Source organism: Dendrobates tinctorius, unplaced genomic scaffold, assembly GCF_039654945.1.
Source record: "Dendrobates tinctorius isolate UK_male_01 unplaced genomic scaffold, ASM3965494v1 ptg000139l, whole genome shotgun sequence".
Classification (NCBI taxonomy): domain Eukaryota; kingdom Metazoa; phylum Chordata; class Amphibia; order Anura; family Dendrobatidae; genus Dendrobates; species Dendrobates tinctorius.
Window position 1 is genome coordinate 8268190 of NW_027361807.1, and position 72089 is coordinate 8340278.

The following is a 72089-nucleotide window of genomic DNA, read 5'->3' on the forward strand; positions in this document are numbered from 1 at the left end:
TCTATTAGTATACCCAAGTCTTTTTCACATGTGCTGTTGCTTAGTCCTATTCCTCCCATTGAGTATATGTTTTTTTTCATTTTTATTGCCCAGAAGTAGTACTTTGCATTATTCCTTGTTAAAAACCATTCTGTTAGCTGCTGCCCACTGCTCCAGTTTATTTATATCTTTTTGAATCCTCTCTTCTCTAGTATTAGCTATCCCTCCTAGCTTTGTGTCATCAGCAAATGTAATCAGTTTACCCTCAATTCCTTCATCTAAATCATTGATAAAGATGTTGAACAATACAGGGCCCAGGACAGAGCCCTGTGGTACCCCACTTGAGACATTCTTCCAACTGGATGTGCAGCCATTTACGACCACTCTTTGGGTCCTATCACTAAGCCAGTTATGAATCCACCTAACAGTTGCCTTGTCCATTCCATACTTAGTCATTTTTTCAATAAGGATTGTGTGAGATACTTTGTCAAATGCTTTGCTGAAGTCAAGATATACTATATCTACAGCATTTCCCTGATCCACCCAATCAGTGATTCTGTCATAGAAGGAAATTAAGTTAGTCTGACATGACTTATTAGTTAAAAACCCATGTTAACTCTGTTTAATCACTTCATTCTTATCCAGTTACTGACATATATGTTGTTTAATAATTTGTTTAAAGATCTTTCCTGGTATAGAAGTCAGACTCACCGGCCTATAGTTGCCTGGGTCCACCTTCTTTCCCTTTTTGAAGATAGAAACAACATTTACTGAATTTGATGATTTAGTGAATCCTGCTTTGAGCAGGGGGTTGGACCAGATGGCCCAGGAGGTCCCTTCCAACTCTACGATTCTATGATTCTTTTTCTCCTTTGTTCATGTAAGTCACTTCTGGCATTGTCTATTGGTTATAAGTGGCTTGACACAAGGAATGCGTCACTTGTAGCATGTGTACTAGATATGTCTGTGTGTGGTAGCTCTTGAAGCAATGACTCCAGCAGTAGTCCACTGCTTGTGAATCTCTCCCAAATTTGTGAATGTCCCTTTCTTAACAGTCCTTCAAAGGCTGCGGTTATCCCGGTTTGCTTGTGCACCTTTTTCCACCACACTTTTTCCTTCCACTCAGCTTTCCATTAATATGCTTGAATACAGCACTATGTGAACAGCCAGCTTCTTTAGCAATGACTTTTGTGGTTTACCCTTCTTGTGAAGTGTGCCAATGACTGCCTTCTGGGCATCTGTTAAGTCAACAGTCTTCCCCTTGAATGTAGAGCCTACTGAAACAGACTAAGGCTAGTTTCACACTAGCATTTTTTAGCGCTGCGCTTCGTGTGCAATGGAATTGCTTTTTTTAGGCGCATGCGTTTTAACCAGTTTCTAGCCATGTTAACTCTTAAAACGCATGTGATTTTAAACGCAGGCGTGCGCATATCCATGCGCACACCTGCGTTCCCATAGACTGTAATGTGATTTATTTGCGCATTCCATGCGCAAGCATGCGCATGCGTTTCTTTTTAGACAGGTTGGACCAAAAATGCAACAGGTTGCGTCCGGAGCACCTAGGCACACACTACAAAAAAACGCATGCACACGAAAATGCATAAGAACGCGTGCATACGCTAGACCATGCGCTCCCATGTTAAAGATAGGGGCGCAGGACGCATGCGCATGGATGCTCACGAAGCGCAGCGCTAAAAAACGCTGGTGTGAAACCAGCCTAAGGGGCCTTTTTAAAAGCTTAGCAAGCATTTGCAGGTGTTTTTTGTTCATTATTCTAATTTACTGAGATAATGACTTTTTGGGTTTTTATTGGCTGTAAGCCATAATCACCAACATTAACAGAAATAAACACTTGGAATAGATCACTCTGTTTGTAATGACTCTATATAATATGAGTTTCACTTTTTGTATTGAAGAACTGAAATAAATTAACTTTTTGATGATATTCTAATTTTCTGTTACTCATCACTATATATAAAGACTTCCATACACATTTACATTGGCTGATACCACCGATTCTAGTAGGAATGTATACCTGTCTAATTTTTATGGAGGCCTCCTGGCTCTGTATGATATAATGGATTTAAGGTGACATTCTTTTGTCCTTGTGAGATATAACTGTCACCAAAGGAGTTTAGCAGTGGCATACTTCACTATCCCCATTAAGAACACGTACATGTTAGTCCAAATTAAGACAGGTGCTTGTTTCAGTCTTGGCATTTGCAACTATCAGATATTCTGTGAATTTGACACCACTGCAATTTTGTCAGATAATACTCAGTTTCTTCCTGAAAATGATTGCAAACACAAATTCTTTGGTATTATTATCTTCATTTAATTTGTCTTAAATTAAAAAACACAAAACAGAATGAAGCAAAAAGCAAAACATTGATCATTTCACACAAAACTCCAAAAATGGGCCAGACAAAAGTATTGGCACCTCAGCATAATACTTGGTTGCACAACCTTTAGCCAAAATAACTGCGACCAACCGCTTCCGGTAACCATCAATGAGTTTCTTACAATGCTCTGCTGGAATTTTAGACTATTCTTCTTTGGAAAACTGCTCCAGGTCCCTGATATTTGAAGGGTGCCTTCTCCAAACTGCCGTTTTTAGATCTCTCCACAGGTGTTCTATGGGATTCAGGTCTGGACTCATTGCTGGCCACCTTAGAAGTCTCCAGTGCTTTCTCTCAAACCATTTTCTAGTGATTTTGAAGTGTGTTTTGGGTCATTGTCCTGCTGGAAGACCCATGACCTCTGAGGGAGACCCAGCTTTCTCACACTGGGCCCTACATTATGCTGCAAAATTTGTTGGTAGTCTTCAGACTTCATAATGCCATGCACACGGTCAAGCAGTCCAGTGCCAGAGGCAGCAAAGCAACCCCAAAACATCAGGGAACCTCCGCCATGTTTGACTGTAGGGACCGTGTTCTTTTCTTTGAATGCCTCTTTTTTTCTCCTGTATACTCTATGTTGATGCCTTTGCCCAAAAATCTCTACTTTTGTCTCATCTGACCAGAGAACATTCTTCCAAAACGTTTTAGGCTTTTTCAGGTAAGTTTTGGCAAACTCCAGCCTGGCTTTTTTATGTCTCGGGGTAAGAAGTGGGGTCTTCTACCATACAGTCCCTTTTCATTCAGACGCTGATGGATAGTACGGGTTGACACTGTTGTACCCTCAGACTGCAGGGCAGCTTGAACTTGTTTGGATGTTAGTCGAGGTTCTTTATCCAACAGCCGCACAATCTTGCGTTGAAATCTCTTGTCAATTTTTCTTTTCCGTCCACATCTAGGGAGGTTAGCCACAGTGCCATGGGCTTTAAACTTGTTGATGACACTGCGCACAGTAGACACAGGAACATTCAGGTCTTTGGAGATGGACTTGTAACCTTGAGATTGCTCATGCTTCCTCACAATTTGGTTTCTCAAGTCCTCAGACAGTTCTTTGGTCTTCTTTCTTTTCTCCATGCTCAATGTGGTACACACAAGGACACAGGACAGAGGTTGAGTCAACTTTAATCCATGTCAACTGGCTGCATGTGTGATTTCGTTATTGCCAACACCTGTTAGGTGCCACAGGTAAGTTACAGGTACTGTTAATTACACAAATTAGAGAAGCATCACATGATTTTTCGAACAGTGACAATACTTTTGTCCACCCTCTTTTTTATGTTTGGTGTGGAATTATATCCAATTTGACTTTAGGACAATTCTTTTTGTGTTTTTTCATTTAAGACAAATTAAATGAAGATAATAATACCAAAGAATTTGTGTTTGCAATAATTTTCAGGAAGAAACCGAGTATTATCTGACAAAATTGCAGGGGTGTCAATACTTTTGGGCACAACTGTATGTCTGGAGCAGGAAGCATGATGCATACAGTATGTTTGGAAAATCATGCCTACAGTGAAACATAGTGGTTTCTCAGAGTGATGGTCTCTTTGCTTCTTTGCTTCCTCGGGCACTTGCAATATGTAGAGAGCAATATGGACTCAAACATGCACTAGGAAATTGTAGGAAAAAACATCATGCCATCTAGGAAGATGAAGCTTGGGCATCATTGAACCTGCTAACAGGACAATGATCCCATGCATGCCACCAGACCATCGAGGCTTGGTTTCAGTAGAAGTGTTGGTAGATTCTGGAATGGAAGTCTGACTTGAACCCCACAGAGAAACTTTCGCTGTATTTGCAGAAAGCCGATAAAGCATAAAAATCCAAGAATATTAATGAACTGGAGGCCATTGCCCATGAGGAATGGCTACGATTCCTCAGAAACACTGACTGAAGCTAGTGTTTTGCTATGTATCGCATTTACAGCAGGTCACAACAGCCAAAGGTGCGCTACTATGTACTAAAGAAAACCTCTTGCTATATTAGTTGTACTGAGCTATTTAGATTGTACTAGTCTGGTTTATTGCAAAAAAATACAAAATTGTAAATGCAGCCAATAAATCTAATATGCATTGGACATTGAATAATTTTGATTGCAACTGTATTTAGTGCATATGAAATTGTTTTATATTTAATCATCTGTTATCTCTAGAAGAGAATGAGACATGATAAAGTTTACACTGAAAAAAATTAATAGAAAAATCAAGTATAAAGATTGATTTTGCTGACACCTTGCTCAATAGGAAGATCCAGCAATAGTGGGTTTGGCTGAATAACTAAACTGTAGAGACTGGGCTGAGAGAGACATTTGATTTAATTTTGTCTTTCTGTTAGTAATAAATAGGGTTCATGTGTTCTGGCAGGTTATAGTTTTTTTGTGTTCCAGGTGTTCGTTTTCTACCTCGTACACAAAGGCTTCATTTTAAGCAGTTATGGGCTGTATTCTGGTGGTGCCTACAGAAACAAGTCTTGTTCTTGATGCAATTACAACACTGATAATGATTTATATTTTGAGGACACTAAAATGTGAAGTAATTTATGTGAAACTGAATGCTTCTGCTAGTAGACTGAAGAAAATAGTAAAAAAAAAATCAATAGATTCCAGATTTGTAGGAGTCACAGATAAGAGTTGAATGCACAAGAGAAAAGGATTCATGTTTTGCTTATTTAATTCCTGTGTGCAGAAATGTACTTGAGAAAATATTACTGCATTTTATATTTATGGATTCCAAACTACTTCTGATTAATTTCTAACCTTTTTGGTGGAATAATAGTATGCTCCAATAATCTATGTTTATTCTACTTGATCTCAGTGAGCATATATGACAACTCTATTAAAGGGAACCTGCCACCCCATTTTTCTCCTATCAGGTGCCGCCACCGCCATCAGGGGCTTATCTACAGAATTCTGTAATGCTGTAGATAAGCCCCCGATTAAACCTGAAGGATAAGAAAAACACGTTAGATTATACTCACCGTGGGAGGAGGCTGGTGCGGTGGGTGTCGCGGTCCAGTCTGGCGCCTCCCATCTTCATACAATGATGTCCTCTTCTTTGCTTCTCCCTCAGCTCCTGTGCAGGCGTACTTTCTCTGCCTTGTTGAGGGCAGAGTAAAGTACTGCAGTGCGCAGGCAGCGGGAAAGGTCAGAGAGGTCCGGCGCCTGCGCGCTGCAGTACTCTGCTCTGCCCTCAACAGGGCAGAGAAAGTACGCCTGCGCAGGAGATGAGGGAGAAGCAAGGAGGAGGACATCATCGTATGAAGATAGGAGGTGCCGGACGGGACGGAGACACCCATCGGACCGGACCGAACGCCGTGGTGACTATAATCTAACTCTTTTTTCTTATCTTTCAGGTTACATCGGGGGCTCATCTTCAGCATTACAGAATGCTGTAGATAAGCCCTGATGTCAGTGGCGGCAGCTGATAGGTGAAAAAAGGGGTGACAGATTCCCTTTAAATGGACGGTCCGAAACTAATACTGATTCTCATCCTAAATGTCTCTCTGTTTAATTTAATAATATAATATTTTTTTTTATTTTTTCCAATGTGGTTTAATTAAAAAGTCCCAACCCTTCCCTCTCTAATCTGTTTTTTTTTTTACCTATTTTTAATTTGATGACACTTTGAGATTCCCCTGTGCATGATAGAATACCCGAACGGGACGTCATAGGAGGAAGAGACTTCGGTCAGTGCCACAGCCCCTGTCCCCACTCTGAAACAAAGTGATGTCCATTTTAGGTTATGGGATAGCCTCTGCTGTACTGATCATGAGTTCGGTGCAATGTTCTCTTATTATAGCCTTATTTCCATGATGACACCATTTTGGTGAAGCATGTTGAGGAGGCTAGTAGCTGACTAAATTTTATCTGGAATATGCAATGATAGGAAAATATAGTAATCATAAGAGGGTAGGGTCCTTGCAATGTAGTTGTGGCTGTCTGTGACTGTAGAGAATTTAATTAGCAGTTAAAAGCAATTTTGTACTATACCTGTCTATAACATCAGGATAAACCTGGTCTACTCAGTTTTTTCCTCTCTATGGCACTATGCCTTTTTAATAATGCAGGGTTATAATTCCGTTATTAACAATAGTAATTAGAATTAATATTTTATTTTAGGGTATTTAGTTAAGGGGCCTCTATTCGCCTATGGAAATATGTAAATATATGCTTTTTAGTGCACAGTGACAGTGCACTCCCTCACCGACTGTAATTAGAAGTGACGAGTAGCAACAGATTGCACTGTCAGTGCTAATTGTAAAAAGAGAACGATCGAGCAGAGACCAGCCACACTCCCGAAACAGATGTCACTTTATGAAGGGATGTGTCTTTTTCTAGTTCTCTCTTTTTTTTTTTTCTCTAAATAAGTCAGGTCAATGAATGGCATAAAAACAAAACACAAAAAACAATAGTAGAATTGAGTTTTTTGACCATTTAACCACATTTATTTCCCTTTTTCTAGTACATAGTATGGTAAAGTGAATGGTGTGATGCTTTATAAATGAGCCCCTCAGTGCAAGACTATAGTGGTAATTTTCTGGACTATAATGAGGTTCTAGATCAGGTGACATCAGCAAGTAGCCTTCAAAAGGAGGGCACCATCCATGGTCACATTTTCACTTAGGATTGTAGGGTCACTTTAAATTGCTCATAATTCAAGAATGGGGAATTTCATTAAATAATCGCAAACCCCAACTATACTTCAACTTCCAATATAAAGTCATTTTAAGTGTAATCCAAACCGATCATTGTTTTCAGCAGCACATTGTACCATGTTAGCAGTACCTGTGCTGCTGAGAAAAGTTACAGCCCTAAGCACACAGGTAAAATAACAAAGGAGTGGCTTCAAAACACCTCTGTGACCATTCTTGACTGGCCCTGACCTAAACCCAATTGAGCATCTCTGCAGAGACCTGAAAAAAGGCTGTCCACCAAAGTTCACCATCCAACCTGACGGGACTGGAGAGGATCTGCAAGGAAGAATGGCAGAAGATCACCAAATCCAGGTGTGAAAAACTGGGTGCATCATTCAAAAAAAAGACTGTACTAGCTCAAACGGGTGCTTCTACCCAATACTGAGCAAAGTTATGACCATGTGATATTTCATTTTTTCTTTTTTAATAAATTAGTAAACATTTCTACATGTCTGTTTTTTTCAGTGAAGATGGGGTGCAGGGTGTACATTAATGAGAAAAAAAATGAACTTTTTTGAATTTACCAATTGGCTGCAATGAAACAATGAAAAATGTAAAGGGGTCTCAATACTTTCTGGACCCACTGGGCTACTGGTTTAAACGTTACGTTGCCAATTGCCCTGTCCGGGTCTACTGACTAAAAGGGAGGAAACACACTGACTTACCCACAGTTGGCCCCTCCTTTGTTAACTATTCCCTACCCTAATCTATGTGTGCTTATGTGTCCCCATCTAGTGAGCTAACTTGAGTACTGCACTTTCCCTACAACATACAGCTGTGGCCAAAAGTATTGACACCCCTGCAATTCTGTCAGATAATACTCAGTTTCTACCTGAAAATGATTGCAAACACAAATTCTTTGGTATTATTATCTTCATTTAAATTCATTTAAATTGTCTTAAATTAAAAAACACAAAAGAGAATGAAGCAATAAGCAAAACATTGATCATTTCACACAAAACTTCAAAAATGGGCCAGACAAAAGTATTGGCACCCTCAGCCCAATACTTGGTTGCACAACCCTTAGCCAAAATAACTGCGACCAATCGCTTCCGGTAACCATCAATGAGTTTCTTACAATGCTCTGCTGGAATTTTAGACCATTCTTCTTTGGCAAACTGCTCCAGGTCCCTGATATTTGAAGGGTGCCTTCTCCAAACTGCCATTTTTAGATCTCTCCACAGGTGTTCTATGGGATTCAGGTCTGGACTCATTGCTGGCCACCTTAGAAGTCTCCAGTGCTTTCTCTCAAACCATTTTCTAGTGCTTTTTGAAGTGTGTTTTGGGTCATTGTCCTGCTGGAAGACCCATGACCTCTGAGGGAGACCCAGCTTTCTCACACTGGGCCCTACATTATGCTGCAAAATTTGTTGGTAGTCTTCAGACTTCATAATGTCATGCACACGGTCAAGCAGTCCAGTGCCAGAGGCAGCAAAGCAACCCCAAAACATCAGGGAACCTCCGCCATGTTTGACTGTAGGGACCGTGTTTTTTTCTTTGAATGCCTCTTTTTTTCTCCTGTAAACTCTATGTTGATGCCTTTGCCCAAAAAGCTCTACTTTTGTCTCATCTGACCAGAGAACATTCTTACAAAACGTTTTAGGCTTTTTCAGGTAAGTTTTGGCAAACTCCAGCCTGGCTTTTTTATGTCTCGGGGTAAGAAGTGGGGTCTTCCTGGGTCTCCTACCATACAGTCCCTTTTCATTCAGACTCCGACGGATAGTATGGGTTGACACTGTTGTACCCTCAGACTGCAGGGCAGCTTGAACTTGTTTGGATGTTAGTCGAGGTTCTTTATCCAACAGCCGCACAATCTTGCGTTGAAATCTCTTGTCAATTTTTCTTTTCCGTCCACATCTAGGGAGGTTAGCCACAGTGCCATGGGCTTTAAACTTCTTGATGACACTGCGCACGGTAGACACAGGAACATTCAGGTCTTTGGAGATGAACTTGTAGCATTGAGATTGCTCATGCTTCCTCACAATTTGGTTTCTCAAGTCCTCAGACAGTTCTTTGGTCTTCTTTCTTTTCTCCATGCTCAATGAGGTACACACAAGGACACAGGACAGAGGTTGAGTCAACTTTAATCCATGTCAACTGGCTGCATGTGTGATTTAGTTATTGCCAACACCTGTTAGGTGCCACAGGTAAGTTACAGGTGCTGTTAATTACACAAATTAGAGAAGCATCACATGATTTTTCAAACAGTGCCAATACTTTTGTCCACCCTCTTTTTTATGTTTGGTGTGGAATTATATCCAATTTGGCTTTAGGACAATTCTTTTTGTGTTTTTCATTTAAGACAAATTAAATGAAGATAATAATACCAAAGAATTTGTGTTTGCAATCATTTTCAGGAAGAAACTGAGTATTATTTGACAGAATTGCAGGGGTGTCAATACTTTTGGCCACAACTGTACATTGGGTGGTGGGGCACCACTTGGCCTTGGCAGACCCCTTACACTCATCCCTCCCTTAAGAATGGTCATCCCCGACCATATAGTGCTTAAGCATTTTTTTTCCTAAAAGTAAAGTTCAAGTTACATATAATAAAACATAGTCCTCTTTAGCAACTGCACCCAGTCTGTTTCCAGTCCACGGGCACATTCCCAGCAGGGTCAAAGTCCTGCCAACACAGCAAGAGAGGCGCAACAGACGCAACAAAACCGGGATGGGGGAAAGAAAAACATCGTTCAGCTACGACCTGTACCGGCCTCACTACACCCAACTTTGTGGGTGCTCCAGGGCTCCTTTGCCCAGAGGGACATGGAACAGACCCATTTATTATAATTTTTTTTTATTGTGCAGCTAGCACTATTCCTTCTTTAAAGTTCAGACATCTCCTCAGCAGCACACGTCCCCTGCCACTTTACTCTCCATTGGGCTCCATATCCATTTTCTGGCCGCTGCCAAATCTTCAGCCGCAGAAGTCGTGGGTTCCTGCTGCAGTGACAGGAGAGGGGTATGCTTTGGCCGTTCAGTGGCCAGGGAACAGGGGACCGACGTTGACTGTCCCGGGCCCGCATGAAGATGGAGACCCAATCTCCTTCCTTCAGGGGCCTTCAGGGGCCTTCAGGGGCCTTCCATACTTTATGGAGCTGGCGCTCACGTACACCACTGCGTTAGTGTCCACCTCTCGAATGAAGCCATAGCCTGGTCCACGTGTGCCTTCACCAGCTGCCCACTGGTGCAACGTCCGGCCATTACGCCCCCTCCAGGTCAGAGCAGCTCTGCCCATACCTCTTTCTCCTGCTGCTTTTTATGCTGGATTACCCCCTCAATCTAGGCGACCTGCCCAGGGGAAGGGGCCCTCTGTCATCAGATGGCATCGCAACAGGCAGAGGGACAGGGTGTTACTGAGCGTGGGCCTGCTCACCGGGGTTTGGGGCCGAGGTACAGCACAGCCATCTGGGGTCAGGGGCCAAGGACCACTCACTGCCATATGCTCCAGCATCCTGGCCATTCCCGTCCCGTGACCGTCGGATCCTTCCGCCCCAGCGGCTGTGCTCTCCGGCTCAGACTCCTCCATTTCTGGCACAAGCTCCTCCGGGGCAGTCTTTGCTTCTGGTTCACCTGCCTTAAGTTCCCGACGATGATGTTCCGGCTACGGCGGCCACCGGCACCGCTCCTCCACAGGTATGGGAAATCGTATGGTCCAGAATTCATCTTCGAACCCCCTCAGCCTTCCAGGTCGGGCCTTTCTTCCTTCTGCCGCCATCTCCATTCAATGCAGCCTATGCCGCCACAGTGACGTGTGCACGAATGGTCCATCGCTGCCGCTCCCGTATCTTGCAATGGCGTCGAGCAGCTGCTCATGGGATTTTCTTCTGGACCCCACCCATTCCAGGGTGGGGTCGCCTCTGACTGCTCCACCCATTTCTCTAAGGTCTGTTGCAAGTGGCGAGGCCTCCTCTTCCTCCATTGTGCCCACCATGGGCATGCACCACCCATCAGGGCCTGCATCTCCAGCTTAGGCCACCAACTCTGCCATATTCTTGCATCATTTTAGGGTCAGGATGCCCACAATGGGTGGAATTAAAGTTGTCATCCTCCATCTTCGCACCATCTTCAGAGTTGCCATTTTTGTCACAATCAGGGTATTCGTCACATCCAGGGTATCAGTCTCATCCAGGGTATCAATCACATTAACAGCATTCCCACATTGCAAGGTTACTGGATCCTGCCGACTATGCCAAGTGAAGGGGGAGCCAGGGCCATAGTCATGGCTGACAATGGTTGCTCAATCACTCCCTTGTCTCCCGCCACATGCACACAGTGTCCCCTTTGTAGCATACCTTTCTTTCCGCTTTAGGATCCATCAGGGCCCTCTCTGATCTGCTGAGGATTTCCTCCTGACGGTTTCATGCAAAGAGAGACAGAGTCCAGTTAAAACTTAAAATAAACGATTTTACTTGGTTCCATTCTCAGTACGTCCAGTTCAGTCACAGAGGCAACAAAGGTTTCATCACAGAATACATCCTTTTCTCTCCCTGTGCTTTCCCTCACTTCTTCCGGAACGTCGCAGGGTCATACCGACTCGTCCAGTACCGCAGCGTTCCTTTTGGTCAGCCTCACTAACTTCAGGAGTTCCCTTGTTCGTTTCGCCCCAGACATAAGGGCATCCACCCACATAGTAGGCTGACACATATTGGATCTGGCCTGCATTCCTTTGCTGCTGTGACCTTCAGCCCGCAAGCCCTAGACGACTGGCTTAAACGTTACATTGCCAACTGCCCTGTCCGGGCTTTCAGGCCCTACTGACTAAAATGGCAGAAACTCACTGCCTTACCCACAATTGGCCCCTCCTATGTTAACTATTCCCTACCTTAATCTATGTGTGCTTATGTGTTCCCATCTAGTGAGCTAACTTGAGTGCTGCAAAATCCCTATAACATACATATTTACACATTGCACAGTAGCAGCATTACAAAACATACATGACATAACACGGGCAAGGGGAGTGGGGCACCACTTAAGGCCCCGTCACACTAAGCGATCTCGCTAGCGAGATCGCTGATTTTGTGACACATCAGCGATCTCGCCAGCAAGATCGCTGTTGTGACGGGGATCAGCGACCTCCCCCCCTTGCCGGTTATCGCTGATCTTGCTCGAGCGGCCTGGGCCGTTTTTCGATCGCTGGTCTCCCGCGGCCCAGCGCGCATCGCTGCGTGTGGCAGCGAGAGACCAGCGATCAGCGACGCTGGACGCTGGTTGCTAATGTAAACGTCGGGTATCCAGGAGCCGCGGCTCCTGGATACCCACTGTTTACCTTGGAAACCAGCGTACACGCTGTTTTCCAAGGTAAACGTCGGGTATCTAGGAGCCGCGCGACTCCTGGATACCCGACGTTTACATTAGAAACCAGCGTCCAGCGTCGCCGGTCCTGATTGCTGGGGCTGTCTAACGATGTCCCAACGATCCCATCATGTCGGATTGTTGGTGGGATCGCTGGGACATCGTTTAGTGTGACAGGGCCTTTAGCCTTGGCAGACCCCTTCTACACACACAAAACTTACCTCTCTGCACATTCCCGGCAGCATCTTCATTGCCGGCAGCTTTCTATCTGACAAAGACGCGCGCTGAATGCTGACGTCATCCAGCCACACAGCTGTGTTAGACAGGAAGAATGGGCAGGAAGCAGGATGGATCCCTGAAGCTCTGCTCCGCAGCAGATTCCGCAGCGTGTGAACACACCCTAAAACTTGCATTAAAAAATGCTGCAAAAAGACACAACATGTGAACATAGCCTTAAGGGCCTGTCACACTAAGCGATATCGCTAGCAATATCACTATAACGTCACTGGTTTTTGTGACGTTATAGCGACATTGCTAGTGATATCGCTATGTCTGATACTTACCTCCGACCGCTCCCCCGCTGGTTATCGCTGATCGCGCGAGAACATCCTGGACCGTTTCTCGTCGTCAGCTTCCTGCTGGGCTTCCTGCTGTGGAGACGAGCGACGCGTGGGCACGGGCAGGAGGACGTCAAGATCGCCTCGTCTGACAGGTAAAGTAGCGAACCCCGACCCCTGCGATGTCGCTGGTGAGATCTGCCTGTGTGGCAGCTCACTAGCGTCCGCTTAGCGATGCACCAGCGATCCTGACCGCGTCATATCGCTGGTCGGGATTGCTGGTGCATCGCTAAGTGTGACAGTACCTTTAGGCAACATTCACACATCTATGTGACACATCCTAGTGTGGTTTGCTTTTTTCTCAGACAGTACACTTGCTTATAGAGTTTCACAGATACATAAACACATCAGTTTTAGAAACGGATCTGTGTCTCCGATTGATGACTATTCTCGCCCAATATGCAGATCAGACTGTACCTCAAATCTATAGGAATTTGTGTTAAATGGAGGAAACATCGAAGACCTACTTTGTACTTCAGAGCCCCTTTTGATTTTCATCGTCTATTAACTGATATATTGTTAAGAATCAATAGATAAATGGACAAAAAAAGTTCCAACTGTCTACCTGCTGCAGGGAAAAACATGGAGGTAACTAGATGACACCCGAGAAAAAAAATCAGTCCATTGTATTAGACATACCTGTTTATAGGTATATTGGCACCAGTGCTTAAAACCAACATAAACAAACTTTAGTATTACATTGACTAATATTATGTAGTTACCCTTTGTCTTCCAAATGTAGTATCAACCCTAGCTTCATTATCTAATCACAGAGGCCTTTTAAAATTCAGCCAGACTCAATCTGGTAGGTGAGGGTGTAGAGACAAGACTGTAGGGGGTAAAAGTAATTGTGTGTTATCTTTTCACAGGCATATTCTGACTGTTTTAGCCAAACAACTAATTAACTTCAATGCACATCAAAAAAAGGAATGTGATTGAATAAATGAAGGCACAATAGCTGAATAGCAGACAGTAACTAAGCAAAGATGACTCCTGCTATACAGTAGGTGTTATCATTATAAAGCAAGATCACTAAAAGGAGTAAGAATTTATTATTATATAAAACAAAATTATCCTAAAATACAAAAAAACGAAATAACTTTAAAAAACTTGGATACTTAAATATTTATTTAACTTTTTTGTAAAATGACATCCGTCATTGTTACTTGGATAATGTTCGGATGGATTCAGACTAGTTAACTTCCTGCATCAAATGAACACTGATCAGCTTCATAGAACCCCAATGGGGAAGGAGAAGAAGAATGAGATGTTTCTTGCAATATCTTTACCTCTCCCCATTGAGAATGCATGCTTACATCCCACTGTGCATAGGTTGTTGCGGTCAGTAAGAATAGCTGTTGGCATGTGTGAATAGCCATATTTAGTATGCTTGTAGGTGAGAATACCTCCCTAGGGCAGCATGGTGGCTCAGTGGTTAGCACTGCAGTGCTGGGATCCTGGGTTCAAAACCCACCAAAGACAACATCTGCAAGGAGTTTGTAGGTCCTCCCTGTGTTTGTGTGGGATTCCTTCAGGTACTCCGGTTTCTTCCCACACTCCAAAGACATAGGCTATGTGCACACGCTGTGGATTTGTATCTGCGGAACAGCAGGTAAAATGACCTTTTACCTGCGGTTTATCACCTCTACAATGGAGGAGATGGTAAACCGCAGCAGAATCCGCAGAAAAGAAGTGACATGTCATTTCTTTCTGCTGATTCAAAACTGCAGCTTTTCCGCAGTTAAAAATCCGCAGCGTGTGCACAGCAGATTGTAAATCACATAGACTTACATGCTACAGTACACTGACTGCAGACCCGCAGCAAAAACCGCAGCGTGTGCACATAGCCATACAGGTAGGGAATCTAGATTGTGAGCCCCAATGGGGACAGTGATGATAATGTCTGTAAAACACAGTGGAATTAATGGTGAGTAAAATAAATACATACATCCCACAACATATGGCACAATACAACACTGGAACATAAAAGCTGTAAGCCTGTGTTCACACGTTGAGTATTTGGCACATATTTTACATCTAATTTCCACAGCATTGGATGAGTATTAACATATTCTCATCATCCCTTGCCTTTTTTGGTGCAGACTAAAAAAAATACCTTTTTGGCTCAGATTTTATCCATTAATTTTAACAAAGACTAAATCCGCTGGCTTGGAATTTCTATGTTGTGTTCTCCATAATAAAAAAGAACAAAACAAAACATAAAAATGCATGCGTAAGTGTGGGAAATATAGAGAAACACTGGATATTTATTGTTTTATTTCTAAACAGAAATCTGCAATGTGTAAACCCAGCATAAAGCCTCATCTGATTTTCACCTACGTCAGTTGTCTGTAGTTTTCACAGATCGAAACATAGCCATTATAATCTATGGAGCTGTTCACATGTCTATGCTTTTTGCAGTGTCAGTAAAGAATCTCGCAGACGTTTCTTTTCGATCAGCGTCATGGATCAAAATTGCCCGTACAAGTCTATGGGTTTGTGAAGATTACGGACAGTACACAGACGGCACCGTGTACAATCTGTGTGTTGTCCATGATTAACATTGTAAGAAGCATGGTCATTCATTTATTTCTAATACATGAAAATCACTGCTGAAACATGATGGCAAAAAGCTAAAACAATGATTAAAATCAAAAAACAAAACTGATGACCGCTTTTTTTGCTTACAAGAAAAATCACAAAGATTATTTTTTACACTGATTTTGAAGCAGATCTGTGCTATAATCTACATAAAACAAAATATTTAAAAAAAATTTTACCGTTGATTTCAATAGGAAATCCACGTTGTTCAAACTGTGATTATTATTTATTTATTTTATTTATTTTTTAGTTCAAACTAGGTTTGGAAAACCTGTCTGCTGGGGGGGAAAAAGAAGTGACACATCCCTTTGCGGATTGTACCTTTTGGCTTGCAAGTGTCATGTACACAAAGTATTTTCAGATGGATTTTGAAAGGAAAAAGCTCTTTGTGAACGTATCCAAGTGCTGCAACAAATCACGTGGAATAAAAAACTGCTTTGTAAACCAACTTGGTGTATATTCACACAGTTTTTTTAGGTTTGGATTTTTCCGGTTAAAAAAATCTTTTTTAAAAATAAGCTAAAAAATTAGAGAGGGGAGAGGCATAGGCATGCCAAATTTTATGTGGGTGCAAATTTTCACCACACAATCCCCAGAGGCGTAGATACTGCCCCCCCAACTAACTGGATGATTAAAGTACTTGCTATGGTATCTAGGTTGATGCCACTTGTTTCTATGCAGTCGAGATGAAATTGTAAACAGCTGCTGCGTTCTGCATAGGCAGCAACTGAGATAAGAAAGCTCTCAGTATGAGGAAGTGTGCTTTGTCATCTCGGTGGCTGCCTATGCAGAGTGCATCAGACAATGCCAAACTCATCTTGTATACTGCGCTCTGCATAGGCAGTGACCGAAATGACAAAGACTGCAATGTCCTTTCTCATATCTGTTAATTCTCTGAGAGTCGAAACAGAGACCTGCTAGGAAGAAAACTATCAAGAGAAAACTTGGCACTCAACTTTTGGTGATTATGAAAATTTTAATGCAGTCCAAAATCAACAACGTTTCGGTCCCAAAGTGAACCTTCATCAAGTACCGACTGCTCAGTGTGAACACACTCCAATATGTTGGGATAGAAACCAGCCGTGTAGACTGGGGTGCACCTTCAAGAGGTATAGGTAAATGACCAGTGGGTAAACTGACCCTATGGAGATAAATAAATCCATTGACACATCATATTGCGTGTGAGGGATATGTGTCAGTAATCATTTCAAAGCCATGGTACCAACCAAATTGCTCATATGTATAAATTGCATCTAATGAGCATCCACTACCATGGGTATCCAAAACTGTTCATGGATGGCATAAGGCACTTAAATATGGCCAGATGTATTCAGGAGAAAACGTTCACTAATAGGATCATGGAAAAGTGTTTAATTCTCTCATATAGGGAAAAGCCTTTACTTATGTATGGACTCACTGTGTCCCCAGCAGTATTAGCGTCAGCCCAGTGGTGGTTCAGTAGGCGGTGTGTCAGGTGGACACCATGCTGATGAGCCTGACACACCGCCCACTGGTTCTATACTGCTAGGAAAACTGTCCTGATTTTTAAAAAAAAAAAAGTCCCATGGAAAAAAAAAAACCCTATGGTTAAACCCAAACTAGGGTTAACGTTACGTCAATGAGTAGTGTTAGCGTTATGGATAATGCTATCATTAGGGCGAAAGTAATAAAATAGTTACGCTAAAAAAAAACTACCAAATAAACGAATTTAAAAAAAAACAACTCCCAAATGAAATAAGAAAAAAATAAAAAGAATAATAATGTATATTTTAAAATTTCATGTCTAATGGTTTAGGGGGCGCAAAATCCATGTCTTCCCTACACAGCTGTGCGTGAGCCCTTGAGGTTCTCCATGACACTTTATTGTGAATGATGACAGATTTTGAGGCCAGAGCTATAATGAATTTTAAGGCCACATTCACACGTTCAGTATTTGGTCAGTTTTTACCTCAGTATCTGTAAGCCAAAACCAGGAGTGTGACAGTCAGAGGAAAAGTATAATAGAAACCCGTCACCACTTCTGGATTTATCACCCACTCCTGGTTATGGCTTACACATACTGAGGTAAAATGCTGAGGTAAAATGCTGAGGTAAAATGCTGAGGTAAAATTCTGACGTGTGAACGTGGCCTTACACTAATCATTTTGTCTATGGAGTTATAATCATTTGGATCTCACACTTGAAATCATTAGGCCTGTTTCACACATCCGTTTGTGTCCATCAGTCAAAATCCGCCGTTTTGCAAAAAAAAAAACGGATCCGCCATTTTTCTTGGCGGATCCGTTTTTTTACCCATTGAGTTGCATTACCGGCGGATCTTGACGGATGGCCATCCATTGGATCCGTTTTTTTGCGGATCCGCCAAAATTTTTACGGCCGCCGACATGCCCGAACGGACCATGCAACGTTTTTTCGGGCAGCCGGATCCGCATTTGTCACTGCGCATGCCCGAAAGACTTCACTCAGCCGCAAATTTAACCCTAAACTCTGTTCTGGCGGCTGAAAAATTTCTCTCTCCCCCCCCCCCCCAGGCAGTGGTTCCTTTAAAATTCTTCCTTTGACGGATCCGTTAAAATATCGGCCCGGTGCGAAACGTTGTGGTCAGTACAGGAACGGATCCGTTATCCGCCATTTTAGCGGATTTTGACTGACCAAAAAAACTGATGTGTGAAACAGGCCTTATCTGCTCCATTTGCCCAACTTCTTGCCATTTATAAGACATATTTTCTTCTCGGTCATTAATGGTGAAAACCACGACTGTAGTTATATTTTTTTATTATAGTGCAAGAATGATACATGAGGTAATGCAAAAGCGCCATACTTTCCACACAGCAAACGGTTTTCTGTAGGACATATCCTTGACATGAAAGGAAAAATGTATGTTCCTTTCGTGACAAAAATGATACATTTGGAAATCTTCACTTCAATGTGCAGGGCAGTCGCCATTATTGGTGCCAGGCTCCATGTTGGTGAAGATGTTTGTGAGCTGGCACTGCCTGTGACAATGAGCCACCCTGGTCCCTCACATAACTGCTAGGAATGTCATCATTAGGTCCAGGGCTATTGTACGGAGAGGCTGGAGCCATGCTGGGACTCAGAAAGCCCTGAGCTGGCCAGCAAAGTGAAGCAGTTTAATCCTCCCGCACAAAGATGGGGGAGAAGTTAGCTAATTTGAGTGTGAAAGGGTGAGGAGAATGGGGGGGGAGGGCAGTGAATAAACCCAGAGGAGGGAGGGCGAGCAGGGCCTGGGGGCGGTGATTGTGGTGGGATTCCCTGCAGCATTGCCCCCTATAGTCCATTGTTACTGCTGTGGGGGGGAGAGGACACTTCGTGCGTGTAACCTGAGACGGCGTGTGTGGAGGAGCGCGCACTAGGCTGCTGCTGTACGGGCACATAGGAGCTGGCACAGGGCGGCCACTACAGGCTGGAGCCCCTGCACCGCTCCGGTCCGGCGGGATTTTGCTTTGGGGACGGAGGCGCAGGATATTTGGCGCATGAGGAGGATTTGTCGCACTGGAGCTGTTTACAATGAAGGATTTATGGTGACGAGACACCTCTCATCACCGGGGAGAGCCAATAATCAGGTGAGGGGCTTCTACACTGTGCTGTGGGGGCAGTGGGCACCGTGACATGTGCCCGGACTCTCCACTACCCCTCTCTGTGGGGAGACACTGTCCTCCGATATGGGATGGGGGACCCCTGTGTCCTATGGCAATGCTGCCCTGCGGCTGGCTACTTGGTGGGCTGAAATGGCTCTTTATTTGGGGTCAGTGGCTTTTCTGTGCATGTGTGATCGCAGAGGTTGTTGGCTATTGATTATACTAAAGTGGCTACTAATTTGGGACACGTGTAGGATGATGGGGACTGTAGAAGTTCTATGTGACTAGCTACTAATATGGGATCGTTAGCGGTTATATGCACCTATAGTCATGGCAGAAGTTTTATGTAGTTGGCTATTGATTATACTAAAGTGGCTACTAATTTGGGGCATGTGTAGGATGATGGTGACTGTAGACTGTGTATGTGACTCGCTACTTTATTATACTGATGTGGGATCGGTTGTTATGTGCATGATTATATGATCATAGTGGCTGCAGAAATTGCAACATAGTGGCTGTTGATTATTGTGCAGTGGCTACTGGTTACGGGTTAGTTACCATTATGCTCACCTACAGGATCATGGTGACTGCAGAAATTGGCTATTGTGAAGTGGCTACTGATTTAGGATCAGTTGTCATTATGTGCCCCTATATGATCATACTAACGTCACATCACTGGCTATTTATTATACTGAACTGGCTACTGGTTTGGGATCAGTTGTCATTATGTGTCCCTATATAATCATACTAACTTCACATCGTTGGCTATTGATTATTATGAAGCGGCTACTGACTTGGGATCAGTTGTCATTATGTGCCCCTATATGATCATACTAACGTCACAACACTGGCTATTTATTATTTATTATACTGAACTGGCTACTGGTTTGGGATCAGTTGTCATTATGTGCCCCTGTATAATCATACTAACTTCACATCGTTGGCTATTAATTATTGTGAAGCGGCTACTGATTTGGGATCAGTTGCCATTATGTGTCCCTATATGATCATACTACACGTTGTTGGCTATTGATTATTATGAAGCGGCTACTGACTTGGGATCAGTTGCCATTATGTCCACCTATAGTGCTGACAGACGTTTCGAGTAATTGGCTATTGATTATGACAGACTGTATTGGATCTTGCTGGCTATTGACTATTCTGAAGTGGCTACTCATTTGGGTTCATATGCCATTATGGTCACCTTACGTAATGGCAGAAGCTTTGTATCATTGGCTGTGTATTATACTAAAGTGGCTTCTCCTTCTGGTCAATGATTCTTGGACTCTTGGCATTTTAGAAAGCTTGACCCTATGGTAATCCATGTGACTAGGTACAGGTTGATGGCTAGCCTGGCTCCAGAAGTGGCATTGCTCTTGGTACCAGTGCTGGCATGTTAGTGGCAGGGTCTGGCGATCTCTGGGGTTTGCCTTGTCTGATTTTCGGTTTACTTCTCCTTATCTCTGCTGATTACTGTGCTGCTCTGTGTAAACTCTCACTCTGGTGCCATAGCTATTCTGTCAATCTATAACCAGGGTAGCCTTGGCGCACAAAGGCCTTTGTGGTTTTGTGTTCAAAGATTAAGCTGGAGCCCCGGTCCCTGCCGCTAGTTACACATTGATATCCCTTGGAATGCAGGGACTGGAGGGGAATTCTACCCCCACCTACATACAGTTAATTTCTCTATTCCCTAATGTTCCTGCTGGCCGATCTACTGGACAAGGGGATCGGTGATCTAATGAGAAATCGAGATCTGCTCTGTATACTGTGTGTATGGTGTAATCTCACATCTGTGTTCCCAAATCCAGTGGATTCCAGAATGCAAGGGGAATTACGGTGTTAAATCTGATTCGATATCTGGTGTGCCATGATTTGAAGTGGATTCTGAAGCTTTCCATAAGTGGATCCCAAGCCGCAATGACCCAATGTCATTTTACTTCAGGTTGGAAGCCATCCGTGGATATATTGGAGTCAACTTTACACTGAAATCAATGGACTTGGCAGACTGGGTTTAATGCACGTCTGATCAGGGGTTTTCTTTTTTTTTTCGCAGATGAAACAGATTTCTGTCAGATCCATTGGCCATCTACACATGCCAATGTGGGTTAATATTGGGCAAAAGTTGGTTAGGTGTCCCATTCTATGTCCTTCTACAGTTTAATATTCATCTGATTGGATAGAAATTGGTCAGATATGATTCTATAGAATAATCTGTAAATCATCTGATTGGACAGTAATTGGTAAGATATCGTAATGTTATCGTTCTATAATTTGATATTTGACCAATTGGTCTAATTGAAACTATCTTTATCATTAGATTAATATTGGTCTGGCTGGACAGAAGTTGGTCAGATATCAGATTCGAATTCATTCCATAATTTGATATTCGTGTGATCGTACAGAGCTTGGTGAGATATCCCATTGTAGATTAGATTAATATTGGTCTGATTGGACAGAAGTTGGTCAGATATCGGATTCTATATCATTCTATAATTTGATACTTGGTATGGGCAGAAATTGGTCAGATATCCTATTGCTACGATGTTCTATGAGATTGATAGTCATCTGATTGCACAGAGGTTGGTCAGATATCGGATTCTATAATTAGATTAATATTGATCTTATTGGACAGAAGTTGGTCAGATATCTAATATGCCATAAATAGATTGATATTGATCTTATCAAAAGTTGGTCAGATTCTATATCATTCTATAAATAAGCCAGGTGGACGGCTGTTGGCTGAATGATGCTTCGACCGGTTATTCAGCCAACAGCTGTCTCCGCCATGCGCAGGAGCGCTAGTTCTGCCCCGAGCTCCTAATACCTAATGTGAATTTTCTGACCATATTTCGTAAAGATAAGTGATTTATTCCCCCCCCTTTCTTTTTCAGCCCATCCACGCTTCTTTGCATACACGTCCTCCTGTCGACTCTCTAAAAAGTCCTTACCATGCAGCAGCTGGGAAGAAGTCTGATGTGTCTTCTGACCTTCACCTTAACATCCTGTAGACCAGCAACACCAGAAGAAGGAAGCTTAAAAGGTAATTTAAAAGAGGAAAGAAGAAGAAATCCTTCAAAATCTTCCAAAGATTGGATAAAATGATATAGAAGTCCCGGTGGTTTGCTCGGCATTTAGTTCTAAGTTCTTGAGGCTTGGAAGTCCTGATGGAAAATCATCAACAGTCCTCACTAGAAGTAAAGCTCCACATAAATGTAATGGCATGATGAGAAATATTCGCTTCGCTTCCCTCCTCATGTATTTTTCTTGGTGATGGTAAAGTATGACATTTACCGCTGACGACATTTTGAATCATGAAGGGTTCTGACCTAAGAAGCATTTTTCCTTTGGTCAGAAGAGATCATTGCTAATACTTGAGCTGTTAGTCATTTTTGTTAAAATCATTTGGTTGGTTAAAGATAAACCTTGCATCTGTAGTCACCTTGAAGGGAATCTTGTCAGCAGGTTATGCTAATATAATCAGAGAGCAGCGTAATATTGGACAAGAGTCATATTCCAAGGATGTGTCACTTATTATGCCATGGGCTGTAGGTTTCATACACTCAGCATCAGATTATCTCTGCAGGACTATGTCTCATATGCACAGCAGTCAGGCTAATTTGTGTAACCACGCCCCACCACTGACTGACAGCTTGCTGACAATGCACAGTATACACGGGGGTCTGCCACTCAGGGGGTGTTAATGGGGTTATAGGCTGCTCACCTACATCAGAGAAAACTGCACCAAGCAGCCCAGTAAGTTCTACATTGTTGGAATTAGGCCCTCTTTCCCTGCTGACAGATTTCCTTTCACATTTATTTGACAACTGTCTGAACCCAACCAACGCCAAATAATTATTCTAGTAAGTCTGGACATTTTTCAATGATACTACAATGGGAAGGACTTTTTTTTTTTTTTTTTCCTAAAGTTCTCCACTGACTTCTGATATACTGCATAATGGGGAAACAGGATGTTTCTTGCTGAGGTTGAATATGAAATATGCTTAAAATAGTCAATATCTTGTTTCCTGTGATTGAGTCTCTTGATCACACAAGTCTTATTGCGTTACACCAAGAGATGTATTTCTAGGTCAAAAGGTGACCGTGAGGTCAAAAGACAAGTTCAGGATGGTAAAGTTGGCTGAGGTGTGAGAAACGTCACCCCTCTGGAGTGTGTCTTTTTCACACTGAGACCCCAAAAAAACAAGAGTTCATCTAATGGTTAAATAAACACAAGTGTGTACTGGGAGTGGCACTATGGGGGTGAAAGAATTGAGTCGCCTGTTTATGACTTGGCACTGTGAAATCCTGTATCTTGGGAGTGTTACTATTGGGGTTAAGGGATCGGGTCATGTACTTGACTGGTGCCTAATAAGCTTCCCTGGATATTTCTATAATTAAATACATTTTAGAACTTTTGATCTATCCATAATTCTATGGCGAGAAAATATTGAAAATATTCACAACCCTTTTCCAGCAGAGTCCTCACCTGAGCTTGAAGAACATCATCTTCTTGACCCCGGAAATGGTTTGCGTCTTTCCTGTGACACCAATTCTAGTAGTAGCATTAATTGGTATAGAGAACAGGAGCGGCTAAAGACAGGAGGCAAGATACGTTTAGAAGGCTATGTTTTGGAAATAAGGGATGTAACCTATGAAGACTCGGGACTGTATAGATGTGTGGTCCGTGGTACCGGCCAAATTCTGCGGAGGTTCTCTATATCTGTAATTGGTGAGTGTTATCAGGATTTGCAATTGGTTGATTTGTGCATTTACTGCGTTTTAATGGAATCTGCCATCAGATATTTGCTACCAAATTTGAGAGACGTATAATGTGGTGGCAAGGACCCCGATTCCAGTGATGTTACCTACTGGGCTGCTTAGGGATTGTTCACACGTTGCATTTTTGCTGCAGAAAAAAGTGTTTTACAGTACTAGCAAATGAACGAGACTTCTGAAATCTTATACACCTACTTATTTTTTGTAGAGCTAAACCATGAAAGCGGTTTTTCAAACCTGCTGCATGTCTGTTCTTTTAGAGTTTTTGCTGCGTTCTTCACATATTTAAATGAATAGAAGAAAGCCGCAGGTAAAAAAGTGCTTATTTTACGCAATGTGTTTTCTGCCAACACTTGTTTTGTTTTTTGTTTTTTGTTTTTTTTCTCCAGCAGAAGAATCTGGTGGGAATGTTACATGTGTGTGCACACACCCTTAAGTGTAGCTTTTTTTATTACATTTTGTTTTTTCAGCTAGAGATTATCACTAGTAAACCTGCTAACCAGGTAGTCCCCCCCCATACCGGTATCACTGATTTGTCAACCTTCTGCCTATGCACAGTGTACACAATAAGCTGCCAACCAGTAGTGTGGGCGGGGTTATACAGAGCTCAGTATTCTGAGAACTGCTAGATCTGCAAAAGATAAAGAAATTATTTTATAAAAAAAAAAAGCAGCCAAGAAAGTCACACATCACTGTACTCTCTCTTCTCTACCTCTATTTTGTGTGTGTGTGTGTGTACACATATATATATATATATATATATATATTTATATTACACATGCATAATTCTTTCCAGAGCTGTATGTATTTAAGAGACCACTGCACAGTTTTATAAAAATCAGCTTCTCAACATGTCTTGACAGCCATTCCATTCCAGTGTCAGTTGAATTCCAACCAGAGTACACCTCATTCTACTTAATGTGCTTCTGATTAGGTGATCACTTAAACCAAATCTTATTTAACGAAGGAAAGTATAAAAAACCCTCCTGTGGTGTTCACAATCCTCTTGCAATAGGACAAGCTGGATGGCAAAACAAGTGCTAGTAATATCCCAAAAGTAATAGGAATGAAAAAATAACTTTTAACCATGCCAATGGAATTGAAAAGTCTTGAGTGAGGAAAAGGGCTCAATTCTGACTTTACTAGCAGAGGATACAGTGAGCGTCATGTTGCCTCCATCCTTAAAATTTCTAAGACGACAGTCCATTACAAACAAGGTCAAGCAGCAGACATTGGGGACCACAAAGCTACAGACCGGCAGAGGGTGAAAGCGACTCTCCACTGACTGGGATGACCGAGATCTTATTCGAATGTCACTCAGCAACCGCAGGATGACATCAAGTGACCTACAAAAAAAAATGGCAAATGGCAGCTGGGGTGAAGTGCACGGCAAGAATAGTTCGTAACGGGCTCCTAGAGGCAGGGCTCAAGTCATGTAAAAGAAGAAAAAAGCTTTTCATCAATGAGAAGCAAAGGAGAGCCAGGCTGAAGTTTGCCAAAAGGATTGACCATAGAGGACCCCGGAGTAGGGTAATCTTCTCTGATGAGTCTAATTTTCAGCTTTGCCCCATATCTGGTTGTCTAATAGTTAGACTGAGACCTGGAGAGGCGTACAAGCCACAGTGTCTTGCACCCACTGTGAAATTTGGCGGTGAATCGGTGATCTGGGGATGCTTCAGCAAGGCTGGAATTGGGCAGGTTAATCTTTACAAAGGACATATGAATTAAGCCGCATACGAGGTTATCCTGGAAAAACAGTTGATTCCTTCTGCTCAGGCAATGTTCCCCAACTCTGAGGACTTTTTTTTTTTTTTTACAGCAGGACAACACGTCATGTCACACACCTAGGTCAATCAATGTGTGGATGAAGGACCACCACATCAACTCCATGTCATGGCCAGCCCAATCTCCAGCCCTGAACCCCATAGAAAATCTCTGGAATGTAATCAAGAGGACGATGGAAAGTCACAAGCCATCAAACAAAGAACTACTGCTTAAATTTTTGCACCAGGAGTGGCATAAGGTCACCCAAAAGCAGTATGAAAGACTGGAAAGCATGCCAAACGCATGAAAGCTGTGATTAAAAATCATGGTTATTCCACAAAATATTGATTTCTGAACTCTTCCTGTGTTAAAACATTAGTATTGTTTCTAAATGGTTACGAACTTGTTTTCTTAGCATTGTTTGAGGTCTGCAAGCACTGCATTTTGCTGTTATTTTGACCATTTCTCATTCTCTGAAAATAAATACAAAATTTAGTGCTTGGAAATCCGAAGACATGTCAGTAGTTTATAGCATAAAAGAGCAATTTACATTTTACTCAAATCTAATATATAGAGCTCAATGTGTGTGTGTGTGTGTGTGTGTGTGTGTGTGTGTGTGTGTATGTCCGGGATTGGCATCTGCACCGTCGCAGGTACAGCCACAAAATTTGGCACAGTCACACGTCTGGACCCTGAGAGCGTCATAGGCTATGTCGTGAGGCAAAATTTTAACCCCGCGCGTTCCAATTGACCAAACAATTTTGCCCCTATCTACATAATGGGGGAAAAAGTGTGAGCGCATCAAGCCCCGCCCCTCATAATGATGTCATAATGGTTTCCATGGCGAAGCTGATTCATCATAAGTTGCAAGCCCCGCCGCTCATGATGTCATAATGGTTGACTATGGGATGGAGGATGTGTGATGGGTATATGGGCACAGGTCTATGGGATCGTGGATATGTATGATGGGTATATGGGCACGGGACTATGGGATGGAGGATAATTATAATTTGCTATAACTAACCACAGTTAGTTACTATGCCCGGGTAGCGCCGGGCTCTTTAGCTAGTATACTTATAAGGCCGGGGTCACACTGGCGAGGAATACGGCCGAGTGAGAGGCGCTAAAAGCACGCATTAGACACGGACCAATGATTCTCTATGGGGTCCCTCGCACCAGCCGTATATTTCTCATCCGTATTCTATGCTCCGTGCCAATCGCAGCATGCTGCGATTGTCAGCGTACTACGGCCGTAGTACGCCAATGCAAGTCTATGGGTGCGCAAAAAATACGGATTACACACGGACCACACATGTGACTTGCGAGAAATACGCACCAGGTGTCTTTTAGCAAAGCCGGCAATTCAGTGCGCTATACAGTAAACTCACACTGACAGGTTTAAGAAAGAAAGAATAGATATATATACACATAAAATACATATATACACGCATTCTATGTGTCTATATCTATTCTTTCATTTCTTTATTAAAACTGTCATAGGGCTCCATTATATGTCCATTTTGCAAGCCTGCGAGAAAATCTCGCCATACGGATTGCATACGGATGCCATACGGATTACATACGGATGCTTACATGCGCAAAATACGCAACCACACCTTGATTATGGATGACATACGGAGCACTGTTTAGGGGTCTGTCATCCGTATTACGCATGTAAAATACTGACCATATTTTGCGCAGGTTAGTGTGACTCCAGCCTATAGAGAAAAATCAGACAAAGTGAAAATTTTGCAGTGGTCTCTTAATTTTTGCCAGTGTGTACATATTTATAGATAGAGCTCTAAACAGTGCCGATAATGTATGTAAAGCCCTGTGGAATTGCGCTATATAAGTGAGTAAATAAATACATGTTACAGGGACAACGCTCAGCATTCTTATTTAATGCATCGTATACAGGCCTTTCTTTCTCACTGAATCTGCCTTTAAGGCAGTGCTAATTTGTTCTAGCAGGATGTTCATGACCTGTAAAGCCTCATATAATTATGCATTGTTGCTACTAATATTAGGATTAAAAGAACAATGCCTTTGAGGCTCCCTGTTCTTCATATTGTTTTCTGTGGTTCTCAGATTCAGAATCATCTGGGGATGAAGATGATGAGGATGGCCGCAGGGATGATTTCCAGGGTGATGTGAGCGAAGAACCTGAGGATCCCTACAAAGGTGAGTGCTGGCCTGTCAGAATTACTAATTAGAGGTTATAATGACCTCCCTCCTTACAATCAAGGCAATAAACTCTAATCTTGGTGTATAGCAGACGTTGTCCACATACCAAACCGCAGACTGTCTGTGATGGCCTGAGAGATGAGCCTGTGACCTCTGCCCTGGGGTTTACAGATAAGCAGAGCCTACCTACTGAGTAGTGTTGTGTGTTCAGTAGTATTTCACTGCCGTAAATACTTTATCCATCTAGTTAGTAGTCCTAGAAGTATTCGCATAGCTCTTTCATCAGCAGACATTGATGCTTAATGATGGTTTTTGTCTTTCAGCACCAAATTGGACCCATCCACGCCGTATGGAGAAAAAGTTGTATGCTTTACCGGCTGGCAGTACTGTGAAGTTTCGCTGTGCAGCCGGTGGCAGCCCCCTCCCAACCATTCGATGGATGAAAAATGGAAAAGAGTTCAGAGGGGAGCATCGTATAGGGGGTATTCAGGTGAGCCTGAACACTGAAAAATGACGGCTTAGTAACAGCAATTTATGCCATCATGTAGTCTTCACGTAATGAATAAAATTCTATTGATTTCTCCCTTCTAGCTAAGGCACCAGCATTGGAGTCTGGTCATGGAGAGCGTAGTGCCTTCAGACCGCGGCAACTACACTTGCGTGGTGGAGAACAAGGTTGGCAGTATCAGCTATACGTACATATTAGATGTGCTTGGTAAGTAGACTTATGCCATATTTCTTTGTAATGTCGAAGTGCTCTTTAGCTATGACAAGGGGTAATTTTTGGGAGGTTACATGGAGAAATGGGCATCTAATTGTGTCTGGCATATGCGAGCAGGCCCTAAAAATAACCGATGGTGTCCTAGCTCTGTGCTCGGACCTTCTGGAACTTCAAAGTCAATAAGATACTATTTGTATCATAAAACTAATGAGGGCCCTTATCTGCTCTCTAGCCGGCCCTCTGATTAGCTACTACAATGTCTACCTATCTGCCTTTATTGAGATACTGTCTACACTGCAGTCCATCTTTTATGGCTGTTTGTCCTCTTAATGCTAACATTAGATTTTGTATGCGGTCTCGCTTTCACGAGTCATGTTACAAAATCTTTTTATAAGTGTAAATTTATCTCCAGACTTTGAACTGTAATTTCAAACTGACTTTATTAAGGGCAATCAGTTGTAAATGGATGACCGTAATGTAGTATCATACCTGTGCTTTATTTATCCGCACTAACTTTTATTTTCCTTTCTGTGGTCCCCAAAGAGAGGTCCTCGCACAGACCGATCCTGCAAGCCGGACTACCAGCAAATACCACTGCTCGAGTGGGCAGTGACGTGGAGTTCCTGTGTAAGGTGTACAGTGATGCTCAGCCACACATCCAGTGGCTCAAACACATTGAAGTGAATGGTAGCCGCTTTGGCCCTGATGATGCACCCTACGTACAAATCCTTAAGGTAGATTTGTCTCTAGTGTTTGGTCCTTTACATTTATCAGTAACTTTTCAGTTTATGTTTAGACTCAAACTGAACATGTCACGTTTATACATGCAGTCCGATCTGAGGACATCATGGTCTTGAGAAGGGGGAAGCTGAGCAGAATGATATATAGGTTTGTGGGAAAAGATTTAGAAAAACTTGTATTTTATGCTTTGAAATCCCTAATGCTTGTATGTATAAGTCCAGTGGGCAGTCCTACTAGTCATTGATCGTTATCTGCATGCACAGTCACACAGGAGTGACTGTTAATCACTCAATAGGACTGCTCCCTGGACTCAAGATTTTCATTAAATTAAATACAAGTTTTGCCAATTCCTTTCTAAAATTTATATTAATCTGATCTGCTCCTCCTGCTCTACAACACCTCATGCATGCAGATCAAGATACTATTTTCAATATGACGTGTTCCCTTTAAGATTTTGAGATTTGATCACTACCTGAAAATCTCTTAATGTCGTTAGATGTTAACTTGATGCCGTGAATGTATTAGGGCTAAATATTCACTTAAGGGGGCTTTACACATAGCGATATCGTTAGCAATATCGCTAAAGCGTCACCAATTTTGTGATGCAGCAGCGATATTGCTAGCGATATCGCTATGTGTGATACTTGAGTCCGACCGGCTCTCCCACTGGCTATCGCTGATCGCGCGAGATCGTCCACGTCCGTTTCTCGTCGGCCGCTTCCTGCTGGCGCCGACGAGTGACGCGCGCGGGAGGACATCCTCATCGCCACGTCTGAAAGGTAAGTAACGACCGCTGCTGCGTCACTGTGAGATCTGCCTGATTGGCAGCTCACTAGCGACCATTTAGCGATGCACCAGCGATCCTGACCGGGTCGTATCGTTGTCGGGATCGCTGGTGCATCGCTAAATGTAAAGGGGGCTTTACAGTAGTCATTTTGTAATTAGTTCAATGTGTAATCTGTTCAGTCTCCTCGGCCTAATGCAATCACTAACTACTAACTTTCTCAGGGAGCATTGCACCTAGGATTTCACTGATTGAGCGCCTTTGCCGGCTGCCGCAGTGTTTTCTTTGATTGGTCTCCCTGAGGTCAGTGATTGTTTCGTGATGTTTCTCTATAAAAATGACATTTAAGCCCCCGTCACACATAGCGATCTCACTAGTGAAATCGCTGCTGAGTCACAATTTTTGTGACGCTACTGCGATCTCACCAGCGAGTTAGCTGTGTGACACCTATCAGCGACCGCCCCCCCCCCCCTGCCGGTATCGCTGATCGTTGTTGGAAAGCCCTGGACATTTTTTTTGGATCGCTGGTCTCCCGCTGGCCAGCACGCATCGCTGCGTGTGACAGGCTGGAGACCAGCGATCAGCTGATAACTAAGGTAAACGCAGGGTTTCTAAGCAGCGCGCTGTGCTTAGAAACCCTCTGTGTACGTTAGTTACCAGTGCCCTAATGCAAGGAGCTGGTAAACAAGGTACACATCGGGTTTCTAAGTGACGCATGCCCCTTAGAAACCCGATGTGTACCTTAGATACCAGCTCCCTGCATCAGCGCCCTGGTAACTAAAGTACACAGTGACGCCGCGCGCTCGGCATCGCTGGTGCTGATCGCTGGTGAAGCTGTCTGTTTGACAGCTCACCAGCGATCATGTAGCGACTCACCAGCGATCCTGACAAGTTGATATCATTGTCGGGATCGCTGGTGAGTCGCTATGTGTGATGGGGCCCTTACGTTTCCTACTTAAGTAAGATACCTTGTATTTCATATTAGTTGCATTTGTTATATTTCTGCATGTTTTCTTTTTTTTTCTTTTCTTTAGACTGCAGATATCAACACTACAGAAATCGAGGTGCTTCATCTGCGGAACATCACAATGGAAGACGCTGCAGAATACACATGTCTAGCAGGAAATTCAATTGGTCTCTCTTATCAGTCTGCTTGGCTGACCGTTCTGCCTAGTAAGTAAAGAGAGCCTGTGAACCTGTGGGGGAATGTGTGTATGTATTATTTCTATGTAAAGTTCGTAGTAATTAAATATACAATTGTAACTTCAGCCAAAGCACATCTGTAAAGGAAGTCTTGAGCTATCATTTCAAGTTGTGATTTGGTCAGAGTAGGAGGAAATATGTGGGTGAGACTCTCCTAACAGATGGGAATAGCTAAGGAGGGAGACAAAGGCCATAAAGAAGGTCAAGGTCACAGATGTGGCACTGACCCCCTGTCTATTTTCCTCTCTCCCACAGATGAAGACCTCTTGGAGGAGGCAGAGCCTGCAGAGTCCAGATATGTGGATATAATTATATATGCTTCGGGATTTGTTGCTGTGGCAATGGCTGTTATCATTGTAATTCTGTGTCGTATGCAGACACCACACAGCAAGCAAACCTTGCTGCCACCCGCTATCCATAAGCTCACAAAGTTTCCTCTTAAACGGCAGGTAAGAAATAGCTAAACGATTATAATGGCCATTGGTATATTTTTACCCAATTATTTACTTTCCTATACCAGAAAAAAAAAGTAATGGCTTTTTCTAATATATATTGGAATCTTTTTTTGCTTTTGTTGCATTGATTTATATTGCATTTGCATCTTACAATTAAAAAGTTAGTTTGGCTGATCATTCATTAAATGCGCTCTCTAACAGTTTTCCCTGGAGTCGAGTTCCTCAGGAAAGTCCAGCGCCCCTTTGATCCGCATCACTCGCTTGTCTTCCAGCTGCGCACCAATGCTCCCTGGTGTAATGGAGGTGGAGTTACCTTTAGATGCCAAGTATGAGTTTCCCAGAGACAGGTTTGTCTTTTGTGTGTTTTTTTTTTTTTTTTTTTTCTTTTTTTTTTCTTATAAGCCAGCCAGCTAGAAACCGCTGAAGAGACAAAAATCCGCACAGTGCTTTGGTGGAAAAGTGGGTACATTTAGCTGTCTCAACTTGAAATCATTGTTCAAAATGCATGAATGTTTTGCGGTGGGTTTTTTTTTTTTATTTATTTATTTTTTTAATTTGGCAGATTAAAGGGGTTATCCAGGCTACAAGTTCAAGTCTGCTGTAACTCATACTTCCAGTCACATTCCAACTAGACCTCTTCAACCTTGCTTAATTCACTTGCATTGAGCAAGGCCATGAACGTCTAGTCAGTAACCATACCAAATGTATGAAAATGCGGCCTCGCGCTATCACTGGAGAATCCTGAGAGTGATTGCAGACTTGAAACCCAAGCATGAAGAACCTCATTATGTTTTTAGTTTCAACTACTTTTAGTTGCTCACTACTTTTTCTTTCATCTATCTAGGCTTGTTTTAGGAAAACCTTTAGGAGAGGGCTGTTTTGGACAAGTAGTAAGAGCCGAGGCCTATGGTCTTGATAAAGATCGCCCTGAAAAACCTGTAACTGTAGCTGTAAAGATGCTTAAAGGTGAGCAATTCCATGCTTTTTCTTGTGGTGCTCGATGCATATGGAAATATACAGTTGAATGAAAAAGTGTTTGCCACCTTACTGGTTTCTTCTTTTTGCATGTTTGTCACACTTAAATGTTTCAGATCACCAAACAAATTTAAATATTAGACAAGGGTAACACAAGTAAACACAAAATGCGTTTTTTAAATGAAGGTCTTTTATGAAGGGAAAAATAAATCCTAACCTAGAGGGTCCAGTGTGAAGAAGTGATTGCCACCTAAACTTAATAACTGGCTGGACCAGCCTTGGCAGCAACAACTGCAATCAAGCATTTGCAATAACTGGCAATGAGTCTTTTGAGGAATTTTGGCCCACTTATCTTTGCAGAATTGTTGTAATTCAGCCACCTTGGAGGGTTTCTGAGCATAAACTGCCTTTTTACGGTCATGCCACATCTCAATCAGGTGAAGGTCAGGTTTTTGAATAGGCCACTCCAAAGTTTTAATTTTGTTTTTCTTAAGCCATTCAGAGGTGGACTTGCTGGTGTGTTTTGGATCGTTCTGCTGCAATACCCAAGTGCACTTCTAGTTGAGGTCACGAATAATTGACTGGAGATTCTCGTTGAGGATTTTTTGGTAGACTGCAGAATTCATGTTTCCATTTATCACAGCAAGTCTTCTAGGTCCTAAAGCAGCAAAACAGCCCTAGTCCATCACACTACCACCACCATATTTTACTGTTGGTATGATGTTTCTTTTCTGAAATACTGTTACTTCTACACCAGATGTAATGGGACATACACCCTCCAAAAAGTTCAACTTTTGTATAGTCAGTCCAAAGTATTCTCCCAAAGGTCTTTTGGATCATCAAGATGTTTTCTGGCAAAACTGAGATGAGCCTTTTTGTTTTTTTTGCTCAGCTGTGGTTTTCGTCTTGGAACTCTTGTCATGCAGACCATTTTTGTCCAGTCTCTTTCTTATGGAAGATTAGAAGAATAGCAAACACTCACCTTAACTGAGGCAAGTAAGACCTGCAGTTCTTTGGGGTCTTTTGTGACTTCTTGGATGAGTTGTCGCTGTGTTCTTGGGGTAATTTTGGTTGGCCAGCCAGTCCTGGGAAGGTTCACCACTGTTCCATGTTTTCACCATTTGTAGATATTTGCTGTCACTGTGGATCTCTGGAGTCCCATAGCTTTAGAAATGGCCTTGTAACCTTTTCCAGACTGATAGATTTCAATTACTTTGTTTCTCATTTGTTCCAGAATTTATTTGGATTGCAGCATGATGTCTAGCCTTTGTGAATCTTTTAGTCTATAGCACTTTGTCAGGCAGGTCCTACTTAAGTGATTTCTTGATTGAGAACAGGTGTGGCAGTAATCAGGTCTGCATGTCGCTACGGAATTTGTACTCTGCTTCCGAAAGATGTGATAAGTGGTGGTGAGTGAATATACTCGTTGCTTGTGTTTCCCCGAGCATGCTCGGGTGGTCTCCCGGGTATTTGGAAGTCCTTGGAGACTTAGTTTCTATTGCTGCAGCTGCATAATTTGCGGCTACTTGACAGCCTGAATACATGTGGGGTTGCCTGTTTGTTAGGGAATTTTCACATGTATTCAGGCTGTCAAGTAGCCCCAAATCATGCAGCTTCGGCAATAGAAACTAAATCTCCAAGCACTTCCAAATACTCGGAGATCACCCGAGCATGCTCGGGGAAACCCAAACAACGAGCTTACTCGCTCATCACTAGTGATAAGCCACATATATAATTTATATTTTAAGGGGGGGATCACGTTTTCACACAGGGTCCTGTAGGTTTGGATTTCTTTTTTCCTTAATAATAAAGACGTTCATTTAAAAACTGCATTTTGTTTATACTTTTGTTTTCTTTGTCTAATATTTACATTTGCTTGCTGATCTGAAACATTTAAGTGTGACAAACATGCAAAGGAATAGGAAATCAGAAAGGAGGCAAGCACTTTTTCACACAACTGCATTTATAGCCAATCGCTAGATCTTATTCAGTACTGTGACCTCAGGAAAGCATTCTCTAAATTTGCTTTTGTGCTGTCGCATGGGAGTCTGATATCCTTATTCTCATTGCTCAATTTGTAATAAGGCTCTGTTCACACCAGTGTTATTGGTTTCCTTGTTCATTATTGGTCAGTTCTCATGTCCATCAATCTGATCAAGAATATTTTTATTACTGCATATACTCTTGTATAAGCCAACCCCCCCCCCCCCAAATTTTGCCACAAAAAACTGGGAAAACTTATTGACTCGCATATAAGCCTAGGGTGGAAAATGCAGCAGCTGCTGGTAAATTTCAAAAATAAAAATAGATACCAATAAAATTAATTGAGACATCAGTAGGTTAATGTTTTTGAATATCCATATTGAATCAGGTGCCCCATATAATGCTTCATACAATTCATGATGGGCCCATAAGATGCACCATACAAAATAACACCCCCTATAATGCTGCACAAAGGTTAATAATGACTCCATAGATTATGCCCCATATGCTGCCCCATAAAATACTCCATAGATTGTGCCCCATAAGATGCTCCATAGATTATGCCCCCATATGCTGCCCCCATAAGACGCTACAAGTAAAAAAAAAAAAAAAAAAAAAGACATACTCACTTTGTCAGGCGCTGGCTCAGGGCCCCGGCACCTGAGATATTCACCTGTCCCTGCTCCATCGCTGCACCCACTCTGTCGCTTCCATGTCTTCTGTCAGTGACTGTTCAGGCAGAGGGCGCAGCGTGCACTAACTACGTCACCGCGCCCTCTGACCTAAACATCACAGCCAGAGGATGCGGAGGACAGTAGCACGCAGCGATGGAGCGGGGACAGGTGAATATTGCACGTCTCTGCAGCCCCCCGCTTCTCTCGGTCTCAGGCTCTTTCCTTCAGTGGTCATGTGGTACTGCTCATTAAAGTCATGAATATGCGCATATTCATGACTTTAATGAGCGGTCACATGTGACCGCTGAAGGAAGGAGCCTGAGACCGGGTGAAGCGGGGGGGGGGCTGCAGAGATGTGCCGGGGGGACAGTATGGTCTGACACCCCCGCCCCACCGACCCCCTGACGTATATGAATCGCGTAGAAGCCGAGAGGGACTTTCAGCCCCAAAAAATGGGCTGAAAATCTCGGCTTATACTTGAGTATATATGGTATTTATATCTGTACACTTGGGCGCAAGATACTGCAGACCTGATGCTAATTATGAATTTTTTTGACCAAAGTATCCAACTTATTTCTTTTCTTTATCCAGATAACGGTAATGATAAAGACTTATCTGATCTCATCTCTGAGATGGAGTTGATGAAAGTTATAGGGAAGCACAAGAACATAATCAACCTGCTTGGTGTATGTACCCAGGAAGGTAAGTGACGTGATGTGCAAGTATAGTTTTGCTGGATTTGTAGAATAATAAAATGGACGAAGTTTGTTTTTTCTATATTTTTTTTTTTTTTTTTTTTTTCCAAGCTGTACAAAAGTGAACTTTACTATGTCTCTACTTAGGTCCCCTGTTTGTTATTGTGGAGTATGCCTCTAAGGGAAACTTGCGCGAGTTCCTGCGTGCCCGACGCCCTCCTACACCAGAAGATGCTTTTGATGTAACTAAGGTGCCTGAAGAGCTGTTGTCCTTTAAGGATCTTGTGTCCTGTGCTTATCAAGTTGCCCGTGGCATGGAATACCTAGAATCCAAAAAGGTAAGTTAAAGCATGCTGATTTGATGAAGAAATGTACTTTTTTTTTTTTTGTTACCTTTTTATATTTTTTAAAAAGATATTATACTTTTTTTTTTTATTTTTTAATATTTGAAAAAAATCTGTCACCAAACTTTTGTCACTTAATCTGAAAGTAGAATAATGTATCAGACACGACTCCGCTGATGTCACACAGTACTTGGCTTGCTGCTGTTTTGAGAAATAAACTGTTTTTATCAACAAGAGATTATCACTGGGGAACTATTAAAGCTGCTGCCATGTAGCTATCAATATTCATAAACTTTGTAGCTCCACCTATGCACAGTGCACACAGAAATCTGTTAATCGGTGGTGTGGATGGAGGTTATAGCTCAGCATTCAGAGAACTGCTATATCTGCTGCAGATAAAACTGATTAGAGAACTGCTATATCTGCTGCAGATAAAACTGATTTTATCAAAATGATAGCGTGCAGCCCAGTACGTGATACATCGCTGAAATCAGGGTCTCTGCCCTACATTATGCTGCTCTCAGATCAGGTGGGAAAAACCTGCTGATGGATTTTCTTTTATATATTTCTATTCAGACCTTGACTTTTTTTTTTTTTTTCCCTCCTAAAGTGCATACACAGAGATCTAGCAGCCAGAAATGTTCTAGTAGCTGAAGATAATGTCATGAAGATTGCAGACTTTGGCCTTGCTCGAGGGGTTCATGATATTGATTACTACAAAAAGACTAGCAATGTGAGTTATTTTTCTTTTCAGCATGCATGATTATCACGTTTTCTGGTACATCTTCCAATGTCTAATCCAAGTGACCTATTCCAATAGGGTCGACTTCCTGTGAAGTGGATGGCACCCGAAGCTCTTTTTGACCGCGTTTATACTCACCAAAGCGACATGTAAGTTTGTTTCGATTTAGAAGTGTTTAAGAATAACACTTTGCAATATAACAAGCAAATACACTGCTATTGCTAGATACAGTATTCTTTTAATCCATAATTAACCCAGTAAATTTAAGGGAGCATGTCACTTTTTCATGCTGCCCATACTATGAGCTGCATCTGTCAGCCTGCCTGCATGATTGTTGACGGGTATGTTTTTTTCTCTGCAGTATTCCAGAAAAAAAACATTTTAAAGAGCCAGCCGATGAGCATTGTGAGGCTTGCCAGGCTTCTCCCTATGCTGTATTGAAATTGGGTTTTCTCTTAAATGCTGTCTGTAGTTGTATTAGCAGCATGAATCAAGTGAAACGTTCATTTTAAAGCTACTACTTCTGCAATCTAGCATATGCTGGTCCAGACCACAGCTGTCAGACACTACAGAGAAGACAGAAGCGGTGTATCGCTTGTTTTGCCAACTCAGTGATCGCCATAAATGCAAAGAGAAGCATTGCCACTGCTGAAGTGTCTGTAGGACATAGTAATCACAAGATCCTTGGGTCTCTTCCTGGCATAACAGAGCTACTGGGTGCTAACAGTCCCAGATAATTTCTGTCACTAGGAAACTGTTTTTGCTGTAACTAGAGCGCCTATAGATGCCCCAGTTGCAGTGGGAAAAAAAATGAACAAAAAAAGAAGTATGTCTCCCAGAAATCTTTTATGATGCAAGGTACAAGTTATGTAAAAAAAAATCCCAAAAACTTGACACTTCTGCAAAAACATAATAAAGTTATAATAAGGGCCAGCCGCAAAAATATGAAAAAATGATCCAGTTATGCTGCCACCCTCTGTACGAGCACAGCAGCTTAGTGCGTGGCTACAGTATTAATCCAGAAAGTACATAAAAATGCATAAACGTTTATTTTCTCAAATTGGAAACCATTTTTTTTTAACCCGAATGTTAAAAACTTTCCACGGCTCCATACTTTTTATTTCCTAAAACTACAAAGTTAATTATAATAGAAGGTAAACTAGATTCTGAATAATATTTTTATCTTGTCAATAATAAATATTCTTTCTCTTTTTCTTAAATAGATGGTCATTCGGAATCTTAACTTGGGAGATCTTTACTCTGGGTGGTTCTCCATATCCTGGCATTCCAGTGGAGGAACTGTTCAAACTGCTACGAGAAGGACATAGAATGGACAAGCCATCAAATTGTACTCATGAGCTGTACGTATCTATTTTCAGACTTGCTATACTTTTATTTTCCAGAAAGCTACCGAAAATGTGTGCTATATATGTCGGCCATCATATTGGTTAGACATGCTTTAGTATCTTCCTTCTTGTGTGGTCTCATTTGCAATTGCGGTATTTGGGGACTGGGTAGATATTAGCAAAGTTTAGCTGACAAACCAACATGTTTGCTTTAATCTGGTGAAAGGAGACAGTTGCTTGTATTTGAGGATTGTTTTCTATAGATTGCTACTTTTTCGTTTGTATTTACACTCCTTTTTATATATAGAGATTTATCAGTCATGCCCACTCAACATAGCCCTCCCAATCACTAAGCATCTTTCATTTCACCAGAGCTGTTTAAAAGAATCTGAGCTGTGATTGGTTAATATGAGCAACAGTTTTCCCACTCCACAACACCTCAGCAGACACTGACTGGGTGGGAGAAATCTAGCATGCCTGGGAACATTAGCTCCCAGCCATTGTCTGCCCCCCAGAAAGGAGCAGAGATCACATGAGAGAAATGAATCACCCCCTCCCTGCCCATATACCCGTCACACGTCCTCCATCCCATAGGCACATCTTTCCTCTTAAAGGGATCCCGGGTATGGAAGTTAGGGAAAATCCACTCAGCGCTCTGGTTCTGACCCCAAGTCTCTCTTAAAGGGATCCCCAGTATGGAAGTTAGAGCAATTCCACTCAGCGCTCTGGTACTGACCCCAGGTTGACAGGATGATGTGGGATATTAGTGGTAGTAGTCCAGTGGCTCTGATCGGATGATGTGGGATATTAGTGGTAGTTGTCCAGTGGCTCTAGCTGCCGAGATGATGTGGCATATTAGGGGTAGTAGTCCGGTGACTCTGGCTGACTAGATGATGTGGGATATTAGGGGTAGAAGTCCGGTAGCTCTGGCTGACGGGATGATGTTGGATATTAGGGGTAGTAGTCTGGTGGCTCTATTGTAGTGAATGTGGTTATGTGGCTCATCATTATAATTTGTTATAACAAATCGTAGTTGGTTACTATGCCTGAGCAATGCTGGGCTCTTCAGCTAGTCCTAGTATAACGACCGATCTTCTCTATTTTACAACAATCTTTAATTATGTGGAGCATGTAAGAAGTAAGGGAATGTAAGACAAGGTAGCATCTTGTATAATTTATTGTGAACCATTAACGAATGGCCTCATTTTTAGGTACATGTTGATGAGGGAGTGCTGGCATGCTGTCCCATCACAAAGACCGACATTTAAACAGTTGGTAGAACTGCTCGACCGAATCCTCGCTGCTGTCTCAGAGGAGGTAAGATTTATTATTTTTATTAATATTTGTGTGTATAGTTAGATTCGCCTTTTCCCTTCCTATGAATCAAAGGCTTTTCATAGCATGGTGGAGAGAGTTTGCTCTGGCCAGTTTACATTTACTGTACTTTATCATACCAGCTTTGAGTTCTATTTTAACCTGGTTCTCATCCTGATTATCTCTGTCCTGCTTGGCTCATTCCTATTTATGCCATTTGATATGGTAAGGTTTAAATATTAGAGGTTAGGACTGTCCTGAATCGGGTCACCTTGATGCGGTGGGATGGCTTTTATGTGTTTCATGCACCATTGCTATTTATTGCAGAACATTTGCGTGATTTTTTGTTTAGTTGCCAGTGTGAACATGCACCTATACGTTGCAGGCATTCCAACTTTATATTCCAGTTCATCTCTTTAGGCTTTTAATATATATATATATATATATTATAGCATTTGATTAAAGTTATATTGTAGCCAGGTTTTAATCCTGACTTTCTCTTTTTTTCTTAGTATTTGGATTTATCAATGCCCTTTGAACAGTATTCTCCCTCCTGTGAAGACACTGCAAGCACATGTTCCTCTTCTGATGACTCTGTGTTTACCCATGACCCTGTGCCATCTCCTTTGTGCGTCTTCAACTATCACAATGTTCATTCTCATCTGGGGACCTGAAAAGCTATGAACGCTCATAAAGCAGGAGTATGGACATTAGAAATACTGCATGTACTCTTCCTGGGAACCTAATTTATTAAAGAGACCTGAACAGTGTCTAGTTTTGTAGACGCTGGTGAAACCCTGTGCTGCTTTTCTATTATGAAGTAAAGTTGGTGCTGCCCTCAAGCCACCGGATGCAAAGCCCAACTGGCTCTGTCAAGCCATGTCTGGGAATATATAGTAAGACGCCATGTTGTGGATGTGACGGACTACCATTGGCAGGAATGCTTTTCCCAGTTGTGTTCTAAAGGACGTCAGAAAGCTACTGGGGAGCACTGTGCTGCTGGGAACATGGCTTTACCTGCCTGTTAATATTCTCTGCATTTGTAATGTCAAGCTGCAATCTGGAATTACAAGTGGCTCTAAAGTGCCTGATGTTTTTATGGTTCGAAAGCTTGTAGATATTTTCTAGTAGAAATATTTATGTTCCTTTTTTTTTTTTTTTAATGTGATTTAATAGGTCATTCTCCACATGTTGAAGTGAGGACCTAAAGCCTTATTTCAGTATTTCATGGTTTCTCTTCTAGCAGCCATATAATTTATCTCCCTGATATTTTTATATTAACCTACTTTGGACTTTGAAGGATCCTCACAACCAGAATGCTTTTTATACACTATAGATATATTTAAAACAGAATATGCTCTTTTGCAGTTTACCAAAAGTTTCATATTTCAAGTTGATTTATTTTATATATTGTAAAAAAAAGTAACTTTTAATATAAAGACTTAAATTATATCAAACTAACAATTGCTTGTGAGAACTTTCTTTACCTGTTTGTTGTGGGGTTTTTTCCCCCTCCCTTTTCCCTTCTTGTAGATTTGACAGATTAACTCATTAGTAATCGAACTTTTTAACTTTTCTCAGTCATTTGATTTGGTAAGACATCAGTATGGTATGTATTCAGATCAATGGGGTTCGACTGGTGAGACAATCTTGTTGATGCCTAAACCCAAAGTGCTTCTTTAACTTTTCCCTGACCAGCACGGCTGTGGAGTCTGTAAGCCAAACCTCTGACTCCGCAATTTCCCTAACTTCTGACCCCACAGCACTGCCTCACTACTGTGCATGAACATAAAGTGCAGCACAGATTCATCTCAACTAAAGGCCGGGATCACACATGCGAGGAATACAGCCAAGTCTCGCATGTTAAAACCCGGCACTGCCGCTAGCACTCAGGAACGGAGTGTGCGGCTCCATGTATTGCTATGCGACCGCACACTCCGATCCAAGTGCCGGCGGCAGTGCCGGGTATTAACATGCGAGACTCGACCATATTCCTCGCATGTGTGATCTCCGCTAAAAGCAGAGATCAGGAATAGAACAGACATTTTGTAACTTTGCCAAATTCTTATGAAAAAAATATTCAGCACTTACTACATTGTACTATTAAACCCAATTTGTTAATATATTTTAGGAGTCGGTCCATTTTATAGCTACTTCACCGAAATGGACACCGACCGTGACTCCACAGCCCTGCTGCAGACAAGTGCCAACTTTGACCAGGAGATGAGTCTAGATTGGTTCAGAAGAAGAGAAAAGTCTTTAGGATTTATTGTAGTGAATCCAAATAGGATATTTTATGGCATGCCCCAGAGATTAAACCATTTTATGCATCAATATAAATGTCATCAAATATATTGTTTTTATGTTTATTAAATAGTTAACATTTATTTGTTTAATTTATAGAATGAGCACATCAAGCTTATTTCTTAAGTGTTTGGATTTGCCGCAAGCCAATGGACTGCACCATTGTGAAACAAAATCATGATGCAGTTGCCCAAATCATTGACCAGCCACCAAAATGATCTAGGGCAGTGATTCCCAAAGTGGTCCAGGTGGATCCCCAGGGGTCCACGGGAGACTCGACAGGGGTCTACGTTAGCGTGAAAAAAAAAGAAGTGGGTGTTCACAAGTTGTAAGTGGGGGTCCACGAAAATTTATCTGGTTTCGATAGTAAGGAACAAAAATGTTGGCTTGGCTTTACCTATCAATGTAGGCAGATATTTTAAGAAGGTCAGTGACTGTTACTTGTAAAAACTTGCATATTCGATATTCAGTACAACGCGTGTCGAGACTTCGTGCAAAGGGACGAAACACGACTTGTGCTGTGCTTGCAATCTTGCATGAACTTGTTTGATTCTTCACCAATATAAATACGCATGCCAAGGACAAACATTACTCATTTGTTTCCAGAATTTTGAAAAGAAAAGTGAATCGATGTCAGTGTTTGCCAGTGCCGGAACAAGCAAGTACCTGCCTATTTGTTATACATACTTTTATATTGTAATCTAAATACATAATCACCAATCAGCTCTGTCACAGACTTCCGGCGCTTATGTCGCTATCCCACAATTCCAAGCCCCGACCGGAAGTCATTGATCTCTGAATATGGCGTTGGCTGCACTCCCGCCCATCACCTCCACTGCACACATCTCCGCAGCCTGATCACCCGGTGCTCCACAAACCCGTTGCCGATCACCCGGTGCTCCACAAACCCGTTGCCGCTGCAGATTAAACAATCTGAATCTGGAGGACCTGTCATGATGTCAGTCATGGGCGGAGTCACCGATCACATGACTCTGACATCATCAAGGGTCCTTTTGCACGGATCACACAAGGGAGCACAGAGACCGCAAAAGGGGGAATGAGACCACTTGCAGCACACAAGGGGGGAAAGACAGCTCACAGCACGCAAGGGGAAAAGAGACATCATATCAAAGTAATAAATAAATGCTTAAAATCGCGGAGTTTTGATGTCAAAATATTCTTTAAGTATTTTCTCTATAATTTATGGAAATGTATCAAAATTTAATTAATCAAAAAGTTTTATATTACATTAAAATAGGTTAAGCCGCGTGACGTGAGGCGGCGCCGGAATCCAAGATGGCGGCGCCCATTGGAAAAACACCGGCAAAAGAAGATCCCGGCGGCGTGGCGGGGGGGAGGGGCTGTGGGGGTAAGCGGAGGAGGCGGAGAGTGAAGTGGATCCCCCTTATAAGGGGGATGACCACAGAAGACGCACTCATGCCCAGAACTTAACAATGGAAGTGGGGCAAGGAGAGCAGCAGTGACAGCAGCAACAAGAGCTCTCGACAGATGCCAGGCTGAGCCGTCAGCATACCAGGAGCAGCCGCTCGAGTGGTGGGAGCGGCAGTCGTAAACGCGACCGGCATGACTCTGAGACGTCCAAAAGAAACGTCATGAGTGCATCTGAGGAGCCTCTGAGATCGGTACCCTTGATTGACAGCGGTGGTGAGTGATCTACTTGAATGTCACCCTTATGGTAACGGGGTTCCATTTTTCTGTTTGATCACTAGGGGATAGAGAATGCGCCCTATGCAGACACACGCTGGCAGATCAGTGGCAGAAAGATCTCTGCACTGACTGTATAAACAAAGCCATACAGGATGAAACCCCTGATTTGGTAACTAGCCTTAGGGCTATAATACAAGAGGAGGTGAAAGGCTCCCTAAAGGCAGCCCTTAAAAAGGATCAAAGAAGCCATAGAAGGGATTCTGATTTGGAGGCCTCGCTAGTGCAGAAAGGTCGGGAAAGATCCCTGTGCTCCTCTTCCTCTATAGGGGGCCGTCCGTGTTTCCCAACAGAGGATGTGGAAAAGCTGGTCAAAGCTGTCAGGTCTACAATGGGCCTTAAGGAGGAAAAGACCCCTAAATCATTGGAGGATGTTATGTTTGGAGGACTGGAAGAAAGGAAAAAACGCACCTCCCCTGTAAACGATAAGATAAAGGCCTTAATTGGCAGGGAATGGAAAAAACCTGAGAGGTGCTTACCTTCTACATCAAAATAGGAGGTACCCATTTGAGCAAAAAGATTCAGAAACCTGGGAAAAAGTCCCAAAAATTGATGGTGCTGTAGCTAAATCCTCAAAAAAGGTATTTTACCATTAGAGGACTCTGGCGTGCTGAAAGACCCGCTTGATAAAAAAGCAGATGGTTTCCTGAAGCATATCTGGGAAGCTTCGGCAGGTGGATTAAAACCAGCGATAGCTGGTACTTGTACCGCTCGTGCCCTCATGGTCTGGCTACAACAAATAGAGGACCAGATCAAGGATAGAGTTCCTAGGAACGAAATACTGTCTAATCTGACACTGGTACATGGAGCAGCGGCTTTCCTAGCGGATACCTCAGCAGATTCCGCGAGATTAACAGCTAGAGCGGCAAGCCTGTCAAATGCTGCAAGCCTAGCCCGGTGGCTTAAAGGGTGTCCAGGGGATTTGCCATCGAAACATAGATTATGTTCCATTCCATGTGATGGCCATTTCCTCTTCGGGAAAAAACTAGAGGAAATTTTGGAACATGCGGTTAACAGGGGTCGTCCCCCGTTAGATAGGAAAAATTGGGACTTTAAAGAAAGGAGAGGATCTGGCTATATGTTTAAAGGGCCCTCTACTTCCTCCCAAAAATCTCCCCAATGACATCAGATCGGAGGTAGGGGGAAGGCTTTCTTTCTTCCTTTCCACCTGGGAAAATATCTCCCCCAGTACATGGGTCCTAAACATAATCAAGGACGGTTTAAAAATAAAATTCACCCGTCCGCCCAGGCATACCTTTTATAATGACACCCCAAAGGAGAGCCCAAAAGCAACAGCTGGCCCTGGAGATGGAAGTCTTGGGACTAGTGCAAAAACAAGTCCAACAAGAAGTCCCAGTGCAAGAAGAAGGAAGGGGGTTTTACTCCCCCCTCTTTTTAATACAAAAACCAGACGGCTCTTGGAGGACCATAGTCAATCTGAGGAGGCTCAGTGGGTAGACAATTGCTCCTTCAAAATGGAGTCAATCAATACGGCTACAAAAATCCTGTTCCAGCAAAAGTCCTGTTCCAGCACTGCCCCATGGCAGTGATAGACTTAAAAGATGCCTACTATCATATCCCAATCCATCTGGAGTATCAAAAGTACTTGAGAGTAGCGCTCTATGTCCAAGGTCAGGTAAAACACTACCAATACGCAGCCCTTCCGTTCGGCCTGTCTACAGCCCCCAGAGTTTTCACCAAAGTGATGGCCGAAGTAATGTCATTTCTTCGTTCCCGGGACATAGTGATCGTCCCATACCTGGACGACTTTCTTGTCGTAGGGAGGGCGGAGACCCACTGCACACACCAAGTGAAGGAAGTGATATCAACTTTAATAGGACTAGGATGGATAGTAAACATCCCCAAGTCAAGATTAACACCAGTAAAAGTGCAATCCTTCCTAGGGTTAATACTGGACTCCGAGCGACAGCTCTGCCTCCTGCCAGAGAACAAAGTGACCAAGATAAGGGGCCTAGCTCGCACAGCAATACAAAGGCCAGCTATGACACTGAGGAACGCAATGTCCCTTTTAGTCTCGTTGACATTATGCATACCCGCGGTAGCATGGGCACAGTACCACTTAAGACAACTACAGTGGGAAATTCTGTCAGCACAAAAACAATTGACAGGGCATTTAGAGGGCGAACTATGTCTCTCCATGGCTATAAGAGATTCCCTACTCTTGTGGACTGTAGAAAAGCATCTAACAGCCGGTGTCCCGTGGCAAAAAACAGTTGAGGACATCACTACAACTGATGCGAGTGCCACAGGATGGGGAGCACACCTGAGATCTCACCCAATACAGGGAACCTGGTCCTCGCTAGAAAAGGATAACGGTTCAAATATAAAAGAACTATGGGCAGTAGAAAAAGCCGTGAAACATTTTCTCCCCTTGCTTCGGGGCCGCCACACTCGAGTCATGATGGACAATCGGGCAGTGGGAGCCTACATCAACCACCAGGGGGGAACGAGATCTTGGGGCCTCATGGAAATATCAGATCTACTTTTCCATTTAGCAGAACAACATCTGTTATCCATCATGACACTGCATATAAAGGGGGTAGAAAATACACAAGCAGACTTCCTGAGTCGCAGGCACCCAAGACAAGGGGAATAGTCCCTAAACCCCCAAGTCTTCCAACAAATAGTTCAAGCCTGGGGCAAACCGGAAATAGACTTGTTCACCACCGCACGCAACAGAAAGGTCAGGAAGTTCTGCTCACTGAATCCAAGAGAAAACCCCTTCGCAGTAGATGCCCTAAAAATACCCTGGAAGTTCATCCTGGCCTATGCATTTCCCCGGATAACGATGATCCCAGTAGTGGTCTGGAAAATCAGGAAGGATCAAGCGAGAATAATTCTTATAGCTCCATTTTGGCCGAGGAGGCCTTGGTTCTCCCTTCTGAGACTCAAGTCAGGGACAGATCCAGGGACCAGTGGTCCACTCTCAGGTGAAGGGCTTCCATCTGGCAGCCTGGAATTTGAGAGGGTGCTACTGAGTTGCCAGGGATTCTCTCCAGGGTTAGTCTCCACCCTGTTGAAGAGTAGGAAACCTATAACATCCCAAATCTACGGTAGAACGTGGAAAAAGTTCCTAGACTTCCTGGGGGAACCTTTAGGGGATGTAGCTCCAGTGGGACCTATCCTAGAATTCCTACAGTCGGGGCTGCAACTTGGGTTAGCCACTAACACCCTCAAAGTCCAAGTCTCAACTCTGGGGGCCCTATATAACTGCAACCTAGCAGCCAATAGGTGGGTGTCCCGGTTCATAAAATCTTGTGGCAGATCGAGGCCGGTCATTATCCCAAAGATACCACCCTGGGACCTGAATCTAGTCTTAGAGGCTTTAACCAAAGATCCCTTTGAACCATTACAAGAGCTGTCACCAAAACTACTCACACTTAAAACTGTATTACTGGTAGTCTTAACATCAGCCTGTAGAGTGAGCAACCTACAAGCTCTCTATATGCCCTCCATGTACGCAGATCTTGGATGACCGAGTGGTTCTAAGACCAGACCTGGCCTACCTTCCCAAGGTGGTCCAAAAGTTTCATAGGACTCGGGAGATCTCCTTGCCATCTTTCTGTAATAATCCTAGAAACCCTGGGGAGCAAAAGTTCCATACATTGGATGTATGGAGAGCCATATTACAATATGTCAATAACTAGTCAGTGTAGGAAAGATCAGTCCATTTTTGTAGCCTTTCAGGGTAGTAGAGAAGGTACGGGGTAGCTAAGAGTACCATTGCCAGATGGATCAGGGAGGCCATTATGTTATCCTACTCTGCAAGTGGTGCTCCAGTTCCAGAAGGCATCAAGGCTCACTCCCGAGCCGTGGCTACCTCCTGGGCAGAGAAGGCTGAGGTATAGATTAAACAGATTTGCAAAGCTGCTACTTGGTCCTCACCTTTAACCTTTTTTAAGCACTACCGACTTGATCTATCTTCCTCTGCTGACCTAGCCTTTGGTAGAAGGGTGCTGCAAGCGGTGGTCCCTCCCTAAAGTGTCTTATTCTACAAAAGTCTCTCAAGTGTGCCGTCATGGGAGACGGGAAAACACCATGGTTACTTATCGGTAGCCGGTTTTTCTGGAGCCCATGACGGCACCTGTATATTCCCCCCCTTATCACTCCTTTGGTGTGCACTATAGTTTGGGTGCCTTTTTTAGTTAGATATAATGTGGTTGTAGTTTTACCATGTGTACTAACCCGGGGGGCCTCTCATGTTCTGTAAACCAACTGAAGCGAGGGAGAGGTACCGCCCCTTTTATATTCAGTAGGGTTCCTGTCCTGGCTGGACGGATCCCCTCTCTCATGTGTGCAGTCATGGGCTTCGCAAAAAACGGCTACCGGTAAGTAAACTTGGTGTCTTCGTTGGCAGCAGATGGAGCTCCTGCCATGTTCTAGCGATATTGTGGGTTTATAAGCCATCTTAAAAGAATTATACCAGGAGTAACTGCAATTCACTGTCATCCACTGACGACACCCGGTAGCGAAAAATTTGAGTAATTGGTGCAATCTACCGCTTCAATTTGTGATTAAAGCAATTAACAAAATAAGAAGCAAAGCGTTGAATACCCGTTTATTTGCACAATTGTGCGACAAAAATGATGAAGACTTCCAACGATTGCTCTTACATACTAATAACAAGAATCCCATATAAGAGGCTGTAATGCTCAGGGATGATATCAAAAATGTTTATTCACCCCGGGCAACAGCCACATCTGCTCCAATAATCAATAGAAGGGAGAAGGAAAGGAGCGAAATGATGATTGCAAAATTATCAAAAATTTATTAAATAATTTACAAAAAAGTGCACAAAGTCATGATGAAGTGTCAATATAAAACAGATGAATATACACCCAGAAAGGTTCCCTCCACTAACCCAGATGAAAACTGTGTCCACCTGTATATGATGTTATGAGTATATCCACAATAGATAGTTCAAATTGCAACACAATCAAGATAAAGAATGCCCATGGACAACCATTAATCATAAGATACGGAATGGTAAGTACATGTAAATAGGAGCTACAAAAAGCAGTATATTGGATTAAAAAAGCCCATGGACACCCGATAATAGTCAAATTCTACTATATGTATAAATGGTGTTAGCAACAGGTCCAAAAGGGCCCCACTATAATATCAAACTGCACAATTGAATAATCATAAGATGTAGTAACGGTAAATGTACATAAATGGGAGCTACAAAAAACAATATAGTAGAGCAGTACGGTATAATATTATCAGAGTGTCTGCATTGGACAGAAAAAATTGAGATACAATCAAGATAAGTGCGTCCATATCAATCCAATATACTGCTTTTTGTAGCTCCTATTTACATGTACTTACCGTTACCGTATCTTATGATTATTTAATGGTGTAGTATGATATTGCAGCAGGTCCTTGGTGGGGCTTTTTGGACCTGTTGCTAACATCATATATGCATATAGTAATATTTTGATTATCATCGGGTGTCCATGGGCATTCTTTATCTTGATTGTGTTGCAATTTGAACTATCTATTGTGGATATACGCATAACATCATATACAGGTGGACACAGTTTTCATCTGGGTTAGTGGAGGGAACCTTTCTGGGTGTATATTCATCTGTTTTATATTGACACTTCATCATGACTTTGTGCACTTTTTTGTAAATTATTTAATAAATTTTTGATAATTTTGCAATCATCCTTTCTCTCCTTTCCTTCTCTTACATACTAAGTGCGCTGATTGTCGAAAGGTGCATGTTTAACAAGATTTTACTCACTTTTTGAGTCAGTTTTAGAGTTTTTGTTAAGTAAAGATCCAGATTTAAAAGAAAACATGATCAAATTGAAAGCAGACATCACGTAATTGACAGATTTGTTCAAAAAATTTAATGACTAACTTGCAGTTACAAGGGGACAGCCTAAATTTAATAAAAACAAAGGGTTTAATTTCGACTTTTATTGGAAAATTGAAATTTATGAAGCAAAATATAAGTCGGCGTGAATTCTCCCAGTTTCCAACTTGTCACAGGCAGAATGTCTTGATTAGGATATTCAGACATACTGCATGATGACTTCAAAAACCGATTTGAAGATATTCTGATGATGGAAATACCACCATGGATCATAAATCCATTTGATGAAACGGAAGTGGCGAATGTGGAATTACAAGAGGAGCTACTCGAGCTTAGCACCAATGAGGAGCTGAAGATGAAATTTAATAAAGGCTACCAAACATTTTGGCTGCAGGCAGAAATACCCGAAAAATATCCTGGGCTGTGGGAAATTGCGAGAGAACTTTTGATAACGTTTCCCTCATCATACCTTGTTGAGAAAAGTTTGTCGTTACAAACCTACTAACAAAAAAAGGAGCAGATTGAACCATCAGTGATCACAGAATGGGGAGATTTGCGGTTATTCCTTACAAAACTGAAGCCATATTGATAATTTGCTGTCAATCCATCAAGAACATCCCTCCCATTAAAATTGACGTTTTTTCTATTGTTGATTTGCATTGTTGAAGTTACGTTATTAATGTTTAATTAATTCTATTAAGTCTGTAATTATATTTTAATAAATAGAACACAAGAAAATATACTATTTTTCTTTTTCTTTTTACCACTCCGAATTTAGGTTTGGAACTCTGCCTAGACGCAAATTTCCATCATTAGATCTAATCTTTGCATTTTTTGACGAGTTTTTGGAATATGGAAGAAATGTAGCAGTAGGGGGTCCACCGATCCACCGAAACCAGTAAAATTTTGAAAGTGGTCTACGAGAAAAAAAAAGTTTGGGAACCTCTGATCTAGAGTTAATCAAGTTAATATTTTAAAACCCCAAAAAGTTTGTGGTTGATTTAGAATTTTTTTTTTTTTCCTTGAAGGTCTGGGGAATCAAATCATTGACTTGTAGACTGTTAGCCCCTTTGCAGTAAGCAGGGGGCCTGTGATTGATCTCTGATAGCAATACATAGGCGGGGGTTTAGTTACTTGGCTGCAGACCCTTTGGCCATTTCCAATTGTAACATTTGATGCATGCTGAATATTGACTGAATACCTGGCAAGGCACTGCTGTCCTGAGGGAGAAGCAACTGCTTCCCTGCCGCCATGACATTGTTCTATGTCCAGAAGGACAGGCTTAGTAGCCCGGGGAGCTCCGGCTACACATTATCTAAGGCAGCTCCTCCCTTGCTTCTTAATGAAAAGAGGCCTTCAGACACACACACCTGCTCCCCCTTACAAACACATGCAATTACACAGCGGGGGGTTACATATTTACTAAAAAACAATACTGGGAATTGAATATTTAACTAAAACACAACTGAGGTTTTGCCAGCAATTTCTGTGGGGTTTTAATTTTTAAAAAAAATATTTTTAGGATATTGCAACATATAAAAGTGTGTAGCCTTTGTCAACCCTTTAAACACTTTTACTCACGGAAATCTAACTTTTCTCGGTAAGTATAGTAAACTTTATATCTTAAATTAATTTTTTAAAATTAAGAACTAAAGCATTTATGGATTGCATGCTGCCATTTTTTTAATATCATTTATTCTGTAGAAACTATCAAATTCCCATGGTTATTTGCATGTTTGCATACATCTTATGGCGTGCCTTGAAATGTAGGTCTCCTTTAGACCATGGTTGAGTTCCAAGAAAGCGCAAGTGCTCGAGCTTATAATCCTCACAATTGCCTGTTGTTTGATTTATTTTAACTTAGTATTTTTCTGGATGGACATGAAAGAATAATATGCAGACCATTTGTGAAAAGACCGAGCTAAGTAATGACAAAAGAAATATTATTTCCTGAGCCTTTACTTTCAGGCTGGAGAAATGTGGTTTGTTGATGCATACAGACATAATGGCTCGATGACTGCTGTAGTTGTGGTCGGTTTTCACTGTGTGTGTGAGTGTGTGTGTGTGTGTGTGTATATATCTGAATACTCTTGAAATTAATTGAAAAAAGGGCTAAGTAAAGGTTTTCCCACTTAAAAAAATTCGACTGGATCTTAAAAAAAAAACTAATATATATATATATATAAGGTTTTTGTTTTTTTTAAGATCCAGTCAAATTTTTTTAAGTGGGAAAACCTTTACTTAGCCCTTTTTTCAATTAATTTCAAGAGTATTCAGAAATGATTTTTTTTTTTATTTTATGTTTGTAATATGTATACATTCTGGCATTTTTGCTATAGAAAAGCCTGCTGGAAATAAAATGTCAGAAATAAAGCCACAATCAAAACACTGTAAAAATAGCATTTATAATTGCTGGCATTGAAGTTTTGAATAAGAAAAAAACATTTTAAAAAACTTTACAAAAATTTCTGCTTTAAAGCCAAATTGTCTCTTCAGAGAAAGAGAGGACTAGAACTTCGGTGTCACCTATAGGAAGTAGCAATCCTAAAAGTCACTATTTACACTCTAACGAGCTTTATCACATGACTTGGGATAAAAGCCAAAATTTCAATTTTCAGACAGTGTTTTGGGGTACTGCTCCTCTTGAGTGCAAAGTGAGAGATCTTGTTTGGCTGCCTGAGAGAGGTGTCTGACCGGGGTCCAAGGGGAAATGTTTCTACTGGAGAAGTGATACCTTTCTCCCATCCAAACCAGATCTCTCACTTTGCACTAACAAGGGGCTGTACCCCAAAACGCAGTGTCTGCAAATTGAGATTTGGTTTTGACTTTTATCCGAAGTCATGTGACAAGGCTTGTTAGAAAGTCAATAGTGACTTAGGATTGCTACTTCCTATAGGTGGCACTAGAGTTCTAGTCCTCTTCCTCTCTGAAGAGACAATTTTCATATTTTCAAGAGGAACATTGCGGTTTATCTCCTTACCTTGGCATGTCAGGACATGTCACTCTCAATAAAGGAGAAACATTTTCCCTTGGATCCTGCAGACAAACACAAGAAAATATATTGTGATAGTGTTCCTTGGAATAGCAATGGATCCCTTGAAAATGAGGGCCTATGCGGCAGTTAAGGGTACTTAATCCTCAGCGCTGCTTTTTTTTTTTTTTTTAAATCAAGTATTTTTTATTAAAGCATAAATCCAGATTATGCCACAGTCTGACACAAATTCCAGACAGTTACATAATGGTCAAAGCAGATTAATACATTTTCCTTTAACAAGAACTGACACCTTTACTGAGAAACCTGTCCCCCCTCAGCCCCAATCTCCATCCCTTTATCTTTTATTAGCAACCTGATTCATCACATCGTGAAACAATTACATACAGCTACATCGATGTTCAACTGTACAAGTAGAAATGCCCACAAAAGCATTTAAACAACTCAGCCGATGCCACACCCGGGTAATCCATCCATCGATCCATCCATCCGCCCCACACATTTTCATAGAATCGTAGAGTTGGAAGGGACCTCCTGGGCCATCTGGTCCAACCCCCTGCTCAAAGCAGGATTCGTTAAATCATCCCAGTCAGATGTCTGTCCAGCCTCTGTTTGAAGACTTCCATTGAAGGAGAACTCACCACTTCTCGTGGCAGCCTGTTCCACTCATTGATCACTCTAACTGTCAAAAAGTTTTTTCTAATATCTAATCTGTGTCTCCTCCCATTCAGTTTCATCCCATTGCTTCTAGTCTTTCCTTGTTCAAATGAGAATAAAGATGATCCTTCTACAATGTGACAGCCCTTTAGATATTTGTAGACAGCTATTAAGTCTCCTCTCAGTCTTCTCTTTTGCAAACTAAACATTCCCAAATCCTGCAACCTTTCCTCATAAGACAGGGTTTGCAGACCGGTCACCATTCTGGTCGCTCTTTTCTGAACTTGCTCCAGTTTGTTGATGTCTTTTTTAAAATGTGGTGCCCAAAACTGGACACAATATTCCAGATGAGGTCTGACCAAAGAGGAGTAGAGGGCAATAATGACTTCACGTGATCTAGACTGTATGCTTCTGTTAATACATCTTAGAATTGCATTTGCCTTTTTTGCTGCTGCATCACACTGTTGACTCATATTCAGTCTGTGATCTATTAGTATACCCAAGTCTTTTTCACATGTGCTGTTGCTTAGCCCTATTCCTCCCATTCTGTATATGCTTTTTTTCATTTTTATTGCCCAGATGTAGTACTTTGCATTTTTCCCTGTTAAAAACCATTCTGTTAGTTGCTGCCCACTTCTCCAGTTTATTTATATCTTTTTGAATCCTCTCTCTCTCTTCTCTAGTATTAGCTATCCCTCCTAGCTTTGTGTCATCAGCAAATTTAATCAGTTTACCCTCAATTCCTTCATCTAAATCGTTGATAAAGATGTTGAACAATACAGGGCCCAGGACAGAGCCCTGTGGTACCCCACTTGAGACATTCTTCCAACTGGATGTGCAGCCATTTACGACCACACTTTGGGTCCGATCACTAAGCCAGTTATCAATCCACCTAACAGTTGCCTTGTCCATTCCATACTTAGTCATTTTTTCAATAAGGATTGTGTGAGATACTTTGTCAAATGCTTTGCTGAAGTCAAGATATACTATATCTACAGCATTTCCTTGATCCACCCAATAAGTGATTCCGTCATAGAAGGAAATTAAGTTAGTCTGACATGACTTATTAGTTACAAACCCATGCTGACTCTGTTTAATCACTTCATTCTTATCCAAGTACTGACATACATGTTTAATAATTTGTTCAAAGATCTTTCCTGGTATAGAAGTCTGACTCATTGGCCTATAGTTTACTGGGTCCACCTTCTCCTTTTTGAAGATGGGAACAACATTTGCTCTTCAGTCTTCTGGGACTTCTCCTGTTCTCCAAGAATTTTCAAAGATTATGGAGAGGGGTTCAAAAATGTCTTCTGCTATCTCCTTCAGTACTCTGAGGTGTAATTCATTTGTACCTGGAGACTTGAATTCATATAGGTTAGCTAAGTGTTTCCTCACTATCTTTCTGTTTATAGATATCCTGGATTCTTCTATTCCCTTAATAGGACAGTGAAGAACAGTTGGTTACATTTCCTTTCTGAGAGAAAACAGATGCAAAATAGAAATTTAAAAGTTCGTCCTTCTCAACATCCTGTCTTACCATTTCATCATTTTCATCCTGTAAAAATCCTATAGCACCTTTGACTTTTCTTTTACTTTTGACATATCCCCAAAATCCTTTATTATTGCTTTTGACATCTCTTGCAAGCCTCAATTTATTGTCAGCTTCAGATAATGTGTTTTGTGCCCTGCAGGTTCTGCAGACATCATTATATTCTTCTTTAGATATGCCTCCCTCTTTCCATTTTATAAACATTTCTTTCTTCCTTTTTAGCATGTGCTTAAGTTCTGTGTTCATCCATCCTGGTTTCCTTAAATGCTTCCTATTCTTCCCTCTTTTCGGAATTGTTAACAATTGTGCTTGGAGAATTTCATTTTTCAAGATTTCCCATCCTTCCTGGACTTTTTTGTCTTGAAGGATATCCAGCCATTGGATCCCTCCAATTCTATTTCTGAATCCCTTAAAATCTGCCTTTCTGAAATCTAAGCTTGAAGTCTGAGTCTTCACAGGTCTTCCTCCTCTAGTTATCCAAAATTCTAAAATAGCAAGGTCGCTACCTCCTAGGGTCCCAGCCACTTTTACCTCCTCAACCATTTCCTCCCTGTTTATAAGGATTAGATCCAAGGTAGCAGTTCCCCTTGTTTTCTCCCCTACCTTTTGGAAGATAAAGTTGTCAGCAAGAGAGGATAAGAATTTCCTTGACCTGTTAGTTTTGCCTGAGAGAGATTCCCAAAATTTTTTGAATTTTGTATGCTGACCTCTCTCAATGTATATTATTCCATTCCATGAGAACAATAAAGTTTATTTTATTCACAAATTCTTTTTTGACTGGTGGTTTTTCATCCAACCAATGTATCGCAATAAGCTTCCTAGCCGCATACAGCATTGTTGCAATAGCCAATCTCCCACATTCATCCATAGCTTTATCATCCACACATCCCAAGAGGCAAGTCAGCGGGTTACAAGCAATATTTACCCCCATCACTTCCTGGATAAAATTGAGCACCTTCACCCAAAAGGACTGAAGGCGAGAACATGAACACATCATGTGTAGAAGTTTGGCTCTTTCCTCAGAGCATCTTGGGCACTTTGAGTCTCCTCTCACTCCTGCCTTCATCATCTATACCAGGGTCCTGTACACTCTGTAGACTAAGAATAACTGTGACACCCTCATAGCCTCACTCATAGATGCCTTGGGGATATATTGTAGTATGGGCTCCCACTGAGACTCCGAAAAGGAACCCAGGTCTGCCATCCATTTTTCCCTCAGCATTAAACGATGCCTCAGTAAAAATGTGTCTAAAAGGCCCCTGTACATTAGAAAATTAGAAATAAGTGGATAGCGACCCCTCCCCCCAGAGTTGGAAAATCTCCAGGGTCTACTGGGGGTAACTAAAACCCCAGAGAACATGATTCGGGTTGGTTTTTACCAACCCCAGTGTTGATTACCGTTATTCATGGAATAACAGCGAATGCAAAAAAGGTCCTATTTAATTTTGCTCTCCTCTGATGTAATCGCACATCAGAGGAGAGAGAAATGAGGTCCCCCAATCCAACCCCCCGGTGTCCCTTGACCCTCCTGCATTCCCCTCGGCTAGCGGCGTCTTCCAGGAAGAAAATGGCAGGCACAGACCCTATCAAAGTGATCAAAATAAAAGAAATAGTAAATACTCCCTTTATGTAATGCCACTGTTTGTACTCTGCTTACCCAGCGTTACTCTGCATATCTCTGCTTTAACCCTTCGCTCATTCCCTCTATTGAGCTGGAATGCTGCTCAGTTCCCGGCTCCGCTGCATAGCCGTACATGCGTGAGTGGCTCCGCTCCACTGCATGACCACCCGCTTGTGCGGTCCCTGGCTGCCACTGTGAAAAGCTATCTGCGGGTTGCAAGGTCATCTGCAATTGTGCATGACTTACCATGTGTGTTCAGGCTTGCAGCTGCTGCCAGGTGTCCTTGGCTATGCTGATTTGTGTATGGCTGTGCTTAGGGTGCACGTGGCCACACCTCCCCTGCTTTTTTGAGCAATGGATGTGTGCTAGAATTGCTGCTCCAGCCTATCGCTGTGAGGCAGCTCCTATATTAAGATCCCCTGCCCTGTGTGGTATTGCCAGAGCTTCACATCAAGTTTCTGAGTCTTATGTCTGTTTGGTGTTCAGCACCTGTCCTAACTGCCTGCAGTTCTAGGTGAGCTGATGCCTGTCTTCCGCCTGCTCTGTGGGCAGAGTACCCAGATCCATTTCTGTTATCAGCTTTGGAACAGCTGATGTCTGAGTTCCTGGCCTTTTCCTGTTTATGTGTTGGTACCAACGTCCTAGTCCTGATTCCTGCTGTGTTATGTTCCTGAAGTCCTTCCTGCTGTGTTATGTTCCTGAAGTCCTTCTGTGTCTTGAACCCTGTGCCCAGTGACTGTGACTTTCTGTGATCTATCCTGGATTCATCTTGAAAGTAGGAGTCCAGTGTGTTTGCTGAGTTTCTGCTACTCTGTGCTCAGCTTATTATTTGGTGCAATCCCTGTCCGGTTCCAGTCCAACCCGGCAGGGCTTGCACCAGACTGCTTGAGTTAGGTTGCTGCCAGATGTCTGGAGCCCGATGACCGTGGCCTCTTGTCTGGAGCCTGATGACCGCAGCCTGATGTCCGGTGTCTGATGACTACTTCCAGATGTTCAGTGTCTGATGTCCTCCGCCAGATGTGCGAATCCTATCCATCCCTGCCTGATGCCTGGAGCCAGCCGATCGCTGCCAGATGTCCGGAGCCTGATGTCCAGAGCCTGCCGATCACTGCCAGATGGCCGGAGTCCGATGCCAGTGTTCTGATGTTCTATCAGAGATACGAGTCCTGATGTCTGCCTGGTGCCCTGATGTCCGCCTGGTGCTTTGATGTCCTGATGTCTATATGCCCTGCCTGGGACCTGATGTCCGCCTGATGTCTTGATGTCCTACCTGAGTTCTGAGGACCTGATGTCCTACCTGTGTCCTGATGTCTCGTCTTTATCCAGATGTCCTGTTTGAGTCTGGATGTCTGTCCATGTTCCGATGTCTGTCCGTATTCCAATGTCTGTCCGTGTTCCGATGTCCAGCCTGTGTCCAGATGTCCAGTCCGTGGTTCTGGTGGTCCAAGTTGTGCTCTTGAGCCAGTCCCGCTCGTGTTCCTGGATGGATTCCTCCTCCATGTTTTCTGGGAGTCTCCAACTTTGTTCCCCGGTGAAGGTCCAGCCAGTGAGTCCTGGACCTGATCATCTGATGCCTGGTGCTGTAGTACCAACGTTCCTGGACCTGTGCTATCCGTGTCTTGCTTATGTTCTGATGCTCTGCCGGTTCCCTGGGGTCTACCCTTGATGCCTCCTGCTGTTGTCTGAAGGCTGCCTAAGGTGAGTGTCTGATGTTCTCCTGATGTGCCTGTGCTATGCCTGAGGTCTGAGAGAGAGGCCATCCAAGTATGCCAGTGCCAATAACCCTGGACTGCATCATCTTGTGATGACCCTAACTATCATATGAAGTCTGCCTGACGTCAGTGTCTGATGTTCTTCTGCTGAGCCTGTGCTACGCCCGAGGCCTGAGAGAGAGGCCATCCTAGTATGCCCATGCCAGATAACTCTGGACTGCGTCAACCCGTGATGACCTCTTGCTTCACCTGTCAACCTGAGATGTGTTTCCATCGTGATGTGCATAATCTGGAACCTGGTGTTTTGATGTCATTTGCTTTATTTAAGTAAACTTTGTTTCTTCATACCTGAAGTTGTGTGGTGTCTTTTAGTCCTGCATATGGCAATCTTGTCCACAAGCTGCCACAGACCCCGGTCACTACCCTTCCCTACTCCAGGTAGACCTGGGTCCCCCTGTGGTCCAGTGGGTCCACATTCCACGATCACCTGAGGACGCATACCCCATCGTTGTTATGGTTCGACGACATGGGAGCGTTGGCTGGGTAAGCTACGCTGCGTCCGCTATCGTAACACTTTATCACCCCCTTACTTAGTTAAAAATAATAAAAATAAAGTATTTCCATTTTTCCGGGTGTTATGGTTGGGGTTAGGGTTATAGCTAGGGTTAGGGTTGAGGTTATAGCTAGGATTAGTGTTGAATTAGAGTTGGGGCTAGGGTTAAGGTTGTGTTGGGGTTAGGATTGTGGTTGGGGTTAGGAGTGTGTTGGGGTTAGGGCTGTGTTAGGTTTGGAGTTAGAATAGGGGGGTTTCCACTGTTTAAGTACATCATGGAGTCTCCGAACTCGACATGGCACCCGCCATTGATTCCAGCCAATTTTTCATTCAAAAAGTCAAACGGTGCTCCTTCCCTTCTGAGCCCTGCCATGTGCCCAAACAGTGGCTTTTCCTCACATATATTTCCAGGTCACCACCTGACAGCACACCTGGAGGACGTCCTTCTCATCTGCAGTGGGACAGGAAACCACGAGAGTTTAAAGGGATCCTCCCCTTACCATCCCACAGTGTTTTTCCTGTCCCACGATGGGAACGATGAGAGGAAGATCCAGCCGTTCCGTGCAGAAGGTCAGGATCGAGGGGCACAGCCTTTCCCTTCCTACCTGGAAGCTCTGCAGGCTGAAACCCGGCACAGGGTCCCTCAGCTCCTCCAGTGTAGCGCTGCTCCTGGAGTAGGGGTCGCTTCCTCCCGACTGAGGCTCGCTTCCCCCCATACCAGGCAGGGCGCGCGCGTCATCCAGGACAGGCGGGACTTCCGACCCGGACGCACTTCCGGTTGCGTCACTGGGCCCGGTCGTCACTTCCGATTGCGTCACCGAGCCCGGACGTCACTTCCGGCCGCGGAATTCAAAACGACAGCCCGGCATTCAGGAAGGGCCGGCACCATCTCTGAGAGGGGGCAGATTTTGGCGGTGGAGCGGATCAGCAGCGCGGCAGGAGAGAGAGCGGTATGCTGGGCCCTGCAGTGTAAGAACCGCATACCACCTCCGGGCCACTTACACGTTCTGGTGTCTCCGCAGGCGGCCACAGGGAACCTTATCTATTTAAAGATGGAGGACCAGGCGAAGACGGAGACAGGCACGGAGAGCCAGGGTCACGTGAGTAGCCTCATATGAGGTCATGGCAGGGCTCCAGTAAGACAGACCCCATAGTACACGTACTTTGTGTTCCAGGGGGGAACCTCCACCTCAGAAAGGAAGAAGGATAAGAAGTGTCCAGTCTGCTCTAAGAAGCTAAAGGACACATGGCAAAAAACCCTCTGCGACGCATGTACAAAGCGTATAATGGGGGAAGAACAGGCTACGCTCATGTCGAACATGAGGGCAATGATTAGAGAGGAAGTACAGGCCTCGGTATCCGGAGCCATGTCCCAAGTCCCGCAGATGAACCCTAAGGCATCCAGAAAGAGGCAGAGGGAGTCGGACACGTCTTCTGAGGACATCTTGTCCGAATCAGACGCAGAGGAGGAGGAGGAGATCAGAGAGCACCCGGAGAGGGGAAGAAAGTACCTCTTTGCATCCGGCGATACGGACGAGCTATTAGGGGCAGTCCGCCAGACTATGCAGATAGAGGAACCCCCGACTACCCTCTCAATACAAGATGAGATGTTCGGGGGGCTGCGCTCCCAGACCTCAATGGTCTTCCCAGTAAATGCCCATATACGGGCCATGATATTGGATGAATGGGAGGAAGCAGAGAAAAAATTGTCTATTCCCTGAGACTTTAGGCTTCGCCTGCCGTTTGACCCAGAAGAGGTCAAGGTCTGGGAAGAGGTCCCTAAAATCGATATCCCAGTAGCAAGGGTATCAAAAAGACAGCCATTCCGTTCGAGGACTCCTCAAGTTTAAAGGAGCCCCTAGATCGGAAGGCAGACGGGCTCTTGAAAAGAGCCTGGGAAAGATCAGCGGCAGTCATAAAGACAAATATAGCCGCGACATCAGTTGCACGCTCCATGCATCTATGGATAGGCGATTTAGAGGGGCATTTATCAGATAGAACTCCGAGGGAAACTATTCTAAAATCCCTTCCCTTGCTAAAATTAGCCATGGGGTTTTTGGCTGACGCCTCAGCAGAGTCCGTTAGATTTACGGCCAGAACCCAATCATTGTCCAACACAGCCAGAAGAGCTATCTGGCTTAAAAGTTGGTCGGGTGACATGCAGTCAAAGAATAAGCTGTGCTCAATTCCCTTCTCGGGAGGTAGAGTCTTCGGACCTGTGCTTGACGATATCTTAGAAAAGGCGTCAGATGAAAAAAAGGGGTTCCCTGAAGAAAAACGTAAAAGGTATCAGCCCTTTCGTAGACCCCGTTACAGCCAGAGAACGGACTACAGAGGGAAGGGGAAGTCAGGTCAATGGAGCTACCCCAAAGGGGGCGAGGGTAGAAATAGGAGCAGAGATACCATCTTCTGTGGCCCAGGATCTAGCTCCCGGAAGAAATGACGCCACCAGTGTAGGGGGGCGACTGCTCAGGTTCAGGGAAGAATGGCAAGAGGTTACCACCAGCCCCTGGGTACTGCAAGATCGAATTCGATTCCCTACCCTCAAACAGGTTCCTAATAACCAGCTCTCGACTTGGTCCGGCCTCCCCCATGTGGTTAGATATCCAGGACCTCCTAGAGATGGAGGCAATCATACCAGTTCCCACACAAGAAGAGAGAAGGGGACACTACTCGAGCCTCTTTGCGATAAAAAAAACCGTCAGAGGATACCAGGACCATAATAAATCTCAAACCCTTAAACAAGTGGGTATCATACAAACGCTTCAAGATGGAATCAATAATATCCACGATTCCACTCCTGGGAGAAGCGGTGGTAATGTGCACGTTAGATCTAAAAAGCGCTTATTACCATGTCCCCATCCATCCAGACCACCAAAAATACCTCAGGTTCGCGGTCGAGAAGGAGGGCAGGGTTCACCACTACCAGTTTCGCTGTCTCCCCTTTGGCCTAGCATCAGCCCCAAGAGTTTTCACGAAGGTAATGGTAGAAGTCGTGGCCTACCTAAGAGCCCAAAACATCACGGTGGTCCCGTACTTAGACGACTTCCTGATCGTAGCAGACTCAGCAGCCCAGCTCAGAGTCGACTGTCAATCCTCAATTGCCACACTGCAAAGGTTGGGTTGGATAATAAACTGGTCAAAATCAGATCTTTTACCCAAGCCCAGAATAAAATTTTTAGGGGTCATGCTAGATTCGGAAAGAATAATGTCCTATCTTCCAGAAGAAAAGCGGACCAGCATACCAAAAAAGATCCGCCAGTTCTCAAAGAACCAGGTGTCGATCAGAGACGCAATGAGGATTCTGGGGCTGATGACTTTGTGCATCTCCTGTGTCAGGTGGAGTCAGTTCCACTCCCGCAGACTACAACAGGCAGTCCTAGCGTCCTGGGACAGAAGACAGGGCTCACTAGACAGGAAGATACAATTAATTCCCCAGGTCAGAAGGTCGCTGCTGTGGTGGACCATCCCGAGAAACCTAAAAACCGGTGTCTCATGGATTCAGTCCCCAGAGATCGTAGTAACCACGGACGCAAGTCTATATGGCTGGGGGGGACATATCGGAGGAGAGTACTATCAGTCGGGAGGACAGCAACAGGTCCTCCAACTTCAGAGAACTACTGGCGGTCTGGAAGGTACTACTCGTTGCTTGGCCTCGGGTGAAAAACAAGCATGTCAAAATATTTTCGGACAATATCACGACAGTAGCCTTTCTCCGCCGTCAGGGCAGAGCAAAACACCTGGCACTACAGGGCTTGGCGGAGCACATCTTCAGATGGGCGGAAAGAGAGGTCCTCTCTGTCTCAACAGTACATCTGGAGGGCACCAGCAACCAGGTGGCGGACTTTCTCAGCAGAAGAAGAATAACTGCAATGGACTGGGAACTCAACGAAGAAGTGTTCTGCAGCCTGTGCGATCGCTGGGGACAACCAGAAATAGATCTGTTTGCGGACAAGGGGAATGCAAAGGTCAAAGCCTTCTACTCCCTAAACCCGGCAGGAAACCCGACAGGGCTAGATGCTCTATCGCAGTCCTGGAACAGGGGCCTACTGTACGCTTTCCCGCCTCTAGCTCTCATCCCAAGAGTCCTCAGGAAGATCTACGAGGACAGAGCCAGGGTCATATTGGTGGTTCCCTATTGGCCAAGAAGAAGCTGGTTTCCTCTACTCAGAAAGATATCACGGGAAGATCCCATTCTTCTGCCAAAGAGAGAAGACCTTCTTCACCAGGGTCCGGTCTTCTACAAAAGGCCAGAAGCCCTCAAGCTATCAGCCTGGATCCTGAGCGGCAGGTCCTAAGAACAAAGGGTCTATCGGATGAAGTTATATCCACTCTACAAGCAAGTAGGAAGCCCGTAACGGCAGCAATATATAATAAAATTTGGAAAAAATTTTGCAGTTTTTGTGGAGAGGCGACAGTCGATACTGACCGACCTCAGATCCCGAAGATCCTTGACTTCTTACTGGCAGGGTTCAAGAAGGGCCTCAGACCCAGCACCCTGAGAGTGCAGATTTCGGCCTTAAGCGTGTTCTATGACACAACGCTATCGTCTCACCCCTGGATAGCCCGATTTTCAAAGGCTGTGCAGAGACTTAAGCCCTTAATAAGAAGGACCGTCCCTCCTTGGGACCTTAACCTAGTCTTTAACGCGCTATGTAGACAGCCATACCAGCTAGGGGTAGAAATAACTATCGGTAACCTCTCTCTGAAGACAGCATTCTTAATGGCAGTTACGTCAGCCAAAAGATTAGGGGAACTTCAGGCCCTATCGGTTCAAGATCCCTACTTACAAATATTCAACGACCGTTAGTCCTAAAACTCGACCCGGCTTTTCTCCCCAAGGTGATCTCAGACTCGGAACATGAATCAGGAGGTAGTGCTCCCCTCATTTTGTCAGTTTCCTAAAAATAGCAAGGAGAAAGCTTACCATAACCTGGATGTCAGGGAAACTGTGCTCAGGTACCTGGACGCAACCAGGCCCTGGAGGCAGGATAGTAACCTCTTTGTCCAGTTTAGAGGCCCTAATAAGGGTAAAAAGGCATCAAAATCCACAATAGCAAGGGGGATTAAATCCGTTATTAGCACAACGTATAGAGCACAGGGTCAGAGCCCCCCGGGGAGTCTTAGAGCCCACTCAACTAGGGCCATGGCCACATCATGGGCAGAGAGGGGTGGAGCCTCGGCAGAACAAATCTGCAGAGCCGCATCTTGGGCCAGTCTCAGTACGTTCTCTAAACACTATAAATTAGACGTGGCCTCCGCACAATTGGCATTTGGGAGAAAGGTGCTCCACGCGGTAGTCCCACCCTAAGACCAATATTCTTTGGTACTACTCCAGGTGTGCTGTCAGGTGGTGACCTGGAAAACGGTAATTAGACCTACCGGTAATTGTGTTTCCAGGAATCCATCCTGACAGCACTATTAGTTCCCTCCCCGACAAACGCATCCATGCAATTGTGATGTAACATGTGTATGGAGAATGTTAGTTTAAATAAAAATTTTTTGTTTGAATCGATCCAGAGGTGTTACTTTGTGAAATCACTGTGGGATGGTAAGGGGAGGATCCCTTTAAACTCTCGTGGTTTCCTGTCCCACTGCGGATGAGAAGGACGTCCTCCAGGTGTGCTGTCAGGATGGATTCCTGGAAACACAATTACCGGTAGGTCTAATTACCGTTTTTAGTCCATTTTCTCCTGATACCCTTGTGAAAATAAAGTTTGGTTCTTTTTCCTTCCATATTGCTTTTGTTCTCGTGAAGCACCTGAAGGGTAAATAAGCTTCTTGAATGTGGTTTTGAGTGGTGCATTTTTTTAGAATGGTGTCACTTTGGGGTATTTTGTGTCATATAGACCCCCCAAAACTCACTTCAAATGTGAGGTGGTCCCTAAAAAAAAATGGTTTTGTAAATTTTGTTGGAAAAATGAGAAATCGCTGGTCAACTTTTAACCCTTATAACTTCCTAATAGAAAAGAAATTATGTTTCCAATTGTGCAGATGTAAAGTAGACATGTGGGAAATGTTATTTATTAACTATTTTGTGCAATACAACTCTGATTTAAGGGCACAAAAATTAAAAGTTTGAAAATTGCAACATTTTCTAAATTTTTGCCAAATTTCCCTTTCTTTCATAAATTTTACCACTAACATGAAGTAGTCTTGGAAAACCTTGGAAAAACAGTCTCAGAATCAGTGTGATCCATTGAAGCTTTCCAGAGTTATAACCTCATAAAGTGACAGTGGTCAGAATTCTAAAAATTGGCCTGGTCATTAAGTACCAAATTGACTCTGTCACTAAGGGGTTAATGGCTGTCGTGTGAATATCATAAGTTTATATCTCTAGTATACTTGATGCAGAGTTTATTCAAAATGTAAGGTTTTTATCAGATGAAGATTGTTCTATTCCAGGACAGTAGGAACTGTGACACGCATGCAGATGTCTACCTCTTGACCTTTAATTTTCAGCAGGGAGCACTCTATTAGACTGTGGAACCTTATTGAGTGACAATACAATTAGGCTAAAAAAACAATCCTATCTAAATCAACTCCACACAAAAGTTTAATTAGATGCAAACCCCCCAGTCCCACAAGATGTTACATTTGTCACTGTGGGTTAAAATTATATTTGAGTACAACAGTAAATTAGTTGTGATCACTGGGTGGCATTGGCAGTTTCCCCATAGATGCTAAGTCATACAATTTTAAGGTAATATGGCTTTGACATTGTGGCATTTTACCCAATTGTAATGTCTACACTATTTCTTGCAATACATTGTTTAAAATGAAACTTGATGTAGACTGTGCTGTATATTAAAAATTTCAAATCAGAGCTCTGAAGCTACGTAACTCGGCAGATCTGTACTCCAGACCAATCCACGGGTAACGTATACCCAAAGTCATTCACTACTTCCTTTACAAGCAAAGGTAGGAAACCGTTTATTTTAGAAGATTTTTATGCAAGTACCCCTTTTATCCATTCAACCAATAAACATGTTGGCATATGCCACTTACCTGCCCTGACTCCAGTGCAGGGTCTTGTTACCCTGTACTGCCTCATTTTGTAGTAGTTCACACTGGGGTATTCAGGTAACCCGGCGAACGTTTCTGACATCAGTCCCTCGTGCTTTTAAGCCTGGCTCATTCAGATGCCAGATACTTGGATACTTAAGGGGGTTGTCTGGAACTTTTATGTGTCATAGGTCAGCAATAGCGACACCCGGCACTCCCGCCAATCAACTATTCTAGCTGCAGCCTGATCTGCTGAGTTACGTAGCTTCAGAGCTCTGTCAACGTAATAGTGGCCCCAGCAGGGTACTGTACATCTGCAAATTATTTTAATTAATAGGAGGCAGATGTGCAAAACCTGACCACACCACTATTCAGTTGATAGAGCTCTGCAACTCAGGACATCTGGCTGGCACCAAGAACAGCTGATCGGTGGGGTTCCTGGGTGTCGTACCTCTACTGATCAGATATTGATGACCTGTCTTAAGGATAGGAAAGGAGAACATGTTGTAAAACTGGTTAGTACATGTGGGTTCCAAAAATATGATCATCAAAAGTAGCTACGCGTTTCAGAAGCACACCAGCCTCCTTTGTCCATGCTCACAGTTATTAACCAGTTTTACATTTTCTAATAAATTCAAGTTTTATCAGGACCTGGAAGCAACTTTTTCGCCTTTCCTATGGACATACACGAGTAGTCAGATCAGATCTCCATGCTCCTGGACTTTGAGAACCATATCGGGTGAACTGGCTATATGTCCTCTGTGTTTTGCTGCTGTATCCTAAGGGTAGGCCATCAATATTAAACTCTCAGACAACCCATTTATTTAGCAATACCCACAAATATCTCAAGGAGTGGGCTCAGCTCCACCCAAATGTCATCATATTTTCTACTTCTGACTTCCATGTTACAATCAACATTATTTACAAATTTAGTCCACCTTACTAGGTATAGTTGTGGTCAAAAGTATTGACACCCCTGCAATTCTGTCAGATAATACTCAGTTTCTTCCTGAAAATGATTGCAAACACAAATTCGTTGGTATTATTATCTTCATTTAATTTGTCTTAAATGAAAAAACACAGAATTGTCCTAAAGCCAAATTGGATATAATTCCACACCGAACATAAAAAAGAGGGTGGACAAAAGTATTGGCACTGTTCGAAAAATCATGTGATGCTTCTCTAATTTGTGTAATTAACAGCACCTGTAACTTACCTGTGGCACCTAACAGGTGTTGGCAATAACTAAATCACACTTGCAGCCAGTTGACAAAGATTAAAGTTGACTCAACCTCTGTCCTTGTGTGTGCCACATTGAGCATGGAGAAAAGAAAGAAGACCAAAGAACTGTCTGAGGACTTGAGAAACCAAATTGTGAGGAAGCATGAGCAATCTCAAGGCTACAAGTCCATCTCCAAAGACCTGAATGTTCCTGTGTCTACCGTGCGCAGTGTCATCAAGAAGTTTAAAGCCCATGGCACTGTGGCTAACCTCCCTAGATGTGGACGGAAAAGAAAAATTGACAAGAGATTTCTACGCAAGATTGTGCGGCTGTTGGATAAAGAACCTCGACTAACATCCAAACAAGTTCAAGCTGCCCTGCAGTCCGAGGGTACAACAGTGTCAACCCGTACTATCAGTCGGCGTCTGAATGAAAAGGGACTGTATGGTAGGAGACCCAGGAAGACCCCACTTCTTACCCCGAGACATAAAAAAGCCAGGCTGGAGTTTGCCAAAACTTACCTGAAAAAGCCTAAAACGTTTTGGAAGAATGTTCTCTGTTCAGATGAGACAAAAGTAGAGCTTTTTGGGCAAAGGCATCAACATAGAGTTTACAGGAGAAAAAAGAGGCATTCAAAGAAAAAAACACGGTCCCTACAGTCAAACATGGTGGAGGTTCCCTGATGTTTTGGGGTTGCTTTGCTGCCTCTGGCACTGAACTGCTTGACCGTGTGCATGGCATTATGAAGTCTGAAGACTACCAACAAATTTTGCAGCATAATGTAGGGCCCAGTGTGAGAAAGCTGGGTCTCCCTCAGAGGTCATGGGTCTTCCAGCAGGACAATGACCCAAAACACACTTCAAAAAGCACTAGAAAATGGTTTGAGAGAAAGCACTGGAGACTTTTAAGGTGGCCAGCAATGAGTCCAGACCTGAATCCCATAGAACACCTGTGGAGAGATCTAAAAATGGCAGTTTGGAGAAGGCACCCTTCAAATATCAGGGACCTGGAGCAGTTTGCCAAAGAAGAATGTTCTAAAATTCCAGCAGAGCATTGTAAGAAACTCATTGATGGTTACCGGAAGCGGTTGGTCGCAGTTATTTTGGCTAAAGGTTGTCTGTAGGTTGTCTGGCCCATTTTTGGAGTTTTGTGTGAAATCATCAATGTTTTGCTTTTTGCTTCATTCTCTTTTGTGTTTTTTCATTTAAGACAAATTAAATGAAGATAATAATGCCAAAGAATTTGTGTTTGCAATCATTTTCAAGAAGAAACTGAGTATTATCTGACAGAATTGCAGGGGTGTCAATACTTTTGGCCACAACTGTATCTACTCTCAGCAAGCAAGTTACTGAATAGCAGAGCATGTACAAAATAACAACTTAGCTTTTACTGAGATACAGTCATATGTTAAAGTTTGGGCACCCCTATTAATGTTAACCTTTTTTCTTTATAACAATTTTGGTTTTTGCAACAGCTATTTCAGTTTCATATATCTAATAACTGATGGACTCAGTTATATTTCTGGATTCAAATGAGGTTTATTGTACTAACAGAAAATGTGCAATATGCATTTTAACAAAATTTGACCGGTGCAAAAGTATGGGCACCTATACATAAAAGTGACATTAATATTTCGTAGATCCTCCATTTGCAAAAATAACAGCCTCTAGTCACTTCCTGTAGCTATTAATGAGTTCCTGGATCATGGATGCAGGTATTTGTGACCATTCCTGTTTACAAAACAATTCCAGTTCAGTTAAGTTTGATGGTCGCCGAGCATGGACAGCCCGCTTCAAATCATCCCACAGATGTTCAATGATATTCAGGTCTGGGGACTGGGATGGCCATTCCAGAACATTGTAATTGTTCCTCTGCATGAATGCCTGAGTAGATTTGGAGCGGTGTTTTGGATCATTGTCTTGCTGAAATATCCATCCCCTGCGTAACTTCAACTTCGTCACTGATTCTTGCACATTATTGTCAAGAATCTGCTGATACTGAGTTGAATCCATGCGACCCTCAACTTTAACAAGATTCCCTGTGCTGGCATTGGCCACACAGCCCCAAAGCATGATGGAACCTCCACCAAATTTTACTGTGGGTGGCAAGTGTTTTTCTTGGAACGCTGTGTTTTTTAGCCTCCATGCATAACGCCTTTTTGTATGACCAAACAACTCAATCTTTGTTTCATCAGTCCACAGGACCTTCTTCCAATATGTAACTGGCTTGTCCAAATGTGCTTTTGCATACCTCAGGCGACTCTGTTTGTGGCGTGCTTGCAGAAACGGCTTCTTTCGCATCACTCTCCCATACAGCTTCTCCTTGTGCAAAGTGCGCTGTATTGTTGACCGAGGCACAGTGACACCATCTGCAGCAAGATGATGCTGCAGGTCTTTGGAGGTGGTCTGTGGATTGTCCTTGACTGTTCTCACCATTCTTCTTCTCTGCCTTTCTGATATTTTTCTTGGCCTCCCACTTCTGGGCTTAACAAGAACTGTACCTGTGTTCTTCCATTTCCTTACTATGTTCCTCACAGTGGAAACTGACAGGATAAATCTCTGAGACAACTTTTTGTATCCTTCCCTTGAAAAGCTATGTTGAATGATCTTTGTTTTCAGATCATTTGAGAGTTGTTTTGAGGAGCCCATGATGCCACTCTTCATAGGAGAATCAAATAGGAGAACTACTTGCAAGTGGCCACCTTAAATACCTTTTCTCATGATTTGATACACCTGGCTATGAAGTTCAAAGCTCAATGAGGTTACAAAACCAATTTAGTGCTTCAGGAAGTCACTAAAAAGTAGTTAGGAGTGTTCAAATCACGAAAATGATAAGGGTGCCCATACTTTTGCACCCGTCAAATTTTGTTTAAATGCAGATTGCACATTTTCTGTTCTGCAATAAACCTCATTTGAATCCAGAAATATAACTCAGTCCATCAGTTATTAGATATATGAAACTGAAATAGCTGTTGCAAAAACCAAAATTGTTATAAAGAAAAAAGGTTAACATTAATAGGGGTGCCCAAACTTTAACATATGACTGCATATTAAAAATTACACCAATAAACAATACTTCTAAAAACACTACATACTCTTTCTAGCAGTTTCTGGCTACACACAATCCACATTGGTAAAGTGGAGAGTCCGTTAAGAATGAAAGTGAGAGCAACCATTAGGTTCATAATGACAGTGGTCAGTCCCTCAGCAATACTTTTGGTACAAGTCAAACTGTATCTGTATTGCTGTAACAATGCTTGGATAGATATTTACCATGAGTCCTTGTCAGGGGCGAAGTTCAAATGTTAATTGACTACCCAGGGGATACCTTCTGGTGCACTCAGGGACGGCAATATGGACCTGGCCCTATTCAGCCCTAGTTAGCCCTAGGTCACCAAAACTCACGCCCATAGAAGGGCAGTCCACAGCTTACCTAGTGGACAAATAGCCCTATACAGACCTAATTTGCCTTCCCTTCAATCAGTCATCAGGGAAGGATAAATGCAGATAGATAGAGCTAATATGACTGGGCTTATTTTCCCCTGTCCCTAACTAGCTGTAGACTAAATGTGAGTGGCATAAGGTTATGCCAATCAACTTCTTCAATACCTTTGTGTATGATCATAAGGCACCTGGGCCAATCAATCAATTCTCTGTGGCTCCCATACACTTTTTAAGACGATCAGCTGAACCCTTCAGTATTACTGGGTTTTGCGGGCATTAGTCTAATGTGTATTGGGTGGCTTAACTATAATAACCTTGTCCTGTACAGCAGAGGTCATTCTTGGTCTTCCTTTCCTTGAGTAGTCTTTGTTGATAGTTTTTATGACTGCTTTTCATGCTGAATAGCAGACGGCGCAAAAGACTTTGAGATATTTTTCGGAGATATGTACAGGTTGAGGAACTGTGGAAATAGACACTTAAAAGGTGGTGTCTTTAGTTTAAGTCAGAAAAATCTGGTAGCGAGTTCCCTTTAAAGGGAATCTGGCACCTAGTAAACATGCTGCCATGTAGTCTAGATTCATGAACTTTGTATAAACTTACCTCTCCCAACATTGACAGCTTTCTGCCTATGCACAGTGTACATACTGCTGTCAATCACTTGTGTGGGCGGGGTTATGCAGAGCTCAGCATTCAAAGAACTATCTGCAGCAGATAAAACAGTGATTTTATCACAATGACAGCAAGCAGCACAATAAGTGATACATCGCTGAAATCTGCACATCTGCCCCTACATATAGCTGCTCTGATGGCATAACAAAAACTCTAGTTACAGATTCTCTTTAAAAAACCCACTTAGATATGGAATCCTTAAAGATAACCAGTATTCCACAAAAATGTTAAAAAAGATAATAGTGTGTGCAGGTTCTTGTTTCACTAACAAGAATGATACCAGCCATTATTACTTTTCAGACCTTATAAAGACTATGTACTGATTAGACAATGTCAATGGTATGAATAAGTAATATCATCCAGTGCCCTAATTTGAGTCATTCTTTACCATCTTGTTCAGGCCTCCATGATTTCTTCTCCCTACAACATATCATCTTTGCAGACTTCTTAAAAATAACAAAATCATTATTGTGTAACCCCACTCTCTCCAAAAAAGTGACATATAGCCACCACACTGTGCCCTTGTATGACATGGACCTCACACTGCCCCATATGAAAACATGGTAATTTCAATGTGGAAGAGTATACACATGTCCACATGTAAGGGGGTCAGGGCTCTTAGCCCCTTTAAATGTTCATGCTACCATGTACCTATATATAATTGTATTATACTGCATTGTGACGTGTTTTCATATGTTTATTGCTGTTTTGTACTATATGTAAGCTAGGGACAGTGCAGTTAGGAAAAGGGCCACTAGATGGAGGGCACTGAGTACACTGCATAGAAAGGTTTAGTTGTAGGACACTTAGAGGTTAATACTAGGAGGGATAGCTGGGGAATAAGGTAGTGAGACTTCCTGGATATAGTCAGTCGGGGGAGCCCCCTGTGTGTGCTCAGGAGGCCTCTGGCCTGGG

General features: G+C 42.9%; 1 protein-coding gene across 5 annotated transcripts; it reads left to right on the forward strand.

The window, feature by feature from the left end:
* Positions 1-18675: 18675 nt before the first annotated feature.
* Positions 18676-41344, forward strand: FGFR4 (fibroblast growth factor receptor 4). 5 transcript variants are annotated; one of them, XM_073544999.1, is made up of 18 exons: positions 18676-18765; positions 22071-22219; positions 23654-23908; positions 27808-27900; positions 28227-28393; positions 28495-28618; positions 29168-29358; positions 31184-31322; positions 31608-31801; positions 32009-32154; positions 32652-32773; positions 36031-36141; positions 36282-36472; positions 37089-37211; positions 37299-37369; positions 38444-38581; positions 39778-39883; positions 40393-41344. In XM_073544999.1, the coding sequence occupies exons 2-18, from the start codon at positions 22129-22131 to the stop codon at positions 40552-40554; spliced, it is 2424 nt and encodes an 807-aa protein (XP_073401100.1). In that variant the 5' UTR covers positions 18676-18765; positions 22071-22128; the 3' UTR covers positions 40555-41344. The 5 variants fall into 5 exon arrangements, with proteins under 5 accessions (XP_073401100.1, XP_073401098.1, XP_073401101.1 ...); XM_073544997.1 differs by lacking the exon at positions 18676-18765 and adding an exon at positions 18815-19164; XM_073545000.1 differs by lacking the exon at positions 18676-18765 and adding an exon at positions 18815-19164 and having other exon boundaries at positions 23657-23908.
* The last annotated feature ends 30745 nt before the right edge of the window (positions 41345-72089 follow it).

What these genes read in the sequence shown, in the direction of transcription:
- FGFR4 (XM_073544999.1), top strand. Translation starts at nt 22,129, where the DNA reads ATGCAGCAGCTGGGAAGAAGTCTGATGTGTCTTCTGACCTTCACCTTA. An exon ending in AGTTTCCTCTTAAACGGCAG is followed by an intron (nt 31,802 to 32,008) that starts GTAAGAAATAGC and finishes GCTCTCTAACAG; the next exon opens with TTTTCCCTGGAGTCGAGTTC. An exon ending in ACTACAAAAAGACTAGCAAT is followed by an intron (nt 37,212 to 37,298) that starts GTGAGTTATTTT and finishes CTATTCCAATAG; the next exon opens with GGTCGACTTCCTGTGAAGTG.